Source organism: Neovison vison, chromosome 6, assembly GCF_020171115.1.
Source record: "Neovison vison isolate M4711 chromosome 6, ASM_NN_V1, whole genome shotgun sequence".
Classification (NCBI taxonomy): domain Eukaryota; kingdom Metazoa; phylum Chordata; class Mammalia; order Carnivora; family Mustelidae; genus Neogale; species Neogale vison.
In genome coordinates, this window is record NC_058096.1 from 139,563,880 (window position 1) to 139,635,667 (window position 71,788).

The following is a 71,788-nucleotide window of genomic DNA, read 5'->3' on the forward strand; positions in this document are numbered from 1 at the left end:
CCTTCAAGGCAAGGGACCAAGGACAGGGCCTCTCGTGTCCAGGTCCAACTAAGGGCAGTGTTGGAGCTCCATCTGGTTTTAAATGTGGTCCTAAAATAAGACTGGAGTGGTGCTGGGTTATCAAGACCAGGCTTTGCGGCCTTAGGTAAGTCCCTCTGTAACTCTCAACATCTGTTTCCTCCCTTGTCCCTAAGGGGGTAGTATTGCTCCACATCCTGGAACCCTTTGCAAAGCCTGGGTGGCAGTGAATTCAGACTCCTCATTCCAAACAGAAGAGAGAGCCACATGGGGGAAATGAACTGCTTGTATTTCTTGATTTCCCATCCAGAGATCCCAGCATGAAGGTGTAGCTTTACATGGGGGCAACATCACCCCAAGGTGTGCAGTAGAGGCTAGGGGAACTGGGCTGACCAGTGTGCCCACCTCTAAGGACGTCACCCTGGGGCTGATCCCATCTACTGCAGACCACTGTAGTGACAGCCTGCTGGGCCAGAAGCCCCTGCCTACTGAGTCCCCAGGACTCAGGCGCACTAAATAGCTAAGTACAAAAGCCCCGAGGTGTCCCTCCATCTAGTAACAAATAGACCAATCCCATTTGAGGTCTGCCGTGGGGGAGACATCTTTCCAAAATAAAGCTAAGCCCCACTCAGGGAAGTTGATGGTACAAGGCAGCTTGCCAAAAGCCTGGTGAATGAGCCTGAAGACTCGTGGGGGGCTCAGGCACACAGACACGAGGGCAAGACTATGCACTACAGAGACACAGAGGGAAGGTCTCAGGATGCACACAGGAGTCAGCAGGCAGCCAGGAGCTGGAGCTCAGGACAGAAATGGTCTCTGCCTGGGACAGGCACTCAGTCGTAGGCCCTCCCATGGGGGAAACCCAGAGGCGTGCTTTCCTAAGGACTGGAAACACCAAAAGCCAGGTATAGACTTTGGCGGTCACCCTCTGGTAGTCAATCTCCTGAACAAGAAACGGACATAAGGGGCATTCACAAGACAGAGGTCAAGGGCGCAGAGAGCCACGAGGTCAATATGGCACTGGGGATAGTGAAACCACAAGCGCTACCCCTTTGGGAGACACTGAGAAGCAGAAGGCCACTGCTCCACTCTTGTTCATGTGCTGAGCACCCCAGCTGGGCCTCCACCCTCTCCCAGGGCCAGAGCACCATTTTGGTGGCTTTCTCAGGACATTTTCACAGTTGGGTCTCTTCTTGGGGAAGCTGCATCCACACGAGGCTGTGCTGGGCTGTAGCCGGTTGAAGGGTTCCTCAGTGGGTCCAAGCTGGGAGCCATTCCGAGAGAACGGGCCCACCTCCCCGCTTCGTGGCTCATGGGCCTGGAGACACCTGACAGCCAGCTGCCCTTGGTGAGAAGGCCCACATTTCCAGAGGTCAGAGGAGCGCAGAGGCCTGTATACCAGATGCCCCAAGTGGGATAAGAACAAATTTGAAAGGCCCAGCAGGTCTAGGCAGGGCTAACAGTTCTAAGCCAAGTCCATGGTCTGGGTCAGTAACATTCCAGAAGAGAAAGGGCACTGTAGGTTTGGCTATTGGGCAGGATGGTAGCAATGGGGAACAGTTCCCAGGTCGGGCACGTGGAAGGTTTTCCGGGACTTCGGATTAAGACAGGATGCAGTAGTCCTAAGTTCTTCCAGTTGGACTGAGTTACAAGCATGTCTTATCATCAAGAGTTTGTCCTTGTTTTTGTCACACGAAGGTGGTGGAAACTGGACCGGGATGGCATGAAGTCAGTTTGCCCAGAGGGGAGGAGCTGCTGCCGGTGATGTAGGACACAGCCCTCCTCCTCCTCTTCCTCTGGGCCCTCAGGTGAAGTAGCGGCAGGATGTGGAGTCGATGTAGCAGTACGGGGTGCACTGCAGGTCTCCATATGACCTGAGGGGGGCAGACAGGGGTCAGGGCGCACAAGTGCCAGTGGGCAGGAGAGCTCCTGCCAGGAGAGCCCTCATGCCAGGTTCTGAAAGGTCACCCCTGGTGACTTTTGGTCAAAGCTCATCAGACAGCAGCCATAGCTGCTACCTTTTCTAAGGGTTCCAGAAAAACTGTTCTCATTCTCATTTGGGGTGAGAGGCTTGGGGCAGTCGAGTCCAAGCCTCGGGGGCTTTTGCCCAGGAGCCCAGCTGAGGGATCTGGGTGGAAAGAGTTGGTAACTTTGTTCTTAACACAGCATCTCTGAGAGAATCACTCCCTTCTCAAGACCTGGAAGGTTTCCAGTGCTGTCCCTTAGATCATACTGTAGTGATGCGAATGTTCCATTTCTGTGCAGTCCAATATGGCAGCAACTAGCCATATGTGGCTATTGAACTTTTAATTTTATTTAATTTTAATAAATTTAAATTTAAATAGCAACATGTGACTGGGGACTGCCAGATTGGACAGTAGTTTATACTTCCGTTAGCCCAACTGCTAACCCTGAGACCGTGTGTTATACATTATACCATATTCACAGGTGTTCTCTGAGGCTTCTAGAAATTAGATGAGTAATCACAGCAAGTCAGTGGGTAAGCCCTGGGCTCTATACAATCCTGTACTCCATGTCCAAATGTCTATATTGAGTTGTCTCCATGAAGCCATCAACCAACCAGCTCAAAGCTGCCAACGCTCTGGCAGGTAAGGAGTCCTTCATACTTTAGAGACGTATGTTAAGAGCCCTCCATACTTTGGAGATAGGGAAGTACATAAGATATAGGGGGGGTCCTGGCCAAGCCTAAAGTGCTTGTTTTGGGGTGACTATCGGTCTGTAGTCCTCCCAGCCTGGTTTGATATGTTAGTGTGTGTTTGGGGGGCGGACATTGAGGAGACCTCCTTGGAAGAGAGAGCAGAGAGAAGGTGACAGAACAACAGGCCCGGTGTCTGTTTCTCAGCTCTTGGCCTGGGTCCAAGGAACAGGGATGAAAGGAATGCTAAAGAGACTGGACTCCTGAGGGACTTAGGAGGTGTGAAGGGCCAGTGATCCACTCTGGAGCCAAGAGAGAAGCAGGAACTGAGGGAGGAACAGTCTTCTCATTTCCCCTAGAATGCTATATAATTCTGGTGTTGTAAGGATTAAGGGGAGTGTGGTACCATTTTGCATTTCTTAGGAGATGTGGCCAGTGACCCTCAGTTGACTTTGGGGACATCAACGTGGAGGTCAAGACACTAGAATACTTGTTCTGAGCAATGTGAACACCCACTGGAGAGTCCCAGATATAACTACAGAGGTCCTTGAAGGAGACACTAAGTTCCTGGGGTTTTCCTGGAGGAGCCATGAGTCAGCAAAATTAGATATTAATGCTGGTGTGATCTCATTTGCACCCACAGCCTCAGGGTTCAGGGGTTGTCCCAGAGAATTCAGGTTATACAGACGCTTAGATTCTTGGGAATGGCCTGGTCTCTCCAGCCTCCACTAGGCTTCCTCCAGACCCACTCTTCAGAAGACTAATGTGTTCATGGTAGCCACTGGGGATGGGAGCTTTTTTCCTGGGGGCAACTGCTGAAATAGGGGGCCCCCAGGGGCCCAGGACGGAGCTGGTCACTGTCTCAGCTCAGATGTGGTGGCACTCCAGCACTCTGGGAGGACACGTGGTGGTTATGTGTTTATGGCCTATCTCCCCTAGGTGAGCAGGGACCATGTGTTAGCTGTCACCATACCTCAGTGTTTAGAAAGTACAAGGAACATAAGCACTAAAGAAATCTTTGTGAAGGAAAAAAGAGGAGGCAGGCAGAGAGGAAGACAGGGTATCATAACAGCACGTGAGGCGATCCCTACCCAGGAAGATAGGTCTCGCACGTCAGGTAGCCAAAGTCAAAGCCATCACAGTCCTCCACGCCCTTGTGCTGGTGACCATCTCCACAGTAGGCCCGGTGACAGCCTGAGGGACACAAGGAAGTAGCCCTGAGAGGGGCCGGGTGGGACAGGCTTACCTCAACCTGTAAGGACTGTGTGGCTTGAAGGGTTCATGCAGAGTACGTGCCCTTTTGAACGGACTCCCATAAAGCTTCAGATGCATCCACGGACTGCCCCTCACACCCCAAATCCCACACCAGAGAATAAGAAGATCCAGGCTCCAGCCCACTCTAGCGACTCGTCAGTCAATGGACCAAGAACAGGCCACTGGGCTGCTCTGAGCCTCCACATCCCTACCTTAAGGCTGCGGTGAGGACACCACCTCCTTCAATAGGGTCTCTGTTCTCACGCAAGGGGAGCATATTGGAGTCCAAGCCCCACTCCCATTTTACAGGGCTTTGAGACCCCCATCAGTTCCTTCTTGCTGTGTGATCTATCAGACAGTATCTGCGCCAGGGGCAGAAGGGACTCCAGGCAAAGCCGGCATGCCAGGGAGGACCATCCCGGTGACTGTCATGGGACGTACAGCTCCACCAAGAGGGCGCCAGCTGCCTCTCCGCCCCACATCCATCCCTGTGCACACCATCCTCACTATGCTGCGCCGTCAGCCTTCCCTGAGCAAGGAAAGAGACTTTGCATTTACACGTCTCCAGCCCTGAGCTGGGGCCTAGCTCTGCACAGCAGGGGCTGGAAAATAATTCAGTGGAGGGATGTTGAACCCTTACTCTACCTGGATGATCCAGTGCACATTAGCGCACTGAATCTCTGAAAACCTGAGCAGTCATACCCATTTCTCAGTTGAGGAAAGCGATACCTGGAGCTGTGAACCACCTTCTATGCCCCCTGCTCACTGAGTAGCCTCCTTTCTGAGCATCCCAACTCTGTTCTGTCTCACTGTAAGTCTCTTGCTTTCTATCTCCCCTCCTGCTTTTGTTGCATGACTGGAAATAGAAGAAAAGCAAACCCTCCAGGGCTATGCCGCCCACCTGTCCTGGTAGCATCCCGTCAGCTTTGAAGGCAGCTGCCCTGAAAAGGGGCTTTGCCACTACAGCTCCATCTGGTAACACAGCCTGATTCAAATTCTTGGCTTCTACCTTCAGTCCTTCGCTCTGCATCACCTTTATCTTTTGATAAACAATGTGGACTGGAATGTGGGTTTTGTCCAGAAGTAGGATTCAGGAAAAGGGAGCGGACTGGTGGCTTCTCTGGGGGCAAGGTCCTTGACACTAACCCCCACTGACATGCTTGGGCAGTGGAAGTCCACATGTGGCCTGAATGGGGGGGGGTTGTCACCACAAAAGCCCAGGTGTTCCCCCTCTGGCTCTAGAACTGTCCAGGGGCTCGCTCTCAGCACTCAGCACTCCCCCCCACCCAGCACTCTGCTCCTCGGAACCCCCCAGCTGGGCCCACTCACTGATGCAGTCATCGTCAACATTGTTGTTTCCATCGTCACACTCCTCCCCGGGTTGTAGGACCCCGTCCCCACAGGAGCCGCGGTGGTCTACAGTGTAGTCCACAGGGTAGAAAGGGGTCACCTGGCCAAAGAAACACATGACAGTGACCAGGGATGGCATGGTGACAGCCGCAGGCAGGAGAGGTCATTGGTACTGGGGCCAGAGGCTCTGGGTCTGTGGGGGCCTCCTCTTGGGGTGGGAAGAGGCACTCCTCTCCTGCTGCCCAGAGCTCTGCAGCTGACAGGAAAGTGGGACAGATCAAGACAGTAGCCTAGCAGTGTGGGGATTGAGCCCATCTGGAACCCTGGCTCAGAGAGGAGGTTCCATGTGGGAAGCAGGGGCACAGAGAACTGCTCAGAAACAGAGCAGGGGAGGTTGCCCAATCCTTCCATGGGAACAGACTGCAGAAAGCTCTGTGCCAGGCCCAACTGTTGGCCCTTCTTTCCTCTAATGCCCTTCTGGAGTGGGCTATGTCTGGATTGCCTGCCTCAGGGTACCTGGATGGGGAGCCAGCCAAGGCTGTCCTTGAAGTACAGAGATCTCTGGTCTTTGCGGAAGGCAATGGCGTTTTGGGTGTTCAGCCTTTCAAGCTCCTCCTGGTTGTTGACTACAAAAATCTGCCAGAGAACACATTGGTGAGGATTCCAGAAAACACTTCTTCTTCTTTTTTTTTTTTTAAAAGATTTTATTTATTTATTTTACAGAGAGAGATTACAAGTAGGCAGAGAGGCAGGCAGAGAGAGAGAGGAGGAAGCAGGCTCCCTGCTGAGCAGAGAGCCCGATGCGGGACTCGATCCCAGGACCCTGAGATCATGACCTGAGCCGAAGGCAGCGGCTTAACCCACTGAGCCACCCAGGCACCCCCAGAAAACACTTCTACAGGGGGGCAGGGGGAAAGCTGGAGGAGGAAACAGAATCTTTATCCTTGGGCTGGGCTTCTACATATTACACTCCAGCATTCCTCCTGAAATAGGGAGGAAGGTCTTGATTCCCACATCTTCTCAATCCAGTTCCAGCTCCCTGAGTTTGCAATAAGACTATCCATGATTTGGGGCATGTGGGTGGCTCAGTGGGTTAAGCATCTGTCTTCAGCTCAGGTCATGATCTCTGGGTCCTGGGATCAAGCCTCATATCAGGCTCCCTGCTCAGTGGGGAACCTGCTTCTCTTTCTCTCCTTCTGCCCCCCACCCCTCACTGTCCATTCTCTCTCTCTCCAATAAATAATACCTTAAAAAAAAAGACTATCCATGAGTTAAATTTTTAAACTTAAACACTTAAAATGCTTAAGTAAGACTTAAATAAAAAGGTGGTATCATCTAATTAAGTAATTCCACATCTGGAAATGATTCTTAATGAAATTGTTATACTCGAAGGTGTTCGTTATGGTTTTATTTACATTAGTGAAAAGCTTGGGAGAGCCCTATAAGTATCCGAAAATAGGACGCTGGTTAAATAAATCACAGCACAGCTGCACGTTGGATGGATGTTTATGCGTCCACTCAAAAAATGAACTGATGTCCAGGGTTATCTCAAGATAACCCAAGGGAGGGTGGGAAGCAGTGAGTGCGTGTAAAGAGGAAACAGGAGTTGCCAGGAGTTGATAAATGTTGAATTTGGGTGAAGGGTACATAGAGGTTTATTACACTATTTGTTCCGCTTTTGTATTTACTTGAAATTTTAAACAATTTTTTTTGTTCCTAAAAAAAGACAAAATACTCCAAAACGCACCTACAACCAAATGGACAATTTGGTTTCCTACTTTTGATTTTCCTTTATTTTCCAATCTCCTATAATGAGTATCTGTCAAGTATAATGGGGAAATCAATCTTATTAAAAGGCTCTTAAAAAGCTCTGAGAGGATCAGGTGAGAGGTTCTGAAGGATAACCAGCCCAGATTTGTCCCAGGAGCCTTACCACAGGAACGTGAGTCGAACTGGGTCCAAAGACGGATTCCCTGTAGGAAGGGTTATTCACATTTGTAGGGGTTTGACAAAGACAGCTTCCTGGAGGCCCGGGAAATCCTCGGTCCCCTTTGGGTCCCATCACAAGTTGTCCTAGGAAGTAACAGATTGCTGAGTCACTTGAGTGAAGGAAGAGAAAACCAAAAAGCCCAGGGACACTTGAACAAACTTCCCAACAGAAAGAAGGTCAAAGTCCACAGTATTTTAGGGTAGGCCTGGGGGGAGAGGTTCAAAGAGACTCTTGTTCCAAGGCGTGGAGGAGGTGATATTCTCTGCGGGTCCCTTAACCATGCTGGGTGTTGCAGCACCTTTTCCAACGGTCCCTCCCTTCACCTTCTCTATACTTCAGAAACGGATAAGACATTCCACTTCCCTGACTACCCTGCATTCAATGTCTGCAATGGGAGAAGGGTAGGCATCTGGGAAAGTCTATCCTGATACAGGAAAAACATTGCTAGTAAGAGACATAGTTTCCTCCTCCTTCCTGCTGCAGCAGTCATATTGCAACCACGAAGTAACAAGTATGAGAAGAGAAACCAACACACAGAAAAGACCAGAGGCTCATGGGACATAGGATCCTAACAGTGACCCTTAGAGGCTGAACAGACGTCAGCCGCTGTCCACTTCTGGACTTCCTTGTTATGTGAGAAAAACAATCCCCTTTTTGTTTAGACTATTATTAAAAGGGACTTCTTGTGGATGAACACATTGCTAATTGATAGCTCTCATTATTATTTTTATTCATTTTGTTCTGTTCTTATATGTAAGATCTTTATAAAGGAATTTCTGAAGGTGGGTTTCTTTGATTTCTTATGGAAGAAAATGGCATGTTTGAAAAGGCTCTACCTACTCATTGTCCCCTGATACTGAGAAGAATGTCCTAAACATATATGATCAGAAAATGTACTCCCTGCAGTGTGGGTGGCCTGCTAGGGTGGAAGTTTTCACCCTGACTTTCAAAGACCCTAATGCCCAGGCCAGAGCCTAGACCGATTCCATCAAGAATGCTGAGAATAGAATCCAGGCATCTTTGCTTTTAAAAGTTCTCAAGCTGATACCAACATACACTGAGGTTGAGAACTGCTGGTCTAAGGAAACAGTCTTTGCACAAGCCATTCCCCCACTAGATTGTTCTCTCTTCACCCTCTATGCCCCCCTCTCCAGGTACCTCCTAACTTGCTCCTGACCTGGGTTCCAACATCACTTCCTCAGGGAAGGCTTCCGAATGCTCACACTCAGGCACATTCACCTTGGATACAATTTCATAGCTCCCCACGCCTCTTCTTCACAGCATTTCTGTTTGTGACTTTTGTACCTTGTTAGATTATGTGATGAAGGGCAATCTCCCCCAGTAGAATGTAAGATCCACAAGGGCAAGGTTGGTGCCCATGTTCATTTACCATGACTGAACGTGCAGGAGGGGCAGGATACATGTTTGATGACTGCCTCAATAATGAATGAATGTAGACTAACTGGTCTTCAGAAAAGGCTAAAAGTCACCGTCAGGTTGGCTGGAAAGGGCTAGAGCAAGAGCCATCCAACAGGAAGAGAGGAAAGAGAGGGAACCCCTGGAAATGGAGAAAGGCAGTATGCCTCCTCCTGGGAAAGTAAGGGGGAGTCTGGAGACCAGGCAGTCATTGCCTTTCAAGTTGTATAACTTCCAGGCCAGCCAACAACAGGCGACACAGATGACAAATCCCGGAAGGGCAGAAAATAAAATGACCCCAGGGGAGAGGTCCGGTCAGGCTCCAAGGAAGCAGCTTCAGCTAGAGGAAGAGACCCCAATGGGAATACTCTCCCCACAACCCTGAGCGTTCCAGAACAGATAGGTCCAAGACAGAGTAATGCCAGCAAGGGGGGGAAGGGAGTCGTGCCAACATTTTATCCCGGGTTATGGTAGTTTGTTTGAAAAAGAAATATGCATCCACTGCTGCAGGAGGAGCTCAGCACAGCCCGGAGAGACAGAGACCCCACTGGCCCAGGAATACTCTGGGTAGTCGTCACGTGGGGAAACCAAAGTGGGGATTTCTAGAACGTGGAAGATGTGAGACTAGCGCTGGAGCAGGCTCTGGGACCCCAACCGCTCCTCCAGATCCATGGCCTCAGAGCGGTTCAGGAATTCATCCCATTATCCAGCTAGTAAGTGGGGATGCTGAAATGTGAATTTCAACTTAATGCTATGCATTCAAGAAACAAACGTCCAAGAATATCGATGCCTGCAGGAAGCTGGCAATTCCCAGGTACCACAATGATTCACTTAGACCCTGTCTGGGTGCTGGAAGGTCAGCCAAATTTGTAATTTAGTTATTGCAAATTACATCCTAGACACATTTTGTGTCTAAATTCCCTCCCCTGCCTCCCAGCATCTCTTTCTCTATAACTTGGGTACTAAAGAGCTCCCACCCTCTCCACCAGCCCCAGCACCAGCCTACCCCCCAACACTGGGCACCAGAACCAGAGCCAGCCTCCCAACAGGACAACAGGATGGGGCAGGGTGCCTGCTTCCTGCCACCACTGCAGTTTTCCTGCAGCTTCCTTTCAGCTGTTGGAGGGCATCTGTCACCCCTGCCTGCTGGTTTCCTGCCAGGAGGCACTGAAGGGCATGACGACTCAAGCTTCCCCAGCCTGGCCTCTCAGAGTGGGCTGAGTGGGCCTGGCTGATCCATCATCCCTTGTAGCCAGAGGCCCCGGCTCTCCAACATTGCCCTGAGAGCCTCCCATCACCATGGGCTGTGCAGTGGGAGTGGGCCCGAGATGGGAAATCTGGGAGAAAGAGGAGGCACCACAGAAACATCTCCACATCACCCCCAGGTCCCACTCTGCCTCTGCAGAGGCCACATGGCTGAATGGAAAGGTTTCAGGCCCAGGAGCCACAGACTGACTCTAGGCCACCAGTCACCTCTGTGACCTTGAGAAAGTCCCTCTTCTCTGAGGTTTGAAGTTCTTTTCTAGAAAGGGAGGTTTGGATAAGACCAGGGTTGTTTGACCTGTGGTCCACAGAGCCCAAGCATACCCCAAGATGGATTTGGGGCAGGGGTTCTAGAACTCTGTGAAGCAATGTACAGAATCTTGGATATAGATAGATTTTTCTCCTGAGCGGGCTTGGGAATTTTATCAGCCTTCAAAGGTAGTCTCAGGAATCACTTTTGCAGCCTGAACCTGTTTTTGATAATAATCCAACTGGCCCCATGCTTAGGAAAGTTCTCTTTTAAATTCTTCCTTCCTCTTCTTTCCCTACCCCAAAGAGCAGGATTATTGCCCCATTTTCTTCAGTCCTTTCACTGAGAGATCCCCAGAAAGGAAGTGACTCAAAAGAAGGCACGGGAAGGGGACAGGAGTCAGAAATGGACTGCATCTGGCTTGACTACCATGCAGTAATGTGGGGAGACAGACTGAGAACCCAAGTGGCTGTGTCCGTAGGCTGTCCCTCCTGCTTGCCCGGGACTGTGGTGATGCAAAGCTGCTTCGGCCACAGAAGTGGCCTCCAGGACCTGCCATCCAGCAGGAAGATGAAACTCCTCAGTTTTGTGAGCTGCTCAATACCCCAAGGGCCAAGAGAGCCCCTTCCAAAGACAAAACTCAGTCTTCACACCACGTTCGCAGTCCCTGGGCCTGGCAGCTCATGATCACGGGGTTTGAGGGGAACATGACATGTGCCAGAACCGAGGAGGACGAGGACAGTAATGGACACTTGAACAACATGGGCTTGAACTGCACAGGTCTACTTACACACAGAGTTTTTATAGTATAGTCCCGTGGTTGCATTTTCTCTTCCTTATGATTTTCCTCCTAACATTTTTTCCCTCCAGCTTACTTTCGTGTAAGAGTACAGTACATGACATATAGAATTGACAAAGTATGCATTAATTGACTCTTTGATATCCATAAGGTTCCCAGTCAACAGCAGACTAGATTATTCATTAAGTTTTGGGGGAGTCACAAGTTATACATGGATTTTCAACTGACTGGGATCAGTGCCCCTAAACTCCATGTTATTCAAGGGTCAACTGTAGTTGGAAGGACCCTCATAAGCATCATCCAGTCAATTCACAGAAACAGATTATGTGGCATGGACACATGGGCCGGGGGCATCTCCACCTGTTTCCGCTAAGGGAATAGAAACAGGCGTGCTAAGACACTTTATTGTTATACCAATTGATGTTTGTTTTCCCACTACTTTTTCCTCTCTTGATTTCAGAGAGGTAGCAAGACTGTGTTTTCTTGCCCTTGGTGAAACAGGTATGATGTGAAGACTGTGCCTTTCTGCCCTCTGTTCTCAGAAGAGAAAAGCTCCTAAATGGGGTAGCAGTATAGGAGGAGTGTGACAAGCGAGGGGGCTGGAGGGTGGAAGGGGGGAGACCACCCCAGACATGGAGTGATGGGGACCCCCTGCGTCCTGGAGAAGAGGTAAGTTCTCAGAAGGAATGGCTGTGGGACCAGTCTTGGAAATGTTCTGACAGCCAAGCATGGCATGAAGATGGCTGCCACCAGGCCCCCTTGGACCATGTGCCCTTGGAGAGCAGGCATTTCAGAGGTGAACAGGGCAGATCAAAGGCTGGAGGGAAAACCTCTGAGGTTTTGTCTGCCATATTCCCCAGACTCTTTGCCCAGCTCTTTTTTTGGCAGCTGAAGGAGTGTAGAGAACCCCATTAAAGCCTGAGATTGCATTTTCCCGGCAACCCAGCAGGTTAGAATCTCCGAGCCAGCTTTAAATTGGTTTAAAGGATCTAACAAGTTACGACATTTCTTGACCATCCCATGACAGGGCTATGAATATATTCCTATAAACACAGGAAGGAAAAGTGAAATGTAGAATTTTAAAATGCCTTTGTTTTCTTAAGAAAAAAAAAAGGTAATAAAAATTGCTTGGATTCCTTTTATACAACAGAGGACAAAGGACCCTATGTAGTGAACAGTTTTCTTAGGCCCAGTGATTCTGTGTTTATACAGACAATGTGCCATGAATGGTCGTATGTGGAGCTGATGAAGGCACAAACTAAATGAAGGGTTTAGCTCATCAAATTAAACAAGGCAAACAAGGTAGCAGTGCTTCTATGCCCTCTTCAATGGTAGACTTTGATTTCTTTTTATGAATTCTTTGTGTGTTCAGAATAAATTAACAAGTACTCTTTGATAAAACTACATAAGATAGAAGCTCTGCCACACCACCTTTACTTCTAGGTTTAAGAGAACTGCTTGGAGTTGTGAAAGGTTTTTCTAGAAAAAGGAATTAGTTGATGAAATACGTGCCGGTTATTTTTCACATGAAGTATAAATGACATCACCAGGGTAAACATGGTTCCCTCTGCTTTCTCCTCTATTAGTTCTCTACAACAGAATCAGGATAGTATTTACCTCTCTTGTGTTGAAGTAGAAAGAATCAAACTGGAGAAATTTTGAATACATTAAAGTGCCTCTAGTAGTTTCTAATTCAAAACACTAGACAGACCTCTGCAGGCATCTCCTTGTGCCCTCTCTGGGGAGGCTGGCCAGGAGGGCAACACTGTAGATCACATGAAGCAGAGTAGCTCTTACCTGCGGATGGGGGGCCCGGGGGGCCTGGGGGACCTGGACGGCCAGGTTGACCAGAAGGCCCAGGCTTGCCTGGTGGGCCCATTACTCCACTATCTCCCTTCTGCCCCTGACAGAGAGAAAGGCAGAGCCTGTTATGATAACATGACATGGCAAACTTCCTTCCCCATTTATGCCTAAATTAGGGACCGCCTTGCACTTTGGAGCAGGAGCCCAGGGCAGGATGCTCCTGAGGCCTTGACCATCAAGCTCCTAAAAAGCTCAGGGCAGGGGCACTTGACTGACTCAGTCAGTAGAGTACAGGACTCTTGATCTCAGGGTCATGAGTTCAAAGCCCTATGTATGTTGGCTGTGGAGCCTATTTAAAAAAAAAAAAAAAAAAAGAGCTCAGGGCAAGTGACATTTGAGATTGTGATGGTTACAAGTTTACAGACATTACTTCTTGCTATCTCCGGGAAACACATGGCACATGCCTACTGAAAGGAACCAATCCAACCCTCTCCCCTCACCAGACAGAGGAGGAAACAGAGGCTCAGGAAGAGCAGAGATTCACACATGGCACCTAGCACTGAGGCAACAGACTTGTTGCCTAGGACTCAGGCCTCTGCTTCCTCGTCAAGACCCTTTCTATTTTACCACAAGAGCCGTTTCCATCAAATGAGTGGCTCCCATTTGTTCTCAGGATAAAGACCCAGATCCTTATTTCAGCCTACAAAGTGCCGCATGGCTGGCCTTTCCAGTCTTCTGGTGTTTTTGGTCTTCAAGAGCACAACTTGCCTTTTACTTGGCTCCTCCCTACCCAAACTCTCTTTCCACGTGTCTGCCTGGTTAACTCCCTCCCAGCCATTAGCTCTCAGGTAAAGTGTCACTGCAGCACAGCCTTCTGGACCTTGCTAGGCTCTGCCAGACCAAGTGAGTTCTCTTTGTCACAGGTTCTCAGAACTTGGCCCCCTTCCTCCCTGGCCTTTACCCAAATCAGAAACACACCTGTGGTCCTTTCATCGAGGCTCCCTGTGGGCCAGAATTTGTCTTGTTCCCCAGACTAAATGGAGGAGGAGGAAGATGCTGACAACACAGAGGGGAAGTAGTTCTGCTGAGCTGGAAGTCAGGAGACCTGGGTTTTCATGTTGCCCATGAGACCCTGGGTCATGCAAGTCATTGTTTCGTGGCTCAGTTTTCTCATCTATAAAATGGGGCCATTACATTAAACACACATATTTGTTGTGAGAGTAATAAAGCTCCTAGAGGTGAAAAAGTAGTTTGTGCAGAAGCAAGGGCTGGGGGGGGGGTTGTCAAGCCATGATTGATAGCAACTGGCTTGGTTTCGTCTTTTTCACGTGGTTGGAAAAGATATGATTTCTAAAAGAGAGCCATACCTGGAGCTGTAGCATCCACACAGGATGTCTACCTTGTTGCCTATTCTGAGAGGCTCAAGAGCAAAGCTTTCCTCCTTAGGGCTGCTCTGAGGAATGACCCCAGAAACCAAGGTCTGTAGGTTCTTCCCCCAGACAATTTGCTAATTGTCTGCTCTTGCGCTGGGCCTAAACAGGACAGTGATTAAAGCACGACATCTTTGACCTGGATCCCCTTTCGACACTTGTGCCTTGGCAGGCCTGCCCATGTAATGAAACATAATCTTCCCCAAGTCTGGGAAGCAGGAGGGCAGGGCACTCCTTTCCAATCACAGCAGTGATGCATGACCTGCCGCTTTGTCAACGTGGCTCTGCGGTCTCTCCTGGCAATGTCCAAGGGGTTCTGAAATTCTTATTTATTTATGTATGTATGCATTTATTTATTTTTAGGAGTTCTAAAATTTTTAATATGGGACCTGTGACATCAGAGTTTATTTCCAGTTCCATCCTGATGGAGGGCGATCATGGTAACTAAGATGGGTCCCAGAATAGCAAAGGAGGTCACATCATCTTAATATAGCCACAGTTAAGGCTTGTTTTTCTAAAAACTGTATCAGCTGACTAGAGTACAGGAAGTGCCTCAGCTCGAAGGAGCTGGAAGCACTCCTTGATTCTGACACCAAACAATGATGGAATATTCTGTGTATCAGAATAAGCCATGTCCCTATCAGCAGGACTCACCGAGCAGTGCTTTCCAGGAAAGGCATTCTTCTTTATTCCTTTCCTATCACAAAGCTTGGTGATGCCTCTCAAGGAAGTTGTTCTTATGAATATTATTATATAAATCTTCACTGCAGATTTATAGTAAGAGTGGAGAGCCATTTTCCCAAGCCAGTTGAAGGCAAGTACTGAAGCATGAAGGTGAGGAGAGATATGTGGGGAAAAGCAGTTCTCAGCGCTCCAAGTTCAAATACTGCCTTCGAAGCTTGCTTGTCTGAGGGGGTCACTCTACTGCCCTGACCTCAGTTTCCTCATGGCTAGACCAAGGGAAGTGGATGAGATGGTCTCTAAAATCCTTCTAGATCTGAAATTCTAATCTCCTAAAGTCCCTGCTGGATCTCTGATTCCAGGAGTTGGATAGACTTATGATAACCTCCAGAAACTCTTAGTACGACTGGCCCAGCAACATTCCATGTAAAAGACTCTGTGGTAGGAAACTAATTCACGATTTAAAAAATAAAGGATCATGGCAGTCTACCAAGGTTAACAGTTAAAGTCTCTGCTGACTAGATAGCAGAGAGGGTTCGGAGCATGCTCAGCTTGTTTATAACATCCTGTAGGAAGGAGGAACCAATTTCTCTCAGCTCCTACCCATGGTCCTGGGGTAGTTTTAAGATTGTTCCAATTGAAATATTTCAGGAAATAACCTTCTTGGCTCAAGCCCTCACCAGGAAAAGACAAACACTGTCCAAGAAAAGCACCAAAAGGATAGACACCAGCAGGCTTCTTGAAACCCAAGCTGTGAAATCAGCAGTAGGGAAGAAAAAGATTTTTCCCTTTTTTCTCCTTTTCTTGAGCCAAGATTTTACGGAACTGTGGCATCACTGTGAAGTTATGGACATGCCATTCATTTAAAACTTTGAAAAACTGTACTGGACTACTGCAACTCCAGAAGTTACAGTGGAATTTGTATTATCCAGGTTGGAGCCTGTGTAATTCCCAAGTTCACTTGGAAAAGACCAGAATTGGTTTCATACTGTTACCATTGTTTTGGACCCTGGCCACATATTAGAATCACGTGGAGGGGGCGCCTGGGTGGCTCAGTCAGTTAAGTGTCTGTCTTCAGCTCAGGTCATGATTTGAGGGTCCTGGGATCAAGCCCCATGTTAGGCTCCCTGCTCAGTGCGGAGTCTGCTTCTCCTTCTGCCTCTGCCCCTCCTCCAGTTCACACTCACTCTCTCTCTCTCAAATAAATAAAATCTTCAAAAAAAACAAACAAACAAACCCAAAAAGAATCATGTGGAGAGCTTTAAAAAAACAGCCAGCCATGCTGAAGCCCCATGCCAGGTCAATTATATCAAATGCTCTGGGAAGCAGGGCCTAGGCACTGGGGGTGATGAGAGGCAAACTTGGAACTACAACCGTTGCACCCAAGGCAGAAAACCTGTATCTAATCTGTCCCCAGCTTATTATTCTAGATGCTTCTAGACGAGAACCACTGATCTAGCCTAAGGAAAGAATGAAAACATAAGAATGGAGAAAGGTTTGCACCCCAAAGATGTTCATCTCTCAGCATTATATATAATTTGGTCAGGCCTCTCTTGTCCAAGCAATCTACTGCTTACTCATTTACAAAATGGGATGCAGACATTATAAAAGATGTTTAAAAATGCTTAATGAGTGGTGCCTGGGTGGTTCAGTTGGTTGAGTGTCTGACTCTTGGTTTTGGCTTGGGTCTTGGTCTCATGATTATGGGATTGAGCCCTGTATCAGGCTCTGTGCTCAGCGGGGAGTCTGCTTGGGATTCTCTTCCTCTCTCGCCCCCTTTGCCTCTCTCCCTGCTCGTGCATGTGTGCTCTCTCTATCAAATAAAAAAAATAAATCATTAAAAAAACTCTTAATGGATATGTAGAGTAATGAGCAAATGTGTGTATGCTGTGACTTTAAGTTACAGTTTTAGGATACAACAGTTATGTATTGGATATAAAAGACACAAACAACTAGAAAGTTCACAAAGAAATAACACTGGAAGGAAGTACACCCAAATGGTTATGTCTGAGTGTTAGGCCTTTAGATGACTTCCCTCCTATTTTCTGAATTTTTCAAGTTTTCTGTGTTGATCATATATTACATTTATAATGGGAAAAGAAGTAAAAAGTTTACAAATTGAACCAAAAAAGTAAAGGAACGCCTGTCCATTAGAGAAAAGATGAGAAGTTTCTCTGAGGCACTGAATACAGCTCTAAAGCCAGCTAAGGCAAATGTACCTTCATCTTTCCTCTTTTTATCCCATGACATTGTTTGACACCGATGCCTGCTGACCAGGAGGAGTTCAGAATGAACAACTCCCCTAACCCTTTAATAGCACCCATAAAAAGAGTGGAATCACTTACAAATTGGGGGTCTGATTCAAAAAAAGCCACTGTATTGCTGAGACCCAGAAAACCCTTCAACAGCAAGGAGATATTTGGGCTGTTCTCCAAAACTCCATTTGTGTCTGGCAAAAAACAAGTTTTCTGGGTGAACAACCAGATCTGGCTTCTACTCCCAGTTGCTTTGGTTAAGACAGACCCATTCTTATGAACCAAGGATCCACTCTTGCTTCTGTCCTTGGACACAGTTTGAATGGGGTGTTCGCTTCCAGCTGCTTCAACCCTCAGTTAGCCTAGAGAAACAGGAGTTGCTGGAATTGGTGTTCTTTCTGCCCACCAGTCTCGAGGACGCTGGGGACTATGACTATGGAATATCTATGATGGGCTCCACCTGTCTGTCTCTCTATACCACCCACTACTGTCAGGAGGGTCTGACTTCAGGGGCGTGGTAAGCACTAGGAGCCTTACCGGCTTTCCTCGTTTCCCTGGTCTTCCCCTGGGTCCTCTGGGTCCTGTAATCCCAGGCTCACCCTTTGGACCCATTTCACCCTGGAAAGAAGAAAGAGAAGCAAGAGAGGAATTAGGCATGGGGGCAGGCACATCTCTGCACATCCATCTAATCATTGGTCATGAGGGCAGGGCACTTGATCATTCTAGACCTCTTCCAGCTGGCCAATGTGGGAGATTGGGAAAGTGATGAGGTCATGTGAAAGGTAGATAGGTTTTTCAAGGAAGTGGAAGGAAAGGAGGAGGTTACCCTAGGTGGGTTATTTATTATCTGCAAGGGAGAGCTCCTGGGTAGCACACATTTTGGTGTGCCAAGTCATCATCCTAAACGGCCAAAGTAGGACATTCCCGCATGTCAGCCACATGTGTGCCTGTGACATGGCACACTGCCAGGGAAAAATGCTTTTTCTTTTAGTGGAAATTGTGTGTTGTATTTTGTTTCGTTTATTGCACGAATTCCAATCAATGAGTTTTTGAATGACTGGACACAGTTTTGACAAATGTCATCTTTGGAAATTTTCTGCTCAGGTAATGACCTTTATTTAGGGTTATAAATTTCCCTACTCTTCTGTAGAAACTGGTTTGGTTCCAGCTCACTTTCATTTGAGTTAGATGCAAACTGTGGCGAAAAATGTTCCAGACATATATTCACATGCTCAATGTAATGATTCTAAAAGGCAGGAAAAGCAATGTCAACAGTACTCTTAATTGAAAAGCCCTACTCTGAGCTATCAGAACCAAAAGCACCAATTGCAGAATTCCATAGTTTCAGGCCAACTTTTGTCAAACCCATTTCTCCATCACAGTTTCTCTCCTTCCCTGTGTTCTTCTAGGATTCCAGGGCCACCTGCTGTTTCTTTGGGTCAGGGACCCCACAGAGCATCATTCCTGCCTCCAGTTATCCCTCTAGAGCCCAGAATGCACCACCAGCAAGTTAAGTTTAGAAGAGCAACTATGAGAGTTTCTGTTAGTCAGCAGCTAGTGTCCATGAAAAGCTACCCCAAGCACTCAGAGAGAACAATAAGCATTCAGAAGGCTCTCCACATGGAAGTCAGAGGAAGTATAATACAGTGCACTAATACAGAGTAAGGATGAAGCATAAACTCTGAAATTATGTCACTTGGCCAATGTGACAAATTGTCCCTACCCAAGCCACTAACATCTTGCCACACCAAGAACTGTTCTTAAACCTGTGGTTTCTTTCCAGCCTGTCATGTCCTCCATCATCTAGGCAGTGAGAGAGTGAGAGAATCCAAGATAACATGGATTCTATGTTGTACAGTTTTCCTCAGCTGTTTAGAGGGGCCATGGGATAGTTTGTCTGGCTTGGAGAAAACAGCCACATAAACGGTATAAGTGGTTTTGTTTTCATTTTTTTTTTTTTAAAGATTTTATTTATTTATTTGACAGACAGAGGTCACAAGTAGGCAGAGAGGCAGGCAGAGAGAGAGGGAGAAGAGAGGAAGCAGGCTCCTCGCTGAGCAGAGAGCCCGAAGAGGGGCTTGATCCCGGGACCCTGAGATCATGACCTGAGCTGAAGGCAGAGGTTTTAACCCACTGAGCCACCCAGGTGCTCCTCATTTTTTGTTTCTTTTTAAAGACTGGCAGAAGGAAGTGTGGCCCCTCTATTCATCAACTGGAAGCAGCCAGTAAGTTCTTGATCTAATTTCTAAGACCTAATTATCGTTATCATATCATCTTTGTCTTAAAACAGCCTGCTATGAAAGGGAAAGAGAACTCTAGATGGCAAATCTAGTAAACGGTGCAGAGGCCAAAGATGTTGTCATCCTTAATTCCACAGTAATTTATTATTCTTTGATGTTCACTCTTGCACTGAATGAAAACCTAACCTAAATATTTTTTTTTTTTTAATTTATTTGACAGAGAGAGATCACAAGTAGGAAGAGAGGCAGGCAGAGAGAGAGAGGAGGAGGAAGCAGGCTCCCTGCCGAGCAGAGAGCCCGATGCGGGACTCGATCCCAGGACCCTGAGATCATGACCTGAGCCGAAGGCAGTGGCTTAACCCACTGAGCCACCCAGGCGCCCCCTAAATATTTTTTAATCAAATTATTTTTTCCCTTTTAATGTTTCCTTTAACTCGCTTATGCAATTATTTATTTTTAACCCAACATTCCAGCTAGGGAATAACAAGAACAGAGTTTTTGACAGCTTAAGACAGTGATAAATAGTAATAAGAGATGACTGAAATTATTAAATATGCTCTCCTGGCTGGAGGTCAGATAAAAATTGTTTATTTGAGTTTGGAAAAGAAAACTTTAAGGTAAACTTAGAAAACCCACTAGGATTCTAAGAAAGCATGCATTTGCTTATTTGAAGAATACTATGCTCTAGGGCTTAGGAAAAATGACACCCACCCAGGTCAATGGCTTTCAGAGTGAGGAACCACCATTACAACGTTAGATAGAGGAGTTTTCAGTGGCCAATTAGGTATGCTCTCACGCTCTCTTTATCCTGACATCTCCTCTCACCAACCCCCCATTCTTCCCCAGGCCCTAACTCTACATAGAAGTTTCCAGAAATCTGCCAGTCCATTGCCACTTTCATAATTTTTGTCATATCGGGATACCACTCTATTGTTAGTTGCTAGATATTTTTTCTTTAAGTCAACTGAATGAACTCCATTTTTAGCAAGCCTTGTTCCCAGCAAGATATCCATGAAATTCCACTACATACTTAACTGTTTAAATAAAAAGATTAACCATCAAATGAAAAAAACTTTTGCTGTCACCCAGCTAAAATAACTCTGTGTACTGCCCTCAAAGAAGGTCTGAGTTGACTGTCACCAGCAATGGTTATAGGCCAAAGATGCCTGTGCCTCATGCTGGGACCCTTGACCGTAGAGGCTCAGATCTGATCCCTCTGCCATGATGCCTTCTGCTTCTGAACATTACCATGGCCCTCTGATAGTCAGGAAGGCATAGAAAACCCTCTCTACCCGGATGGTGGGTCTTCTCCCTCCTACTGAACTGGAGGGTGGTCTCAGACCATACTGGCACTCTCTCTCATCGATGTGCACAGCAACTTGCTCCTCTTCCAAACCAGAACCTTCCATGGCAAAACCCACTTTCTCTCTGGACAGAGAGGCAGAGCTCTTTGAGTAGTGTGTAGAAAGTCTGATTTTTTTTTTTTTTTTTTTTTTTTACCAAGGCCTATTTTTACTTGTAAGTACTTACTTTCTGCCCCAGCATTCCAGGAAATCCTGGGAAACCCTGTGAAGAGAGCAACACACAGAGTGACTCTCTCTGAGAGAGGGCCCGAGAGAGCTGTGGAAAAGTGTGGTTGGCCATTTTCTTTCTTTCTTTTTTTTTTAAATTTTTTATTTTTTATAAACATATATTTTTATCCCCAGGGGTACAGGTCTGTGAATCGCCAGGTTTACACACTTCACAGCACTCACCAAAGCACATACCCTCCCCAATGTCCATAACCCCAGTGGTTGGCCATTTTCAAGATAAGAGCCCAGTCAGTCAGTCAGTCAGCCAGCCAGCCAGTAAGCTGGACAGCCCACAAGGGGCTACGACTTCACTGTAGTTTATCATTCCGTGCAAAGGCCATTACCTTTTCTCCTTTGGGACCCAAGTCACCTCTTTCACCTCTGGATCCCTAGGAGGAAACCACAGAGAGTCAAAGTTAATATGTGGGAGGGAAAATTGGAGCATTTCACAGTGAAAGTTCCCTAAGCCAACACCCTCATTTTATAGGCCAAGAAGTAGGCTCAGAGTTTAGGTGACTTGCCCAAGGAAGGAACGTTTTGTGATCTACCTTTTATTTATACCACAAAGACCTTTTGCTTTAATAAAAGACAACTCACAGAAAATTCCAGATCCTCTCTCATCTTGTAGGAAATTGGTCCCCAGGTTCTGGCTGGGTTTTTTATTTGGTTTGGTTTGGTTTGGTTTTTGGCAGATGAGAAGTTGTGTGATGGAAGTTTAAAGACACATGTCAGCCATCATCCTCCAGTATCCCTCAAGCAAGCAATGTTCCCTCTCCACCAAGAACAACCTTCAACTGTTCTTCTGCCCTACTTCCACTGGAGCTCCTCCCTTGTCCACATGCCCTGCCTCAGGAGACCCCTCCCTGCTCTCTCAGCCCAATGACAAAGGCTGTGGGAATATCTAGGAAAGGTCACTATAGTCACTAACTTAAGAGAAACCTGGGCCTGTCCTCTGCTCATCATTGGCCCTAGAGCCAATAGCCCAGGCCAGGTTCTGGGAAGCCATCAGAGATAAACACTAACCTTTTCCCCTCTGGATCCAGGGTAACCCTAAAAGAAAGCAAAAGGTGCATTTAGGATCAGCTCTATAAGACCTTTGGGTTTGATGCAAGAGTAGAAGGAATCCCTGAATGTGATGGTGAGGTGTGTCCCCACCTCGTGCTGCAAGTTTTAGTGGGGGTTCTAACAGTAAACACAAAGATGTCCCTGAGGGTTATGTTTCTCCTAGGCCTAAAAAGAACATACATTGTTTTTCTTACTCATAAAAGCCTGAACAAGGTTTCCACCTGCTTTGTTGTTTCAGGAACTTGACTATCCCTGCCCAAAAGAACAGTAGGAAAGACATCTCTATGCCTCGTGTCCCAGGGATGCTGTCCCCTAAAGGGCTGGTAAAGGCAAGCAATCTGGTGCTGGGCTTTCCAATATCTCTGATGTTTCCCACACCTGGGACGGCAGCCCTACCCAGTCCCCATCTTTGTGGAGAGCAGCTATTCCAGAACCTTAGAGAGAAGACCTGGGAATGTCCACCTAGACTAACACACTGACCTTGGAGCCCATTGGTCCTCTTGACCCTGGCAAGCCCATCATACCCAGGTCACCTTTTTCACCCTGTGAAGAAGAAGGGAAAAAAGACCTACAGTGACTTTTACTGGAGAATCATGGACAGGATTAGGATGGAACAAGGGCCATCAGGGCTGGCTGGTGAATCTGAGGACCCCACATCCTCCCTTGTTCACTCCCAAGGGTTCAAGGCTGAGCTTCATCCTGGTATTTGAGATTAAACATAAAATGAAATTGCCCCAGGGAGAGCAGATCTCCAAACTAAATGCTAAAATGCTATAAATGCTCCCTCTGTTCTGAGTGCCTTGTGAGAGGGTGGGGAGAGAGCTTGGGGGCACTGGGGCCTCATAGGACCAAGTGTCAGCACCCCCAAAAACTTCACCGGCTTTGTTCTTTGCAGACAGACGGCCTTTCAGGTATTTCCATATACTTTCACTCTAGGTTTGCAGCAAAATAGAGAGAACATCAGCCTCTGAGCTTGCATTATTGAGACAGGGGACTAAGACTCATGGGTAGGCTCTGAACCGTCTGTGCTAAAAATTCCGTACCAGGGCTAAAAAGTAGAAATATAAGATACTTAAACTTAATTTAGAATTTTTTAGAAGTCACATTAAAACAGGTGAATTGAAATTTAATAACATTTTGTTTGATCTGATTATCATTTCAAGCATATAATCACTATAAAATTAACAAGGTATTTTACATTCTGTTTTTCATAATAAATATTTGAAATCTGTTATGTATTTTACATTTAAATCACATCTCAGTTCAGGCATTATTTTTTCATCCAAAATACTTGATCTTTATTAAGATTTCCTTGGGACTTTTCCTAAGAGGGCCGGGAACACAGTTTTCTATTCCCATAATAAATATAGCTGGTAAGTGAATCAGAGCCTATAGACATTCACCTGCCCATCCCTGATTTCTACAGGTCAAGTCTGCACCCAACAGTCTGTGACCAAAGTGAGAAGAATATAAACAAAGTTACGGATGTGGATGTGTCAGCTTCCCATAATCTGTCTGAAGAATGGGATTTCATTGGCATTAGGCAATCCCTGTCTAAATGTAGGACTCCAGTTTTTTCAGCAGGTCAGTGCCCATCCTTTAACCCCCAGTCTCCTGCCAACAGCTTTCCAGACACAAGTCCCTCTTGTGAACAGCTCAGGGAAACCAAAGAACTGCATGCTAACTCTGAGGACAAAAGAGAACCAGGGCCCCTATGAGAGAGTGCAGCAGCCCCTCATTTCCGCCCCCAACAGGCACAGAGCTATTGGATAGACCAAGATCTTGTAGTCCAAGTGAAGGAGAAAGTATTTGGGGACCTCTGGGCAGTGCTCATCTTCTATTCTCCTTCCTCCAAAGGAAATGAGTTTCACTATGTGCCAAAGGCCAAGAAGGCTGATATTTTCTTCCCTCATGTTCTGATACCACATGAGCCCCAAGACTGTACCAAACTTACCCTGGGTCCTTCAGGGCCGACTGGCCCAGGCATGCCAGGAACACCCGGGGAGCCGGGTCTACCCTTCAAAAGTGAACAACAAAAGTCAGGACGACTGGGTTTGTTTCCCTCCTTCCAGGAAATGAGATTTGTTTGGTGGGCTCAAAGGGAACTGTGGGGTCCCTAAACATGGCCTCTGGGTTCCTCATCCCCACCCTCCAAGGACTGATAGCCTCGGAAATTGTGTCACATAGATGTAAGTTCAAGTCCTCGGTATCACATTATGTCAACACAGAAGATCTTATTCTATCCAAGAAATGGAAGGTGGGGGAGGGGAAACGAAGGTGGTAGAGAAGGGATTCTAAACTTCTTGGCTTTTTGATCTTGATCACTCCACCCACCCAAACGTTCCTTGCATTGCAATGGGTTCTTCCCAAGGATCCAGTGTAGAATGGGATAGGATTTTGTTTGGGGTGTACTGGCAGATGCTGTTGGTACTCCCCCAGAAGCTTTTCCCCTTGCTCACTGTGTCCATTCCCCCAGGACTCTCTGCCTTGCTGCCACAAGTCATGCCTGCAACCTGCAACTGTGGAATTTGCCCATGGGCAATTTGGGATCCCCAGCAATTTATGAACCTGTTCTCCCTGCAGCCAAAAGCCCAACTCCCTTATCTCAAGGCAGGACAAGCTCTGTGGTGCAGTTCACACTCCAGAGCTGCCCTAGGAATGAGGCTGAAGGTGGACTTCTTGTGTCAGCATGCCCAGGCTGGGCTTCTTCCCCTATACCACTCAACTGCCCTTCCCCTCAGGATCCACCCGAGAGAGTGCCCATAAGTCATTCACTTGCACACGTGACCTCCACCTCTGCTTCTAGGGAAACCAGCCTCAGCCAGAAGCTATGGAAGAGCTAGCCTTACAAGAGAAAGAGGGAGCAGGGACTTGGGATCCATCTCAACCTCTGCACTCATTGGCTAATTTCACAGCTAGCCTAGCCAGACACATGGAAGGCTCAACCCCTAAACCAGAGATCACAAATGCTGGCATGTGTACTGATTTCTCCTCTTGCCGTCCATGTTCATGGCAGATGTCGCTGATCTATCAGGGTCCTCATTAGTTCTAAGTATGGAGACCATCCCAGAATCCTTTGCAGCCCAGCACTTCAGATATCCACTATGCCTACCCTGGAGCTATGAGTTGAGCCCTGGGGGAATGAAATTTTGCTTTGCAAAGGTCTGTTTGAGGCTTTTGTTGATAATGAAACCATTGGAGTAAAACATTCAACCAGAAAAATAGTAATTTGTGATTAGAATCATAAGCATCTTTTCTGGCCAAAGTCTTGCTCCTCCTGCTATCTCCGAGACCTACAGGTTCAGTGCCAACATCCACTGACCACAGGAAATGGCTGCTGGTTTACTCTTTCCTGACATGAATGAGAATCTTGATGACATGTGTTTGCTTCACTCAGAGTACCCGTGACCTTAAGTGACTCCCATTTATTTCAGCTGGGCCAAAAGGCAAAAGACATTTGTTTCTGTTTTGCACTTTGTTCCAGTATAACTAAATAGACAGTGAGAGTCATTTTGTACCACTGCTTGGGGTGGAGGGTTTCTCTAACGGATGGCAGGATGAGATGGTCTGAGGTTGGGGGAAATTTGGCCAGACTTGGCAGCCCCTGGGAGAAGTCCAAATGTCTGGTAGTAGCAGGCTCAAGCTCCTAGCAAAAGAACAGGCCGAAAGAGCCCACTGTCATCCTCAGAACAGCGGTGTGATCATTGTCCGCCTGGGAACTGGGGCCCAAGGAAGTGCATTGCTGGTCCCCCCCACCCACCCCTAGGTATGCATACAACACCCCCCCACCCCGCAAAGCACAGTTGCCCATATAATGCTGACAGAACAGCATGGACCATACCTTCCTTCCTGGTAGGCCAAGCTCCCCCTGTGGATGGAGAAGACAGGTAAGCAGAGGCTGCTTTGGAAGAGAAGTTCTGGAAGCACAGAGCTTAGTAGGGCTGATGGCTGGGCATGACCATGTGGCTTGGTTGCTTGGCCGCTCACAGCACCCCTGCCATGTCAGTGGGCCAAGCTGAAACACACCAGTGGGATCTCACACCTGTAGCAGCAGCCCCATCATTATGGAGCCCCTCCTCATGCACTAAGGCAGAATTAGCACATGCTTTGAAATCTCAACCAGAAAATTCTCAGTGGCATCCCCAGGATATAGGCTGGAATTACCAAGGAGAGGTGGACTGAAGAAAATAGTGGCTCATACCTTTTCTCCCTTTGGTCCTATCTTGCCAGGAAGTCCCGGTGGACCCTATATCATCAAGACAAGAAATGAAAGAAATAAATAAGGACAGTGGGTGAGGGAGGCAGGGCTGGGAGGGAGGCCCTTAGTGCACTGGAATCCTCCAGCAGTTTGGTTTCCTGGGCAGACTCAAGGGCTCCAAGGACCCCATGAAGGACCCTCTTGTGTCCTCCAACCCAGTCTCCCTGTCATCTTCCAGCTTTCTCGGAGCTACGTTTCCAGTGGTGCCATGGTTACAACTAAAGAAATGCTGTTTGCGAGGCTTCACCACCTCTCTTATCTTTTTAGCTGCTTTCACCAACTTTCCCTGGGGCCCTGATAAGGGCTACATTCTGCTTTGCACACAGGAGCGGCCAACTTAGAGATTCCTGTGCTGGCTCTATGGGCACCAGGTGCAGCGAAAGCCTTCCTTGAGATGTTAAGAACGTGGGCGATGGTGCATTTTTGTCCCACTGCCCAGCCACAGGAGTGGGGCTGATTCCAGCTCAGGGATTCTAGCACCCACTACACTAAGCTTGGCACACTCCCAGCCAGAATGCAGCTACTTTGTGCTCACACGGTCTACGAAATGCTCAGCTGGCTAACTGCTTTCCAAATTCCCTAGTAGAGCAGAGAGGACATTCATCAACTCCCAGCCAGTCACTACTTCATCCCCAAGATCTACAGGTGGACACGCCTAACGCGAAGCCTGTTTGAAATCTGATTCCTATGAGACTTGTGCAAATATCAAGCAGCCCCCTCAGCAGCTCCCACACCTATCACATGAGACTCCCTGAGGATCTTTTGAAAATCCCAAAGGCCAGGGCACACCCCAGATCAATTCCATCACAATTGCAAGGAGAGGGGCGCAGACGTCAGGGATTTTTGAGGTTCCCAGGGGATTCGAATGAATAGATAAGTTTGGGAACCACCGTCTTGGTTTATTCTCCTGTCTGGGGGAAAGGAGGGAAGTAGGGAGAGTTATTTCCTTTCCTTTCTTACTCTTCCCCTTCTCTCCCTCCCCTCCCCCATCTCACCACTTCTTTTAACCTCCCTTTCAACCTTTCCCTCCTCCCTCCTTCTCTCTCTCCCCACTCCTCCTGGTCTGGGCATCCTTGGGTGGAAAGATGGCTTCCTGGAAGGGTGATCTCACCACCCTCCCTCCCCAGCCCCCCAACCCAGGGACCCACTGAGGACTGCACCAGCCCCCCCATCTGGCCCTAGGTGCCATACCCCTTCACTTCAGAGCTGTGTGGGCCAGCCTGGGTGGATAGTGCAAGGTGCCGGGTATACAAATCCTCAAGGATCAAAGCCTGGGGGGGCACCAGTGTTTCCAGAAAGTGTGGCTCAGTGGGGCAGAGGTTCCCTGCTCCTCCAAAGCCCAGGAGCCCAGGGTGACAGAGGGCCCCAGGACCATGCCCGTGCCAGGCAGGATGAGTGAATACTCTTCCATTCCCTCATTTCTTATTATCAGGCCATTGTGCTCTAGCTCAGAGCTTCTCAAGCTGTGATGTGCAGGAAATTCAATAGGGGGTCTTGTTAAAATGCAGATTCTGATAGTAGGGGTGTGTGTATGAAGGGTGTGTGTGTGTGTGAAGCTCCCAGATGATGCCAATGCATCTGGTCCACAGATCTCACTTTACTTGGGAACAGCATTTTATGCTGTGTTCTAAGGCAACAGAGGGGGCTACAAATCCAGCCCCCGCCGCCACACCTGGGCAGCACATTCTCCGCAGGACCCAAAGGGATTGCACGAGGGTCCAGATGTGCAAGCAGGGCTGGAGAGCTCCTGGTGTGAAGTGAGCAAAGAAACCCCTTTCGTTCCCATCTCCTGTGGTCCTCACTCACTGAGGCAGGTGGAGTTTGCCGGAGGAAGAAGATGGAGACCCATGGCAGAGGTGCCTCTCAGGGGGCCCGTCCTGCCTTTCTGCAAACTTCCCAGCCCCTCTGTGGCAGCCTCTGGCCAATACTGGGTCCAAAGTCCTGTTTATGTTGCATTTGACAAATGTTTATGGTAAGCTTACGACAACCTGTGCCCTGGTGTGAGTTGGGCACAACGTGTGAACAAGACAGGTGATGTCCTTGCTCTCAAGGCCAGGGATGGGCCAACCGTCTCTGTTAAGAGGCAGATAGCAAATTTCATAGACTCTGCCTCAGATACGGTATTTCTGTCACAACCACTTACCTCTGCCCTGGCGGCACAAAGGCAGCCCAAGACGGTACAACTTTGATTACAAAAACAGACGGCCACCAGACCTGTAGGCCACAGTTGGTCAGTCCTTGCCAGAGAGCTTGTATTTTACAAAGGGAAAACCAAAGAGGCCAAGGACAATAACAAAACCAGTAAGAACACTATAACAAGATGAGAAAATGATGCAGAGAATTGCAACAAGCCATCGGGACGGACAGGGATGGGGAAGTCTACTCCAGACTAGATGGTTGAGGAAGGCGTCTCTAAGGTAAAAATAAGGAAGAACATTCCACACAGCCAGGGCCACAAGCACAAAGACGCTAAGGCTGGAATGAGCTTGACATGCATCAGGACCCAGGAGATGCACGTCAGTTGGGCAATGTTGGTAGTCTGAGCTGATGCAGGAGATACAGGCAGGGTCGTCCGGGGGGCGGGAGGCTCTGGGACCCAGGGTGAGGAGTTTGGTGCTTAGTGTCCCATGATGGGAAGCCACAGGAAGGAAGGAAGGGGTGATGCAGGAAGGGGTGACAGAATTCGGAAGGCACCTGGGCAACTGACTGCTGCTTGGACCCTCTTTCCCCATCCCATAACAGGCTCTAAGCCCCAGCCAGGGGATGTTCCTTCTTGATGGACGCCTGCTCCCAGGTAGGCCAGAAGAGCCAGGGTCTGTGAGACAGGGTCTCTGGAGGGTACTCCTGTTTGCCTAGAAAATCCTTTCTCTAACATTGTGCCTGTTCCTCACACTTCCTTTAGCTTCAGTGGGGAGCGGTGGGCTGCCTGACTGTCGAATCTGGGCGCCAAATGAAGCTCAGGGTAATGAGTTCCCCATCACCTCCACTTTCCCACACCAAAAGCAGGCACTTCTCAGGCTACTGGCAAGGGTCAATGGTCACAGAAGGGACAACCCAGTGTCACAAGGTGTTTGATGGTAATTACAGTAACCATCGCATCCATGTAGGCGGCCGCTCACTTTGACCCTCACCACCACCAAAATCTAGTACTGCAGGGATAATTGTTATCCCCACTGCAGAGAGGAGGAAATCGAGGCTGTGAGGCCAGAATAGACCCTGAGAGGAAAAACCAGTGTGCTATCCACATGGCCCTGGAGCTGGAGGGGAGCTAGAGAAGGAAAAACAAGGGCGTCTGGGTGGCTCAGTCGGTTAGGCGTCTGCCTTCGCCGCAGGTCATGTTCCCAGGGTCCTGCTGAGCAGTGAGCCCTTTTCTCCCTCTGCCTGCCACTCCCCCTGCTTGTGCTCTCTCTCTCTCTCTCTGTCTGACAAATAAATAAATAAATAAATAAATAAAATCTTGGAGAAGGCAAAACAGTGCCTATATCACTTTAAAAGGGGCAGTGCCAAGAGACTCTTTCCAGCGGGCTTCCCTGCTCTGAACAGAAGACAGCAGGAAAGGATCTGGTGGAATGCACCAACCTGGGGGCCAGGCGGCCCAGGGGAGCCGAGCGATCCTTGTGTGCATGAGGACGGCGTAGTCTCCAGTTCCAGGATAAGATTCTTCATGTCTGGGGAGAGAAGCTTCCAAGCAAAGCAACACATGGTGATAGGTCAGACTTGGGGGACAGAAGAAGGGTGACCACCCTGGACACAGACCTGCTCCCCAGTCCAGTCCTTAAGGCTGGTGGTTCCCTGACACCCCAAAGGGTGTCCCAAGAAGACCTTCTGGGCCCCAAGTTCCTGTTCTCTCTTGAGACATACCTGGCTTGAATGGATTATAGAGATAAAATAGCCACTTTGGATGGAGTTAGGAAGCTCATTTTCAGGGGCCCTTATCCAATGTCTAGGACAGCACTGTCTGACAGAAATATAAGGCAAGCCACCAGTGCAAGCCACATATGTAGTTTTAAAGTTTCTGGTAGCCACATAAAGAAAGGTAAAAAGAAAGAAGTGAAATTAATTTCAATAATATATTTAACCCAGTATGCCCCAAATATTATCATTTCAACAGATATTCGATATTTAAAAATTACTGAGTCATTTCACATTCTTTTTTCATACTAAGTCTTCAAAATTCAGTGTGTATTATATACGGACAGCACATCCCAACTGGAACGAACTGCATTAAAAGTGTTTAAGTCACATATGGCTAGTGGCTTCTGTACTGGGCAGTACAGATCTTAGAATTTCTGGAAAAATTTGAGAATCCCAAGTCCTTAGGATATCCTGGCTTGTTGTCTTCTAGCTCAGCTTCCCAAATCCTGCTCTTGCCCTCTTCTCAAATTCTGTTCCCGCTCACACCTCAGTATGGCTATCGAGGGACCATTTCTCATGTCCCCTCACAGAAACAGCCTACATTCAATATGGGCAGTGGAAGGGAATTTCATAAGCACTTGGGAAGAAAGGAGAAATTCCATATCTGAGCAGCTGAAAGAAGCCTCAGAAGTTCTAAATTTACCTCATTGGTCTCAGGAAGACAGGACACTGTGCCAAATCCAACTTCCCACTGAGAAGAATCTCCCTCCATAACTTATTTAAAACAGTGGGAGAAGGGACACACACCAGAAACTGCAAAATGCCCATCCTAGGGGTCAGCCTGCTGCGTGAGAGTGAAGGGCTGGATCCCTCAAGAATTCTCTGGAGGCCGCTCACCTCTAGTGGGGGGACAGGAGGGGCTGTGCAGTGGGCACTAGGGAGACTGCATTTCTGTTTCCTTGTGAGTCCTAAGGTACTCACCAGACTTCGGCCCCCTCTGAAGAAAGGTGGTGGGAAGAGTGGTGGGGGAGGGGGCGTCAGGAGGCAGCATGCTCTGTGGCCGCCACGCTTCTTCTGATCCAGGCCGGGAAGAGCTGTGCAGAGAAAACTGCTGCTCATTAGTGTGGGGGCACTGCTGGGGCCTCTGTCATGCCCACGGGACCCTGGAGAGACCCAGGTGGACATGCCAGATTTTTGAATCCAATTTCTAACCCGCTAGCTGTGAGCACACCTTCTGTTTGCTACTTGATGGAACCCTTCCCAGCCTTCGCTGAAGGGGGGTGGTTAATAAACAAGCAGATGGTATGGACCCTGTGACCATTAGAAGCCTGCTTCTCCCCCTTCAGGGACGGACTTGTCATTTTGTAGATGTGACGAGGAAGGCAAAGTTCAGACTTATGATGCACTTCTAACAGCTGAGGAGAAGGAAGTGCCTGGTAATTATCTAGACAGTGGGCTCAGAGGGAATTGGTCAGGGAGCCGGCTGCCAGGGCCCGAGGTGCCGTTGATTATAAGAGACCCGGAGCCCTGACTTAAAACATCTATTTGACTCTAGACACACACAGTTGGTGTCACATGGGGACTAAAGAGTTTACAGTCTAGTGACTCAATACATGAGTGTGAGGAGATGAAAGGAGGGGCCTGGACCCTGAGAGCTTTACGGAAAGTGGGGTCTTGCCCTTGTTCAATGCTAGTGTATGCTCAGTGTTGAAGTATACCTTACAGAAAGGATGCAGGCTATGAGTCTACAGCCCAACAGACTCCTGCAAAGGAACACAGCCTGGAAACACATCCCCAGATCAAAACACACAATCACTCCCCAGCATCCACAAGCCCCATGAGCTCCTGCCTGATCTCTGCGCTTCTCCCTCTTCAGCATCCTGACTTCTAACCCCAGGGAGTCACTCTGTCAACTCTGGAACTTTTTATAAAGGGAATCAGACAATATGAACTCCTGTGTTTGGTTTCTTTTGCTCAACATAGCGTTTGCGGGGGTCATTCGTTTGCTGCTTGTGGCTGTTGATGCGGACTAGAGTTCCACCGTGTGACAACACCACAATCTACTTATCCAGTCCACAGCTGCCGAACTTTGGGTTGGTAGCTGCTACATACCCCACCAGAATGGCTAAACTGAAAATGACAGAAAATAACAAATGTTGGCAAGACCGTGGAACAAACAGAACTCATACATTGGCCAAGGGGAGTGTAAGTTGGTTCAACCTCCTTAGAAAACTGCTTGGTATTGTCTTCTGGATACAGGTATCCCCCAAAGCCCAGCAATGTCACTCCTAGGTATTTACCAACAGATAAGTGGGTATATGTTCGCTGAAACACACGTACTAGAATATTCACAGCAGTAATGCCCATAATTGCCACCAGCTGTCACCTTACAGTTCCCAGTCTGGGTCTCAGGATGGTACCCTCACCTCTACCCCTTCCTCAAACCTCTGGTCTCACAGAAACAGGCAGGTCACTTTACCACATTTCTCTCGGCCTGAACCCAGTTTCAGTCTTGTCTCTTTGGGGCCCATGCTTGCCTCCTGTTTTCACCCTGGGCTCCAGGACCTGGCTATGGACATCAGGCAGCTGGTGGGTGCTCCGGAGGAATGGCTGCTCTGTGCGCACCCCCCACACTCACTCCCCAGGGGAGGAGCATTCCACAAGCCTGTGCCAGTGGCCCTCGGCCCTCCCTACCCCAGTGCCTCCTTTGTAAGAAATATTTGGTGAAGACCCTTTCATTGTCCTGAAATGAAATTCATAAAAAAATATAACAAACACACACAATTTAAAAAAATCAATACAGTCTTGCAACAGCCAGAGGTGGGGGTAGCGTGACCGGGCCAGGGAAGCAGTGAGGACAAAAAGGAAGGGACGGATGCAAACATTACTGAGGAGGAAGAAACAGAAGGTGGGGCAGTGTGTCACAGAAGCACAAGAGGAGGGAGAGTCAAGGATGGTTTCGAGGTTGCAGGGACCTGGGACCACAGTGATCAGAGTAGGAGATGGAAATGTCAAAGGAGGCACTGGTTTGTGGGGAAAGCTGTCAAATTTGGTGTTAGACATTTGTTCATTGAAGCACATGCTTTGCCAGGCCTGGACCAGGCTGCGGTGGGTGGGGGGGTGGGGGTGGGGGTTGCAGAAAGACACCTGACTGGTGCTCCTGACCTGCAAACAGCAAGGCCTGTGGAGCTGGAATGGCTGCCAAGGCCCTTCTGCTCATATCCCACTCATCCCCTGCACCCAGACCTAGCCTAATCCTGGAGACTCTTACTCATTGATCAAGAACTGTCAGGTGCCGCCTCCACCAGGAAGCTTTCCTTGACTTCCCAGGCCGAGGTTGAGAGTTCTGCCATGTTTTTCTCTGGGTTTACCCCCATGTTCACTCTTACCTGTGGGATGAAACAGTTCCTTGTCTCTCCCTCACTACAGTGCTTTCTGGGAGGATGGGAGCCAGTTTTTAATCCCCAGGTTCTAGCACAGTACCTGACATACACTAGGTATTCCACAAATGCTTGCTGAATTCATAATAATAACTTTTCAAAAACCCAAATACTTATTACATGCTTGCTTAGGCACCAATGAAGTAAGTGCTTCACACACTTACTTCAGTGCAAATTCACAGCAACCCTGAGAGTTAATGCTATTGTCAACATCCCCACTTTACAGATCAGTTGACTGAGGCTAGGAGGTGAAGCAACTTGCCCAAGGTCATACAACCAGCAGCCTGTTTCTAGGGTTCTTCCTCTTGATCTCCACACTCTTCCACATGTGGGTGGAAATACAAGTCAGGAGCTTGGAAGAAGGCAAGGGGCTCCCATAACAACTACTTGAAATATATAGTATCGAGGGCTTCCAACCCAACACCATCAGGAGGACATGTGTAGTTGCACAAAACTGGCCCTACTGACTCATTTGAGGGAGGACGCACCGGACTGTGCGGCATCTCCTAAGAAGCTGTTGGAAAGGATTTGTCCTGGGAGTTGGGCATTCACTAGGTGATGCTGGGAGTGACTCTCGAGGAAGCCAAGTCTGGCTTCGCTCTGGACTGGATGCAGTTGGGAAGCGAGAGTTAGTATGTGACTACCTTGATTCTTATCCAGAAAAAGAGAAGAGCACAGGGAGACGGAAGCTGGGGGTAGTAAAGCAGCAGTATTCACTCATATTAGCAAGGACGAAAGGATGGCTGGCCATTTTTCTGGTTGGATGGTGGTCTGATACGGTGGCACAGTGGCCTTGTTTTTAACTTGGGTCATCACCGCCCCAGACTGACCTTTGTCTGATGCTGTTCTATGAAACGGCTTTCATTCAACAAAACACCATGGCCTAGTGGTGAGCGGCAGATCCATTCTGTCACAGGCTGCTTTCTCTCTCTTAGGGGGAAAAATACAACAGCTACATTGTTATAAAACTTGACTTCAATGTCAATCACACCCCTCTTCAAATTCCTTCAAGCGTCTTTCCTGGCGTGTTGAGTAAGCTGGGACAGGCAGCTTCCATTGCACATCCCTTCCATTGTGCATCCCTGGGCGGGTGGTGAAGGTGGCCAGAACCGTCTCAACGACCCCCAGCGACACTTTCTCCTTCGCTGCTCTTTGGCCTCAGCAGACAGCTAAGGCCTGAGGCTGCGGTTCTCTGCAAAGCCTCTGCCCACCAGGAGCACCTGAGAGGCTGGCATTCACATGGCTAATGTGCACCATTGATCTCTCCAGACCATATATGGCCTCCCTTTACCGCACATTCTCTGTGGTCTTCCATGGATGAGAGGCCCTGAATCATTTAAAGCCATTCTCTTCTTTCTTCCTGGAAACTGGAGAACTCTTCGGTGAACGCAAGTTATCAGTTGCTTTTCCCGCCGAGGCATCTGCCCTGGTCACCTCTCCCCATCCCTCCTCGCCCTTTCTCCCTTGACCTTGACTTCACTTTCAGCAGGTGAAGAGCATCTATTTCTGCCCACCCCCCTCCCCCGACTCCCTGGAGATGTTTGTTTTTAGCACAGTCTAGTTTATTTACGGCTCATTCCAGCTCAGAGTATTTCCATCAGGTGGATGTGTTTGGGAACAGCTCCTGTCAACTAAGCCAGGACTTCACATGTCTATTTTGGTGCCATCCGAGTGGCCTGCAGGTCTCACTCAGGACTAGGCTGCCTCCATGGAATCATGTCTAAGCCCAGGGTCCAGCTTGGAAAAGCCCCATCAGGCTCTGTGGTAATGGAAACAACCACATATGCATGAACACGGGGCCAGCAGGAGCCTGGGTGTGCCACGTGGCTCAGGCCCAGGCAGCTGCCTTGGAAATGCCAACTCCCGAGGAATTTCAGGACCACTTGCCCTCACTTAAAGACGCTGAAGTCATACTGTATGTGACCGCTGCAGCGCCCATTCCTGGGGAGAAATAAGGCTGGGTTTAATGCAGACCTGTGGTGAATGTTGGATTTTTGTTTTCATTTCTGTTTTGTCGACCATTGTAGATGCCACCTTTGCCCTTTGCCTCAATACCCACTTGACTCTGGGGCACTTGGAAAGTGTAGTTCACTTGAACTTAAAACTCCTGGAAATACAGGGACTTGGATCAAAGGCTATGAGTCTGGGGACAAGTGACCCTCTGACCAGTTACGACTCATTTCTGAGACACAGGTTCCTTACCTACACCCCAAGGAGTTTGGCCCAAACCATCTCCACATTCTGTTTTCATGCACACGACACCAGGATCACCACTCTGTCTGCCTGCACCTCCCACTCACGAGACCAGCACCCCCCTAGTGTATAAGAGACAGCCTTTCTGTTTCTGCCTCCCGTTTTTGCATTGCCCACACCCTGCCCAATCAAGCAAATGTGTGTCGAGAAGCCACCCAAATCGCCTAAGCCTCTTGCCTTTGTAGGGTAGGAAAATTCTAGGTGCAGCCATCTGCTAACTATTCTGCACTTTGTCCCAAAGTTGGGGGAGTGCCCAACTTCTTCCTTCTACCTCCTCCCACTCTGGGGCCTTTCCCTCCTTGTCGGAACTTGCACCAGAAGGATGAGAAGAGAGAAGAGGTGAAGGGCACGTGCTCCAAGTGGCACCGAGTGTCCTGACCATGAGCCGGATGTCTCAGCTGCAGTGAAGTTCTCAAGATAACTGGCTTTAGTTTGCCCGAAGTTTTTCCTGACCCACTGATTCCAGAGAAGGCTACACCCTACCAAGCGTTTCCTCCAACCCCCACTCCCATATCCCACACACCTTGAAAAGCAAATTCTGATGCTAAAAGTTGAAGGTACTTGAATGTCTCTGAAAGACCACGGTAAGCATTTGCCCTCTTGCAAGTGGGCCCTGTGTGGGCACGGGGAGCAGGTGAAGGCACAGCCTGCAGAGGAGATGATCTGGCAGTTTGGTGGCGACTGTCTCTGGAGCAGTAACCACATGACCCAAGCCATCAGCCTGGAGAATAATGGACAATGTCTCAGCCACCCAATACCGTGGCTGGCCCAGACCACAGTATGTGATGTTACTTCAAAGCCAAAGAAGCAGCAGCTGTAGCCTCAAGGTTAAGGTCACAAGAGGGGCACACACACATGTACACACATGAGTGTGTATATCAAGGTCCCCACCAACTCCACCATCAAACCCCTTTATGAGCAATTCTAGCAGTGGTCGAGAAGTTTAAGACTTTAAGAAGGCTAAAAGCACCCAGAACAAACCTGCTTCTCAAGCCTTTTTTCTAAAACCACGCACACATCACATATGCAGGCATACAACACACACACACACACACACACACACACACACACAACTCACCCGAGCAGTAAGCTGAGGAAAGGAGCAGTCCTGAGACGGTGAGCAGGTGAGTGAGGCTGAGTGATAAACCGGTCATTGTGGGCAAGGCCCAAGGAGGGACTGGCCAGGGAACACACGCTGGCCACAGGCTGAGATTTGTCACGCCTCCGAGCACTCCCAGCTGGGCATTTGGGGTGGGAATCAGCCAATCCCTGCTTTGGTGTTGCTTCTGGCCCAGATGCCAGGGGTCCAGAGGCCAGTCCTTGGCTCCCGGGAGCAGGAACAGGTAGGCAGTGCTCTGGCTTCACAAGAGAGTGCACTGGTGGTGTGGGGGAGGGGGGCCCCTAGGGGGAGGAAGAGTGCCCCCTTCCCAGGGAAGGAGGTGAGGTTGGGAGCCCAGAATCCTGATCACCCCTGCCAGCCAAGAGGAAATGGGAGTGTCACCCGTCTAAAAGGCTGCTTTTCATTTAGCCAGAAACTGCCCCTGTCAATACTGTTCTGGCAAGCCTCAAAGTCCACCCCCACTGCGACTGCTCTGGGGGAATCTGCCCTCCTCTACTTCAGCGAAGATCTCTGATATCAGGCTCATGGCTCGCATCATGTCTGTGCCAAGGTGCTGCCAGCAAGCTAAACTTAACTTTTAAAATTATACAAATTTCAAATACATATATTTGAAATTTGTATTTCATATACATGATATATATTTTATTATATACATGAATATATTATTATATTAATGACATAATTATTTTAAATGTATAATTAATATATAAATATATAAATAATATAATTCTAGTTAATATATAATCAATATATATTTATATGTGTGTATATATATACGTATATATATGTATATATATACATATATATATAATTTCAAAAGGGCTGGTGGAGCAAACCTTTTTAGATGAAGCCGGTGTGTAAAATAATGAAGTGGCATGTACCAGATACATGTGGAATCTGTCTGGTAACTTTATAGACATACCCAGTGCACAAGCATGTGCGCGCATGCACGCACGCACGCGCACGCACACACACATACACACAATTCTAGTAAAAATCTAAGCTTCTGCAGGAGTCAAAAGACTTTTTCTGGAAAGGGCCAGGTAACAAATATTTTACGCTCTGTGGGCTGCATGGTCTCTGATACAACATAACTCTACTATTATATATGAAAGCAACCAAACACAATAAAGGAATGTGGTTGTGTCTACTAAATTTGTACTTACAAAAACAGGAAGCCGGCTGGATTTGGCCTGCAGGCTCTAGGTGGCAAGCCCCTGAGCTATAGCCTTCAGAAGAAAGGATATTCCTTGTGTGCATTCATTCCTTTACTGTTTCATTCATTCAGAAGCACACATTGAATGCCAAATATATGCAAGACTCAACCACTAGATGGCTCCTGTCATTCCGTGTCATGGAAAGAATATAGGCCCCTGGGTAACTCCAGGCTGGAGTTACCCAGGCTGCCACTTACTAGGTCCATAACCTTGAGGAAGTTTTTCACTCTCTCTCAGCCTCAATTTTCTTTTTCTTTTCTTTTTTAATTTTATTTATTTATTTGAGAGAGAGAGAATGAGGGAGAGAGAGCACAGGTTGGGAGCAAGGGGAAGGGACAGAGGCAGACGGAGAATAAGGCTCCCCATTGAGCAGGGACCCTGACATGGGACTCAATCTCAGGACCCCAGGATCATGACCTGAGCAGAAGGCAGATGCCTAAATGACTGAGACACCGAGGTGCCCATCAGTCTTCTTATCTGTAAAATGGGTAAAGCAAAACCCACCTTGGTAGTTTATTATGAGGATGAGAGCTAAGGATTCCAGAGTTCCTGGAATAGAATAGGGGCTCTTTAATTAACATTTTCAGAGATAACTACTTTGCATTAAAAAGCAAAAAGAGAAGTGGCTAATAGAGGGCTGGGGATGTCTGGAAGGATTTAGAGCAGGAAGTGATGGGTACCAATTGGAGGAGGGATATAAGTGAGAAATCAGAGAAAGCTTCCTGGAAGAAGTGAGCTGAACTCTGAAAGCAGAGAAGATTTGTTGGTACCAAGATGAAAGGAGTAAGGGAGGAGAAAGTTTAGGCTCTGTTCTAGAGTATTTCCCTCTGTTCTCAGAAACACAGACCCTAAGACATCAGAGAAAGCAGGGAGGGCATGGAGTGCTCAGTCCTAAATCCCAGACTGTTGTGGAAAAAGCAGTGGCACCACATATACCCAAATGTCCCTGTGCTGGGTGATATTCCCACAGTGCTTCATTTTTCAAATCCCTCTCAAAAACCCCTGCAGATGGAAGTTTTGCCACTTTTTAGAATCAAAGGCATTTCCTTTTTACCATTCAATGTCAAACTGTTCCTAAAATGGTTTACACATGTAAACCACTCAGCTGCACTTTGATTATTGTAAAAATGAAGGAGACTGGCCTAGATGGTCCTTGAGGTCCTGTCCAGTACGCTGCTGTTCGAATCTCTATTTTGAACCTGACGACTCAGGCCCATGAATGTCTCTTTCTGTCTCTTCCATGTTGCTCTCCTCCTACAACTCTCTTTGCCGTCTCATTCTTTCTCTTTATGTCTCTGACTCCATCTCATTCTTTGTCTTTATGTCTCTGACTCTGTCTCATTCTCTGTCTCTGTCTCTCCAAGCACAAAGAGCTGAATCTCCTAGAATCAAATGCCTAGATGTACGCTTGACTACTGTAAACTGGTCTGCAGCCAAGCATGCCAGCCTAGGATCTGGAATCCTGCCTCCAACCCTAGTAACTAGTAACTTGCTGTGTGACCTTAGACAATTCATTTCCCCTCTGGGCCTTGGTTCCCCCAAATATAAAATGAGAGCAATTGGCCCAGATGAGCTCTAAGACCTTTCCAAGCAGTCTCTGAAAGGCTATGATTTCTGAGACTTAAATGGTCCTTCATAGGGCCCTGGACAGGACTGGAAGATCATTCTTTCCCCTTCTCCCCCAGTCAGCCATCCCGTGCCCTCTAGGCAGCCGGCCTGCTGAGTTCCCTCTGGTTCCTTGGCCCAGGCACCAGCTTACCCCAGCAGAATGGCCTGCAAAATCCAATTCATAAAAAAGGTTTCCGGGGCCTTCCTGCAGCTGTCAACAGGTGTCATATTCACAGTATTTTGTCTTAATTGCAGCTCTGGTATTTATCAACCAGGCCAGAAGTCCACTTCTGGAATGCCGCCTCCCTGGGCACTGATCCAGAAGTTCTTGTCCCCCTGCTGCCACACGCCTGTTCCCCGCTGTCTTGGACCAGAGCAGAGTCCTCTGTGTGTCTCCCACACTGCCCTGTGTCTCTCACCCCTGCTGCACAGAGAGATCCTGAAGCCTGGATAATTCAGCATCCTCCTCAAGGACCCAGAGTCCCCTGTGTGAGGCAAAAACTCCTGAATGTTTAAAGGCACAGCCTAGGATCCCACCAGCCCCAGGGTAGCTCAAGTCTGCTGTCCCATCCCCAAACCTGGATGGGCAGAGAAGTACACGGGACGATATGGGTTCTAACTTTCCATGGACAAAGACTCTTTCCTTGATCAAACTTTGTTCTTTTTTTTTTTTTTTTAAAGATTTTATTTATTTATTTAGCAGAGAGAGAGAGGAGAGAGAGAGATCACAAGCAGGCAGAAAGGCAGGCAGAGAGAGAGGGGGAAGCAGGCTCTCCACCGAGCAGAGAGCCCGATGCGGGACTCAATTCCAGGACCCTGAGATCATGACCCGAGCTGAAGGCAGAGGCTTAACCCACTGAGCCACCCAGGCACCCCTGTTCAGGTTCTTAACAAGGCCTTGAACTTGGGTTTCTGTGTCTGTCCTTAAAGAGTTCAGTTTTAGCAAGAATCCAGCAAAGTCCACTGAGAATGAATCCCCACCCTTGATACCTGATCAAGTTCCTCAATCCCCCTTACCCTTGATATCTTAGCACCCTAGCCTCCCTCCAGCAAGAATTATCTTAACTGGGTTTAGCAAGAATCCCCCTAGCCCTGATGTTTCCTCTTAGGAATTTTCTATCCACCCACCCCCTCCCCCCAAAGAGCTCCTTGGCTATAAATCCCCACTTATTCCTACTGCATTCAGAATTGAGTCCAATGTTTTTCCCATCAAAGGGAAGAGAAGGGAGACTGGCTTTCCATCTGGGGTAACAGTCTTGAACAGAGTCTTCCGTACCATCTCAACAAGTAAACACCTCCAAGAGAGCCCTGGAACACATTTTGCTCCATTTGTCAAACACTTCCTATGTGCCAAGTCCTTGCTATGGATATAGCAATGGATGTATTGCTATGGATATAGAAATGAATATAGATAATGGATATAAAAATGAATAAGCCCAAGATCTAGTCTCTGGAGGTCAAAGAGTTTTCAACCTATCTGCTAATGGGAACTGATCAGTAGAGATTTCCTGGAACACTGTGTTAAGAAGGACTCTGAGGAAAGAGGGTTATGACTTAACAGTGTTGGCCTCCCTGAGATCAGAGGAAGGCATGGCACCTGTGCTACATACTTGTAGACCCTGGTTTAGGAAAATCCTCATCATGAAACAAGGACAACCTTGCACTTCCATGCACCACTGCTTTTAATCTTTGAAGCAGCACTATCCTCATTTTATAGAGGAGAAAAGAACTCTTGGACCGTCACTTGACCCAGGCCACACAGAGCGTACAGAACTGGAGTCAGAGTTCAAAAGGGATCTTGCACACAGCCCTGTGAGAAGGGGCCCTCTTGTTGGTCAACTTACCCTGTCTTTGAGGAATGGCTCTCCATGCAGATGCTTCCTGCCCCACCTGCTCCTCTCACTGCTGTCTTGGTAGAGTAGGGAAGTTTCCCTCCGACCTGGCCCTACCCTGGCTAGCAGACTCACTCGGCTTCTAACTCCCCACCACTGACTTTACATCTTGGACCTCCTCAGAGTTGGGGCTGTGCAGAGAAGGCTTGCACTCCCCCAGATGTGGGCTCCTCCTTCCAGAGGCCAGAGCTGTCCCTGAGAGGTGGCTGTACTTCCCAGCCCCCTGGAGTGTAAAGAGCTGGGGCACAAGACTGTGACCGTGCTTACAAATGGTTCTGCCTAAGTACAGAGGACTCAAACCTTAGAGGATGGTGTAGGCACACATGGAAGGCACTGGCATCCCTGAATGCCAACATGGAGGTGAGCTGCCCCCAACCAGGCACACTGGACTGTTAGGTGAGCATAAAATAAATTTTGATTAGATGAAGTCACCACAATGCTGGTGCTTGTTCATTATAGCAGATAACATTACACCAACAATGGGAACTATTCTGTGAGCATTCACTATCCTTCTTTGATTCCCATATCAACCATACAAAATAGTATTATCATCCTCATTTAAGGATACACCTATGGTCATACACAGCCAGTAGGTAGTAGGCCAGGCCTGAATCCAGATGTCTGACACTGGAGACTTCTGGAGATTTTGTTACCAGTACAAAGTGGTGACCTCTCTCCCTAGCTACCAGCCAGACACAATGATCAGGGAAGCTCAGAAAAAAATGGCAGGTGTTGTCTCAGCCAGCTGGGCTTGGAGAAGTTTACCAACACCCTGTTCCATGCCTTTCTAATCAAACCTTCCCATTTGGGCCCTAGTTTCCTGGTTTATAGACTCGCATGAATAGACAATCCTAGTTGCCCCACCCATCATGGCCACAGAAGCTTCAATGGTGTGTGCTAGTGGGCTTCAGTCAAACATCAGCCTTTTCTGTTGAATAGTTTAATCTTCAAAGTGAGCAATGAATCTGCAACTCATTTTGAAATCCATCCAGAAGAAGGAGAAGAAGGAGGAGGAGGAGAAGAAGCAGAAGAGGAGGAAGAAAGAGGAGAAGGAGGAAGGGAAGAAGAAGGAAAGACAAAGGGATATGTGAGAGTAAATACGGCAAAATGATAATAATGGCAGAATCTATGTGGTGGGTGTATTTGTTTGCTAAGGCTGCCATAACAAAGTACCAGGGTGACTTAGCCAACAGAAATTTTTTTCATAGTTCTGGAAGCTAGAAGTCCAAGATTAAGGTGTTGGGAAGTTTGGCTCCTTTGGAAGCCTCTCTCCTTGGCTGGCAGATGGCCACCTCCTAGCTATGTCCTCACATGGCCTTTCTTCTGTCTGAGCATCCTCCGTGTCTCTAGGTATCCAAATCTCCTCTTAAGGACACCAGTCAGATCAGATTAGGGCCCACCCTTATGGCCTCATTTAACCTTAGTCACCCCATTTAAAGGCCCAAACTCCAAATACAGTCACATTCTGAGGTCCTGGGAGTTAGGGCTTCAACATATGAATCTGGGGGGGGTACATAATTCAGCCCAAAATGTGGGCATTTTGGCATTTCCTGGACAATTTTTCCCACTCATTTCAATGTTTGAAATTTTTCATAATGAAAAAGAATAAAATAAAAACTTTTAAGTAGGAAATGAAGAACCACAAGATACCTCCACAAGGGTTAGGACTGGGGGTGGGTCAGAGCTAGGGCACCAGCATTGCCTGGAGAAGCCTGCAGCCACTCATTAGGAGACTTTGAGCAGGAAACCGAATCCCCATGAAGGACATGTTCTCTTCTGCCCCCTCTCCTGCCAGTAAGGACACCTCAAGGAGGAAGGTCTGCCCTAGTTAGGTGGATGCAAGAAAATCTTCTCATATTTGGCATTATTTTATAGTAAGTCATATATCAAAGGTGACTCCTTGGATTGTACCAAGATTCAAGAGAAAACCCAGCCCCCTTTCCTTCCACAAGGGAATTTTTCGACCTTATCTGAAAGAAGGCATCTGCTTTTTTGAGTTCAAGTTCTAATTTGACAAAATGGCATGTGGTAAACAGAATGGAAGGAGGAGACAATGTTATTAGGAGCCAAGGGAACATCAAGAAACCTCCCCAAGACTGGCTGCGCCTTGGCTCTGAATTTGATTATAGTGTCCAGCATGAAGCAGCAAGCACTATTAAATCTTCTGCTACAGCTTGACAAGGAAGGCCAAGTTTGTAGAGTTGAGTTATTCAGGAGATCTGGCCATAGGTCAGAAACAAAACTCCCCAGCTACATTGGCCCAACGAGTGGGTTATTTCCAACATCCACTGACAACAGGGTCCAAGTGGAAAGACCCTGTGTTTCTAGCCACTATGTTCCCACACCTTCATTCTTCCATGGTGACATTCTAGCTCTGTTGACACTTGTGATTCAAAACCACCTGACTTACTTAGCCCTTTCCCTAGACAACCCCCCCAATCCCTGCCACCACCGCCTTTGGTATTTTTTGTCTGAGATTCCACAGCAAGTGAGGAGGAGGGGAAGAGGGTCGCTCAGAGCCCCCAGGTCCCCTCAGCACAAGAATTTCTACTTATTGGTCTCACTGAATCACTCAAACCCCTGGATTCCAGAAAGTGGGGGAATCTCAGGCGACCACTTTGGACTCAACTGAGCAATAGGGCTTCTCAAACAAGCTGGGAAGATGAGCCTTAGGCTTTCCGCAGCACTGTAACTGTGTGACTACCATTCTGAGATCTCAATTTCTATTGCCACTTTAGGTCTAAAAGACATTTCAAGACAGAAAAATCCCATCCTATGTGCTCCAGATAAGTGGTTCTGTTTTGTGTGCATAAGTGGAATTTTATTTAATTGTTTAGAATAGGTAATACATTCATGTGATTCAAAATTCCGAAATGAAAGTGAAGTGAACATACATGAAAACTCTCCTGCTTCTGTACCAGTTTCAATCATTTTTTAAAGATTATTTATTTATTTATTTGTCAGAGAGAGAGAGAGAGACAGATAGTGCAAGCAGGGGGAGCAGCAGGCAGAGGGAGAAGCAGGTTCTCTGCTGAACAAGGAGTCTGATGTAGGACTCGATGCCTGATGTAGGACTCGACCCTAGGATCATGACCTGAGCCGAAGGCAGACACTTAACCAACCGAGCCACCAAGGCATCCCCGATTTCTATTGTTTATTATTGTTTAGTTTCCTGTGTATTCTTTCAGGAATATTTTATGCATAGACAAACAGATAGGTAGGTATAATATATTCCCCTTCTTCCTCTCTTCCTCAAGGGGTTACTTAATTATACAATTATACATATGCTACTCCTTCCTGGTTTCTTCACAGTATTTCTAAGAGATTATTCTCTATAACTACATAAAATGTATCTACATTCCTTTCTATGGCTGCATAATATTCCTTCATTTGGGAGACATTTTACCTGAAGCAGAAAGGAAGAACATTCTGTAAACAACCTTTACATAGCCTGAAAAATCAATGATCAACATACTCAGTAACGTATACAGAACACCAGCTATATGCTAAGCACTAACCCACAATTACCTTAAGTATTATTAATATTTTCTCCTTTTGACAGAAAAGTAAACTGAGGCTCACAGAAGTGTCCAGGTAAGTGACAGAGTCACAATTTGAACCCAGCTCAGTCATCTCCTTGCTCTGCTCTCACACAAATTCCAACTGTTTGTGAGCCTGAGACACCACTCCTTACTCATTTTATTTGTGTTATTTTAACATCATAGACAGACTCTGGGTTCCTAGAGTTAGTCTTATGAATCTTCTTCTTCACTATAACAGTCCGGTACATAGTAGGAGGTGCAGTAAATATTGGCCCTTCTGTTTATGGGAAGTATATAAAAAATTGCATATCTCAAGTAATTGTCATAATTAATTTAGAGATGGAGGCAGATTTAAACATACTACTATTATTAATACAGAGAATCTGAATAAATTCAAGTGGATTTTATTGCCCCATTTGGAAAAATAAAACTGAACAAAATGCAAAGTGGTGGTAGATGGGTATGTGGTCAGAAAATTGAACATCTTGGGACACCTGGGTGGGTGAGTCAGTTAAGCATCTACCTTAGGTTTAGGTAATGATCCCAGAGTCCTGGGGTGGAGTCCCTTTTTGGGCTCTCTGCTCAGCAGGGAGTCTGCTTCTCCCTCTCCCTCTGCCCCAACTTGTGCGCATGCTTTCTCTCTCTCTCTCTGTGTCAAATAAGTAAATAAAATTTTTTTAAAAAAAGAAAGGAAGGAAGGAAGGAAGGGAAGGGAAGGAGGGAGGGAGAAAATAGAGCATCTTGTCAAATCAGCCACCATTTGCTGGCCTTCTATTTGAAAATTTCATACTTACTAACTTTCCTCTCACTTGGCATCCACCGTCCGTTCTGAAAGGGGCAAGACTGTCACTCCACATAAGGCAGATGCCACAAAGACGGAGGGCCCCTTCTCCTGACAGGGATGAATTGGATACAGGAAGTGGCTTGTCTTACCAGCTAGGTTCTGCACAGGATTGCACAATTTCCAGAGGGTGGACACTCTCAGGACTGCGGTGACCTGCAGGGGTTCCCAGGAAGCTCACCTCCTTCTGGGGAGGGAGGGTGCCTGTGGCGGACTCTGCCCATCAGCAGGCCTCTCCCCTGAGAAGTCAGTATGCTGAAATACTGTCCTCAAATGTGAGCCTGTGTCCCCAATGTCTAGAAGGTCTAGTGTCACCCCTTGAGGCACAACAGTGCCTGAGTACATACTCCACCAGCTTAGAGCCCGGCCCTCCCATGCTTTCTCCTTTGATTCTCCAACAGCCCCTCAACTTACCTTCCAGTGCATCCCTGTTTACAGGTGAGAAAAACTGGCTCTGACATTCAAGGTCTCCTGGAGCAGGGCTTCTGAGCCCAGACTTCCAATTCCAAAGCCATGCTATGCACTGAGATGTCCCCTCCTCATCCTCTGGCTTTAGATGGGAACTGAGAATTCTGAAACAGACTCTTCAGCTCCATGAGCAATTCTCTCCAGTCTCAATAAAAGCAGATGGGATTATAATAGAAACGAGGCCTCCCAGGAGGAGGCAAGCAGCCTGGATTCCAACCCTCTTACCACCATTTGGAATAATGGTTGCAACCAGTAACTGAGCTTAGCCATGTTCCAGGTGCAAAGCTCTGTACCTATTGGCTCATTTAGTCCTCACTGCCAACTAATAAGGTAGGTACTCTCATTATCCCCATTTTACAGAGGTGGAAACAGAGGAGTTGAGCTATCAAACCAACACCATTCAGCTAATGGGTCACAAAGATGTCACTCAAGGCCACAGCTGTCTAAGAGCGAACCACATGCCCTTTTTGCCCACACCATGGATTCTCAGGGGCCAGGGCTCCCCAGAGTAACCGTGCCAAAATCCCTTCACTGTGTAGGTAATTCCATAAATTAGCAAGCAACTCAGTAGCCACAAAGTCAGAGAACATCTCCAGCGTTGAAATCTGGTCTACCTCTTCTTTTTATAGAGGAGGAAATGGAATCTCACAGACAGCAGACAGCTTGTCCAACCCTACACATGTGTCCTAGGAGTTAGTGGCACGTCCAGAGAAATAACCTGCTTCTTGAATTCTACCTCAGGGCCTCAGCACTTTGCTGCAAGGTCTCTCTAAGAACACCAGTAAACAGGCAAGTTACCGAAGCCGCCGACTAAATGTGCCTGTACCACCTTCTGGTTAGACCCAAATAAGAGAATCTTAGAAGCAGTCACAGAATGGTGCGCTCCTTCAGGGATTCCCAGCCGAGAAAGTGTAGGCCAGAACAGCTGAATCTCATAATTTTTCTGAAGAAAATTTAAAAACCCCACTTATCCTCACATACTTTGGGGAATATCCCAGGACCCAAACTGTCCAGACAGTCACCTCAGCCTTCCGCTCCTCACTTTCTGTGGGCAGACGTGGAGCGTGAAGGAGAGGGCCGCCCAAAAGGACACCGCTCTCTCTGGGTCCTCATGCTCCCTGGACACAGAGGATACTCCTCTTTTCCTCTGTTCACTTTCCTTACCATGACCTTGCTGATGTACCAGGAGGGGAAAAGGGCCATTATTCTTGCTCGGAGCCCCCCAAATCCTGAACACTAATCTCAATGGGTTAGAATTTGGTTTCTGAATGACTACAGGGAATTGAGAAGCCTTTTGGGAGCTAGTCCGTGAGGTCCACCCCGGTATGGATGACCTCAGAAACTAAACCAGTCCTGTTTGGGTACAAAAGGGCAGCCCAGTTTTAACTTTCAACAGTGATCCACCCCACAGAAACTTCCTACTGGGGACAAGTTGAAACATTTGAACAAACCCCCAGTCACAGTAAAGTAAGAAAGCCCCAGGTGGATGGGCAGGTCTCTATAGATAGGATGGCCATCCTCACCGCATCCCCCACCCTCCTGGGTCCCTGAGAAACCTCATGCTAGGCCTGAGACCTCTGGAAGGTCCCTCCTGGAGCATGTGTCCCCAGAGTGAACTAGCAGTTGTAACAGGAAAGCTCCTGGGGTTTTCTCCAGACTTCTCAGAAAGATACCAAAAAAGGCCAGGTGATCAGCAGGGTGGGATGGTTGGGGAAAGGAGTAGGGAGGCCTGGGAGGGAAGGAGACTGTCCAACTCACATTCATGTGTCCTTCTTTGCTTTCCTCTCCTTTTTCAGCCCCCAGCTCGTTTAGAGTGCAAAGCCCTCAGCAGCCCTGAGGCCTCTCCTTCAGCTGTTGCCAGCTCCCAACACACGCCTCATGCTTGTGCTTATGTTGGTTGCTGTGGAAACATAAGTGTGGGCTTGAATGGAGCTAAATGCTCCTGGGCTGGGAGATGGACTAGGGCCAGGTGTATTTTTAAAGCCATCTGGGGAAGCCGGTCACCACGAGAAGAGCCTTCTTCTCTGGTCAGCGTGTTCCTGCTTTAGGGACTGGTTCACAAATGCAAAACAGAAAATAGCCTTGCCCCTCTTTTTGCCTTAACTCACTGGAGAGTTTAAGCAATAAGTTATTGTGTGGGTTGTGTTTAAACTTTTGCCTTTAATGCAAATGTATCTTAGGGGAAATCATGACCTGTAGGCATGAGCACAGACACTGAGGTTCTGGAAATAATGACAGAAATAATGACACCTTACATATGAGGCACTATTTTAAGCACCTTACATTTGTCATTAACCCACTTCATCTCCACAGCTCCTCTCTGAGTTAAACACTGCTTTTAGCCCCATTTTATCTATGAGGAAGCTGAGGCACAGAAAGGGCCATTTGCTTGCTCAACACCACAAAGCTAAAGAAAACACAAGGTTTGAACCCTGGCAGCATGACACCACAGGCCCTACCACGAACCACCAGAATATTCTAACTCTACAGTGGTTTGGGGATCAGTAAGTTCTGATTTGGAATTTTGACCTTGGCACGGTGTGACCTCAGCCAAGTGACCACACCTCCCTGAATGTTAGTTTCCTCTTTGGTAAAAAGGGGGTATTACTGGCTTGTGAAATTGCTGTGAAGATTAGAAGTCATATATGTAAAGAGCCTACCAAAGGAAAGGTGCTCAGGGCAAGAGAGCAGTGTTAGTACAGCTCTCTTAAGGGAGCAATGGTGGACACAGTTGCTTCCCTGCCAGATCCCCTAGCATCCATCAGGCCTTATGGGCTTCTGGCTTGTATCACATATACCTGTGACTATGCCAGAAGGCTTTACCAGCCATGCAAGTTGCTTGGGGCAAGCATGTCCCTAGGAGTTGGTGGGTAAATATCCCAGTTCTCTGTCTTCCTGTCTCAGGAGAACTTAACCCCAGAGACCCAGAGCACCAATCTGCTCCTGATCTCCCCCCATGCTGACTACCTTCCCTTCCCTGTCTCACCTCCCCATGCCCTACTGGGATCACTGCCTAGATACCCAAATCCTTGTCTCAGGGTCTGCTTTCGGGAGGGATCCAAATGAAGACACTGTAGACGCCTGCGTCTTTGATTCTGATGTCACTTAATGAATACTCATAGGACACTTTATCTGGCGATAGGTAACTATGGGAGACTGAATAAGCCCCCAGAGAGGTCCAGACTGATCCCTAGAACTTATATATGTTACTTTCTATGGCAAAAGGAACTCTGCAGATGTGATTAAATTAAGAAGTTTACGATGAGGTGATCAACTCAGTGGGTCTTAAATGTGATCACAAGTGGTCCTTTAAGAGAGAGGCAGAAGTGGGTGTCTGGGTGGCTCAGTTGGGTAAGCATCCTACTCTTAATTATGGCTCAGGTCATGATCTCAGGGTCGTGATCTCAGGGTTGTGAGATCAAGCCCTGCATCCGGCTCTGCGCTGGGCATGGAGCCTGCTTAAGATTCTGTCTTTCTCCCCTCCCTCTGGCCTTCCCTCTGCTCACACACACTCTCTCTCTCTGTCTCTTGCTCTCTAAATAAATAAATAAAATCTTTAAAAAACAGAGAGAGAGGCAGAAGAAGACTTGACACAGAAGAAGGCAATATGACCACTGAAGTTAAGATACCATGCTACTGGTTTGGGAAGATGGAGAAAGAGGCTAGGAACCAAAGATTGCAACGACCATAGCTTAAAACTAGAAAAGAGAAGACATTTTGCCAGAGTGCCTACGGAGGAAGCACAGCCTTGCCAGCACCTTGAGTTCTGCCAGGTGAAATGATTTCAAATTCTGACCTCCAGAACTGTAAGAGAATAAATGTTTAAGGCACTATCTTTGGGGTGATTCATTCCATTGGCCACAGGAAACTAATACAGTTGATCCAAGACAAACTTGGGCAGTGATTCTCAAAGTGTTGTCCCTAGGCCTGTAGCATCAACAGTGCCTGGGATCTTATTAGAAATGCAAACTCTTGGGCCTGACCCAGAGCTACTGACTCCGAAATTCCAGAGGTGGGTCCAGCGGTCTGGGTTTTACTGAGCCCTCCAGGTGATGCCTACTGGCTACAGTTCGGTGATTAACAATGGCTAGCCATTGGACCACCTGGAGAGCTTTAAACAGTATCAGTGCCTGAGCACGTGTCCCAGAGAGTTAATTAATTGGCTTGTTCAGCCTGGTCACTGGGCTTCTATCAAACATCCCAAATGATTCTTAGGTCTAGCCAGGGCTGAGGACCAGCACTATAGTTTGAGAACCCCTGATCTGGAACATCGACTTTCAAATTGAATTCTGCAGAGCTTGGGAATCTGGAAAAATAACCTGAGACTTCTATCAGAAGTCATATCAGAATATGGTTGGTGGTTCAGGACTGCCAGGTCATTGGATTTCTCAAGGGGTTGTTGTTGTTGTTGTTTTTTATTAAGAGACATCTGAACTTTTTTTTTTATGTTAAATCACTCCATTTTAAATGTTAGCAAACAAGGCAATGAAAAAATTCCTCTTTTTCAAAGCACGACAACATCTAAGACATGAAGTGTGAACATGGCTGAACACAGAACTTGGCTTCGGCCCTTGGGCTGTCTCTGAGCTCCATCTGTGCCGTGGGTGTCTTACATCCTCCTGTGGGACCCAGCGGGCCCAGCCTGGCCAAGTTCTTTTCAGGGTGATCACAGAGCTCCATGGGGGACAATAGGCTTGTTTGCTCACTGCTGCATCCCAGGTCCTGTTACACAGTGAGCACTTAGTGTTTGTTGAATGAATACTTCTAGCCATTCTGTGAAACAGACTTTGACACCCATTGACAGATGAGGAAATTGAAGCTCGCTGCGGTGAAGTGACCTCCCGGCAATCACTAGCTCATGACCAGCTCGATCAGCATTCAAACCCAGGGACCCTCCCAGTAAGGACTACTGTGAAGAGCCAATACAAATGCAGCTGTGAAATTGGTTTGCAAAACGAGAGGTTTGGGGCTAATTCATACCAATGAAAGAGTAACACGAGTCGGTGCTTAAAATGTGAACTACATTTCAAGAAGATGGGACGCCAGCTTATCTGGTGACTCACTGAAGCTGGAGGGGCTTTCTAGTTATTCCGGAGCTAAGTTGTTTTTGTGTGTTGTGAATCTGGGGAAAGCAGGCATGAGTGTGGCAGGTGGTGATGTAGAGGCCCGGCCCAGGATAGCAGAAAGGATGGCCTCCCATCTCACACCCAGCTCTCTATGTGAGCTGCAGCTGAACCCATGGCTTTATTCAGACGCTCGGGAGGAGGCGAAAGCAGGACACCGGCACCCACGGAGAGTCCTCTAATTTAAGAGCCCTCTCTGATTGAATTATGCAGAGGAAATAGGAAAAGCTAAATCAGAGGAGATGGCTGGAAGTGCATTATGGAACATTAAACAGTGGCTGATCAGCATCAGACACAAATAAATGGCCATAATCTACTGTCCAGAACATGAATGGTTCCCAAGTGGTAACCTGGCTGGCTTCCAGGCAGGGGAGGGCAGAACTGGACATCAGGTCTTTTCAGCTACAAAACCCCTGCTCTGGGTCATATCCCAGCAGCCAACAGAAGATTCTGGTGTCCAGACAGTATTCACATCTTTCCACATGATCTCACTCTATCAGACTACATTTGGGTCTTCTAAGCATCTGGTCTGTTTGGGTCTGTAGACTCAAACATCATCTGGGGAGCTCCTGCCTAGCTGGGAAACCCTGTATTAAAAAAGGGAAGCCACGTGTCTCTGTGGTGGGCCTAGAGTATGTTGGCTCAGAGTGTCTGCAGAGAATGTCCGTGTAGTGGTATTCCCCTGGTTCCAGGAGGTCTCCTCCCTGAAAATATCTTGGTTGAAGCTCTTTTATTAGAGCATCCTTTAGTTTAAGTCCCCCATTAAGATGCAAATACCTTCAAAAGAGGGATAAAGTTGTACCCTGGCTGGTCCTACACACTTTAGTATAGGGTAATCCTCAACCATTTGCTAAGAGCCTTGGGTGTTGAAATGCTGAGGAGAAGGTTGTAGGGAATGGAGAATAAAGAATCTAGAGGAGAGTTTCTGGAGGATAGGAAGATCGTCTGTAGGACATGAAAAGCTAGTATCACTATTTGTCCATGGATATTGGTTTACCTTAGTAAAAGCCCTGGACTTAAAGTCCGAGTGTGGGCTTCCAGTCTCCAGCTCTCCCCATCTTATGTTAGCTCTGTGATCTTGAGTAAGTCACTTACCCTCTCTGAGCCTTCACGTCCTCAGCTGAAAAGTGGAAGTCATGCCACACCCATCCCAGAGGTGCTGTGAGAATTACATAAATCGAAGTGTGTGGAAGGTCTGCCCTTCTATAAATATTGTCCTTGGGTCTGTGCCACCACATTCTAGAAATTGTACAACTACTGAGCTACAACTGTGAATGGATCTTGGAGCTGAGTCAATCCACAGACCCATAGTGAGCCCAGCCAGGGCCTGCCAAACCCAGGCTAGATCAGCTGACCTTAGTTGGCCCACAAACACATGAACTTCAATGATAAATGATTATTGTTTAAGCCACTGTTAGGATGGTTCATTACTCAGCAATAGTTAAAACAGTGTACCAAACTACAGCTCCAGACATTTTAAACATTAGGCCCATATTCAACTGGAATCATTCTAAAATATATCTGACCCTTATCTGCCTTCTTAAGCAAAATTAAGTGCACACAACTCAGTCTTCACTGGGTCATTCATACTCACAGAGTGAAAAACAATTACTGTGCTGTAAGTCAGTGCTGTTACCTACAGAACATGGGCTCTAGAAATAATTCCAAAATAATTCCAGTCTACTATTCTTTTTGATCTCAGAACTAGTCCCTGCTCATTGGTCATTTCTCTTATAATCAGCTTTGTCAGCTGTCTTTTTTTGTTGTTGTCTTGGTGTCCATTGTAAGCAGGAACTCACCCTCCCTAGTCTAATGCCCCAAACCCAAACTGCCAACCTTCTAGAAACCTGCTGTGCAAGTCTGCTAGAATGCTGTCTAAAGTAACAGTAGATTTGGAGTAGGGGCCTGAGCTAGTTTCCTGTGTATCAAATGCATGTGCTTTAGTCCTAGGATTTCCATTATCACTTTTGGCCTCTTTGAGGCTTTTTGCTCCCTTCTGAGGTTCTGTGGGACCCGGCAGGGGAGGTTGCCAGGTAATGAACCTCTGATCTAGACAGCTGGTGCTGTGTCTGGAGTTGTGAGAATCCAGTCCTTCCTGAGGAGAGTGAAGGACGGGCTCAGCTATGAAGGAAAGTACTGCCCTTCAAGCCTGTAAGAGCTCTTCCTCCATCATGGCCTTCCTGGGCCTGGAAGCACATGCTGCCTGTGTTTTAGCAGCGGATGCCCACTGATTCCCCAGGGCCCACTGATTCCCCAGGGCAGAGGCAGGATCCGACTTGTCTCTGGGTCCTCTGTAGCCCTTAGAACAGTTCCTGGCACACAGTAGACACGCACAAGGGTACGGCGGGTCGCCCTGGTTTCTTTGAGCGCTGGGCTTGCCTTCTTCAGCAGAGTAAGGATTTACAAGCTTCTGAATACAGAACATTTCACGTCAAATTATTGGAAAATATTTTTGAAGGATTCAAGTTGTCCTGTGTCACAGAACAGTTGCCATTTGGGGTCCTAAGTTTATTTCTGAACCATGCTATAAAGAAGCCATGGCAACTAAGTGTGGGAACAAAGCCAAGAGACTCTATAGGTGAAAGCAGGTATTTTTTTGCTCTGTTGAGCTGCTACCTTAGTGATTTCCCCTAAGTCTATCCCCATTGTTTTACCAAATGTCTAAAGACCACATCCACAAGCAGAAGGTCTGGATTTAGAAGTTCCTCAGGAAGTGCCGATGGCTGTGTGGGCTAGCCATGCCACATTCCCACCGCTCCCCCTCACTCTGCACCCCAGAAGCTGACCCCACAGACTGCATCCAGAGGTTCCCCTGCCCTCCAGCTCTGGACTGGGTTTGGCTAATGAAAGGCAATGCCGAGAGGTAGATGGACTTAAGGAGAGAGGTTGGGGTATTTCTTCTCTCCTTTCTCCCTTCTTTGTGTCCCTCTGTGGTCATAGCTCTACCTCAGGTGGCCCCTCCTCTAAGGTTCCACATCTTCTTGGCATCAGTGTCCCCATTTCTTCCTCTTACCTTTTCAAGCACAAGGGTGGTAAAGACTCACCAAGGTTGCTAATTCCTCGACTTTCCTTGTCAGTTCCCTTAACCCCACTCACACTCTGAAAGGGGTCCCTTCAGTTAAGTCTTTTCATCTGAAGTACCTCTTTTTCTTGCTGTTATCCTGACTGCTACAATCTATAAAGTCCTACTTAAGAAATGTCTAAGCTGCACCGGGGCTCTCTCTAGGGCAAGGAGTTCAGAAAAAAATTAGAGGTTCTTTTCTCTCTGGCTTTCAGAACTTAGTAGCCATTTGGCTCTATCTAAATTACATGATACAAAATGAAGGTAAGCCTCAATCTACAGATGAGAAGAGAAAAGTTACTATTCCTTCATTCACTCATTCATTCATCAAACATTTACAGAGCACCTACTGTGTGCCAGGCACTATTCAGACCCAGGGGAAACAGGGATGATGTACAGGACAGTCCCTGCCCACACAGCGCTACAGTCCAACACTGACTGTCTCCCAGAAGCCAGAGCCCACCAGAGGCAGAGCTAGAACCAGAACATGGAGTACTGAGCCTTCAGCACATTCTCAAAGGACTCTGTAGCCCAAATGAGGTTAAGAGTCCACTGAATTAGACCAAGTTAACTACCAGCTTCCCCATCAAGTAGAAGAAAAATGACCCACACGCTTCCAGAGGAAGTGTGGTGCTCTCAAGTGAAATTTGTGGGGGCATACTGTCACACACCCATGGTGACACAACCATTCACCTTTTCTGCCTACTCCTCACTCCCCAGATCCGCCACCACAACCCCGCCCCAGCCCTCTCCTTTAGCTCCTCACACCCTCATAACCAGCCCTGTGCTCTTCTCCGAGTCACTTACTCAGGGCCCACAGATGCTGGTGGCACTGGGAGCATAACCTGTTACTGAACTGTACTGAGGAACAGAGAGAGGCTGGGGACTGGATTCAGAGATATGTCCTCTCTGAAAACCTGCGTTTTTAGCAAAGGCCATGAGAGTGAAATTTCTGCCTCCATGAACGTATGTATGAGACTCAAGTTAGAGGGCATGACTGAAACTGCTTTTGCTGTTGGCGGAGGTGAATGGAGGGGGCTATGCAGGGACAGGCAGCCAGCTTGCCTCCCTCAAGCCCTCCAGAAATATTTTAGTTTCCTCAGAAAGGTTTAAATAGGCCCTGCCAGGAACACAATACTTCCCCTGCTCTGGGTCAGACGGGACAAGGGCAACCTGGTGCCCGACACCCTCAGAGAAGTTTGGCAGGCTGGCATAAAAAGCCCCCTGCCCCAAATTACCCAGCCCTACTATACCAGACAGATACAGCCTACTCCGGGCCAAGCTGTCACTCTGGAACCCTCCACCTCTCCCCCAGAAAGCTCCCATCTCCCAGGACCTCCAGCTGCCTTATTTGGATAGAAGGCTCTCGGTGGGAAGAAAGCACAACAGGAAAGCAGGAAGGGCTGGAGGGTCAGTGATTCTTGCTAGATCCCTCCCAAGGACCCCTGGCCCACAGAAAAATCACTGGACTCCCGCTTCCTCTGGTGGACTGGTCCTGGAAGTACACACTGCCCGAGCTCGGAAGAGGGGTTTTTGCTCCACAACGCGCCCCTTCTGTCAAGCCCCCTTTGGAAGGGGTCAGGGATGTATTCATAGAAACGTCTGAGATTCCTTTCTTTCACTTGTACTCCTCTGTGTCTCTTTTAAGCTCACTCCAATTCCCAGTCAAAATGAAATCATGCAGCAAATGGGGAGAAGTGGGAGAGGCAGAAGTCATTTTTAAAAGGGTCTCTGGCTTTGAGCAGCTGGGTGGGGGCTGTTTGGAACAAGGGTAGAGGGAGCTGCGGAGACAGCTCGGGTGACAGGAAGTTGCAGGGGCGGCTGTGTCCCTCCAGCTTCCCTCCTCCGAGAGCAGAATGGGGAAAATATCAGGACACATTGCAAAACAACCTTCCTTCCTCCCCCTGCCCCTGACAGATGGAAAAGAGGAAAGTTGTGGTCATCATTTACCTGCTGAAATGGGGAGGACGCTGTTGATGAAAGTAGGCTGAGACATGACAAAGCGGAAGGAAAGCTGAAGATAAATTCCCAAAGTCACTGGATTCAGGACAACCATGCTGGCTGGGGTCTGGCAAGTGTCAAGTTCTCGAGGCAAGGCTGCCAGGCAAGGCTGCCGTGAAGCCTCGCTTATCTCTGCCTTTGTCTTACTGCTTTTTGCGCCTCTCTCTCTCTCCCCCGCCTCCCCCTCTCCCTCTCTCCTGTCTCTCTCTCCTTTCTCCATGCCTTTACCAAGAAAGAATGCCAACCATTTCCCATTAAACCTTCTCCGTACTCCACAGGGTTATATTTATCTCAAGCACTGGATCAAATGCCCACATTAAAATTAATATGTCAGAATTTTCTCTTTTGGACACTGAGGTAAGTGGCTACTGAGGAGCTGATGAAAAGGCAGCCAAGCCTCAAATGTTTGCTAGAAGCAGACCTCAAAGGGCAGACGGATTTTCTCCTTATCCACCAGCAGCTACCTGCTTGGAACTGAGATGTCCTACAGCATCACAGAATCAGCTCTCCTGATTCAAACTGAATTTCCACAGAGACCAATCCCTCTGCTGTCGGCCTGTGACTTTTTTACCCACTGGGCGACAAACATAAAGTGGACCTTGGATTATTTTTTCTTTAAACATCCAGTAAAATTGGGGGAGGCATATTTTCCAAAATACTCCTTTTCTCTAGGAAAAAATGTTTATTCTCTCTCCAGAAGCAGCAACCTTTTATCTCACCCAAAGAAAAATAAGTGAAAAGACAGAAAGTGAATGATTATCTAACTATATTTGGAGAAATGGCATCAATGACTTGATCTGTGGCTAGACAAAATTCGAGTAAAAACTACTGCATCCTTAAATGAATACCTCTTATGAGCTTATAAACCCTGTTATAGAAACCCTTAGATTTTTATTTATTTTTTATTTTTTAAAAGGTTTTATTTATTTATTTGTCAGAGAGAGAGCAAGCACGCGCACAAGCAGGCAGAGGTGGAGAAAGAAGCAGGCTCCCTGCCAAGCAAGGAGCCCAATGTGGGACTCAATCCCAGGACCCTGGAATCATGACCTGAGCCGAAGGCAGTGGCCTAACCAACTGAGCCACTCAGGCGTCCCAACCCCTAGGTTTTTAAAATGATGAAAATAATAATCTACAGAGTTGTCCATTTTAGCTTAATTTACATAATGTCCTCTTAGTGCCTCGTGAGAGTTCACTGAGAAATGGTTTGGTAGTTACTGGACTCTGGGCTGGGCCTCCTAGGGGAAAAGCACTGATCCTCATCCCAGGGGGAAGGCAGAATGTAAGGCAACTCTCCCCAGATCTTTCTTGCCCCAGTCGCATCTGACTCCCAGCACCACTGTAATAGCAGACAAAACATTTGGCATCTCTGAGCCTCAGTTTTCTAATCATGAAATGGAGGCCATGTTCCCTTTAAGGGTTTGTTGGGAAGGTTAAATGAGGTAACATGGGATGAATCATACATGAGTTAAAATCTGTGTACAGAGACAGTGAAAATGAAATCCAGGGAGCTGTGGATTGGGCGCAGGGATGGCCACTGAAAATCTCCCATCACTGTATGTGCCTACATTCTTCCCAGCAAGAGGTGGCATCCACTCACCTTCCCACTGAATTGGGCTGGCCTTGGGTTTGGCTTTGACACGTACAGTGTTGCAGAAGGGAGACTGTACCATTTCTAGGCTGAGGCCTTACTAAGCCTGGCAGCTTCTACCTTTGTCTTTTCTTAGAAACTGCCACACAAGAAGTCAGGATGGTCAGAGGGGCCACAGGGACGGGGAAGCATCCAACGCCTGGTGCCTGGCCACCTCAGATGAGGCACTGACCACACAAGCAAGGACTGCTGGAATCAGCCAGTCCCGTGCAGGTCTCCAGATGATGAAGGCAGTCACGGGCGTCATCCCTGGTGAGACCAGCTGAAGGACTGCCGAGGTGAACCCACCCCAGATTACAGATTCATGACTATATAAAATGGCTGTTGTTTTAAGCCACTCAGTTTTAGGACGATTTGTTATGTAGCAAGAGCTAACTGACAAAGGGTTTATAAGAAAGTTTTTCGAAAGCATGAAAAATAAACTTGGATTACATTAAAAATTAACAGAACAGCTTTAGCTGTTGCCAAACTATTTGACAGAAGGATCTGTGATTGCTGGCTGAACCCACCAGGAAACTCTCGGGCTTACTCTCCTTAGCTCCTGAAGCCTGTAGTCCCAACAATGGGCTTTTGGTGGCCTGGAGAAGGTGGGATCTACCCAGAAGGAAGGTAACTCTTGAGTGACTTGGTGCCAAAAATCTGAACTTTCACATCCAGCTCAGATTCCTCTCGTGAAACCAAATTCATTTCTTCCTTCTCTTGACACCTGGATCTCACCATTGACTGTGTAGTCGGCACAAGGTAGATCAATATATCCGGCCTGTGACACCCTCTGCTACGATTTTTGAACTACTTCTAAACTACCTTGCATTGCTATTTAACCTGTATTAATGTCCCTGAAGATGGAACACTGTCCCATAGCTCTGTGTACCCCAGGACGGTCCTTGTCACCTCATCCTCAACAATGTCAGTTAATTCAATCAAAACACAGCACCATAGGATAAAAAGAAAAGTAGAAAAACTGGCATGATCTTATGCTCCAGGCACACTGAACCAATTCCATTTCCCAGGCCCCTCTTTGTGCCTTTGCAATACAGCTGGCTGATCTGGGTCTGGTACAAGATAGGGTTTTGGCGAGGATGGAGAGAAAGTGAAAGGGAGTGTGGACAGACAGCCACGAAGAGTTAGGGCCTGCCAGGAGAGGCTTCATGTATACATTTAGGCCACTGGGGTGTGAGTCCCCTCTGCCCTTCTGGGAGGTTGCAGAACACAGGTACTGATAAGCCCCAATACTTATGAAACAGCTTTGTAAATTTCCATTTCCCATGGACTGTCTATTTTATGAGCCTTTTTCTTACAGGGTTACCCTAAGAAGTTATCATCTTTCTTCAAACTCTCCTGAAGGGCTCCCAATCTTTCAGAATCTAATAACACAGGCTATTAGATTATCCAGAAGGAAATTATTTGAGATCTGTGAAAGGCTTACAACAATAAAACCAATCAAAACTTGAGCTTTCTCTCGCAGGCCATGGAGGTAAGAGTGTACGTATACTGACGCACAATCCGATGATAGCATCAACACACAACTGACACGTGTCATTTGACCCAGAAAGTCCACAGAAATACTCGTTCAACTGCCCAGGGGTTGAGGTGCAAGAATGTTCATTATAGCTTCAGATCGGAAACAGCCTGACTTTCTGTGAACATAAGATTATTGAATAAATCATGGGACCTCTCTCCAGTGTAACATTATACACTCATCACAAAGGATAAAGTAGTCTTTGCAACAAATGATGCTGGAAAAATTGATGCTCCATATGCAAAACAAAAAATAATCTTAACTCTTACTTTGCCTCATAAGTGAAAATTGGCTCAAAATAGATCATAGACCTAAATGTCAGAGTGAAAACTAGTTAAACTTTTAAAAGAAAACATGATAAAATCTTAGTGACCTTGGGTTAGGCAAAGATTTCTCCTTTTAAATTAAATTTTTTTTCTTAAATAAAAATGGTATATATTTAAAGTATATATCATGATGTTCTGATACACATGTATTTCATGAAATGACTACTACAGTCAAGCTAATTAACATATCTGTCAACTCCTATGGTTACCTTTTTCCTAGCGAAACGCTTAAAAACTAGTCTCTTAGAAAATTTCAACTGTACAAAACGTTATTATTAACAATAGCCACTGTGCTGTCCATTATTATTCATCCTATATAACTGAAACTTTGTATCCTTTGACCAATCCACTACCCTTTGACCAATCCTCCACTTTCCCCACCTTCCCTAACTCCTGATAATCATCATTTGACTCTCTATGAAAAAACTTTTTAAAGTAGGACAAAAAGGCACCAATCATTAAAGAGATTGTTAAACTGGAACTTCATAAAAATGCTTAAACTTCTGCTCTTTGAAAAGCAATGTTAAGTTGAAAAGACAAACCGAAGACCAAGAGAATAGATTCGCAATATATGTATGTGATAAAGGATGTGTAATCAGAATTTATAAAGAACTTTTACAACTCAATAATGATGAAACAAATAGCCCAATTAAGAGAAAAGGGCAAAACACCAATACTTTACCAAAGGAGGTATATGAATGGCAAAACGAGCACGTGAAAAAATACTCAACATCATTAGTCATTAGGGAAATCTAAATTAAAACCTTAATGAAACATTGCTATGTATTACTAGAATGGCCCAGTTTAAAAAGACCGACAATTCCAAGTGTTGGTGAGGATGTGGAGCTCCTGGAGCTCTCTCGCACTGCTAGTGGGAATATGCAGAATGGTACGACCACTTTGGAAAACAGTTTGGCAGTTTCTTGTAAAGTTAAATATACACTTATCACACCACACAACAATACTGTTCTTTGGTATTTATACAAGAGAAATGAATCCATACCCACCAAAAGAGACTTGTACGTGAATGTTCCTAACTATTTTGTTTGTAATAACAAGAAACTAGAAACAACCCAAATGGCCATCAGCTGGTATAACCACTTGTGTACAATGCAATACCACATCGCAATAAAATGTAACAACACTACTGAAACAATTATCATGGATGAATCTCAAATGCATTTTGCGAAAGCCAACACGAAAGGCTACAGAATGCATAACTTCATTTATAAGACATTCTGGAAAAGGCAAACTTATTGGGATGGAGAACATCTCAGTGGTAACCAGCAGTTATGGTCATGAGAGTCAGCTATAAGGGGAACTTCTGGTGGTGATGGAAATGTTCTTTACCTTTATTGGAGTGGTTTTTTGTCTACTTTGTCAAAACTCATCAAACTGTATTCTACAAAGGGTAAGTTTTATGTGAATTATCCCCCCAATAAACTTGGCTGAAGAAAAAATAAGGCAAAGATAGTTCACATTTATGCCTGGACATGGAAGGCTCTCCACAGAGAATCACTGAGTAAAATTAGAAAGATGCAGTGCATCTGACCAAACATCTGAACAAGTAATTCTGTTTACCAACTATTTATATGTGCAGAGAGATATACACTGCATACTTGGGGATGGAAGAATATGGCATAAGAAGGAGGGAAATTTCCTTTTTAATCTTATACGTACTTGTCTTATTGGAAGTTTTTACAATGGACATACCTTAATCTGTCATTCAAAAAATGATTTTCTTAATAAAATCAAATTCTTGGGGTAAAGAAAGGGGGAAACAAGGTGACTTTTTTGCATGCATAAGGTCCAGCAAGTCCCTGCCAATGTGCTGAGAGGCACAAACAGACCATTTTTGACTGGTCCTGCCAGAGAACAGAGCTCTGAGCATGTTCTGGCCTGGAACTAAGGATGATTTGGTTATGCTGAGGCCCTGGCCACCTCCCACTGGTGGCTGCATCAGCAGGAGAGAGATAAGACTGGGCAACTAAGAAGCACAGGGAAAGACCCTCCTCACAAGCTCCCTGGTTCCTGGCAACTCAAGCTGAAATCAGAGCCAGAACCCATGGAGCTTGGAATGCAATGGAAAGACCCACCAGAGAACCAGAAGAACTAGCAGGAAGTCTAATGAGACCAATTAGACGCACCCAGGCCTTGAGCCTGTGGTTCCATCTCCATGGCGATGAGCTTGGTCATGCTCACTTTCAGGGAAGAGATTTGTACTGAGCTGGCCTGGAACTACCTGGATGCAATCATGATAATGGCAACAATAATCTTACCCAATTCAGTGTTTCCCAAACTGTGCTTGAGGTACATACATTTTAAGAGACACTCAATTTTTAAAAAGCAGAATATTTCACATAAATTGAGAAACACTGTCTATTTTATGTTCCTCTTGGGAATTTACAGTATATACTAAAGCCATTGGGAAGTTCTGTGGTAAATAAACCTACTAACTTTGTTTTTGCCTCGAAAATGTATTTGACTCTCAAACCCATTTTTACTTAATTCCTATTATTTGATTTCCCCTTTTTATCTATGTTTTATACAGCAAGCACGTTACTTATGTGCTAAAAAAATAATTACTATGTTGGGTTAGATTTTTTAATAAAATCCTTTTATCATTTTCCCCCTTGATTTTTCATGATGGAAGAAGTGTAACTATATTTATAATTCCCATTTTACAGATAAGGAAACAGGCTTATGTGAGGCTCTGGGGATAGCAGCAAAGAGCAGGTCATTGGCAGGTGGAGTGATGACTGGCAAGACTGGACCTGGGCCCTCATGTTGGTACACATAGCCAGATGCCATCAGTGCTGCCAGGTATGGACTTGCTCTAAAAGGGAATGTCAGTCAAGCTTGGTCTTTACCTGAAACTGGACCTCAGAATGGTGGGAGTTCAAGAATCATTCAGCTCTGAAGAGGCAAGACCCACATTCTTGGTAGGGAGACAGGAAAGTTTTTATGGCAGGAAGTGAGGGAGGGCTGGACACTTCAGAGGAGATCCCCAACTGGCTTACGACAACTGAGGAGCAAAGACTCTTGAAATGAAATTGTAAGAAGGGAAAATATCCTGATTCCCAAGCAAAACGAGTTTCCTGATGTTGCTTATTTCAAGAATCATAGAAATGTATGAACTCAAAATAATTGTTTTTTTAAAAAGATTTTTTTTTATGTATGTATATGAGAAAGAGTGAGACTGCGAAAGTACCAGCAGGGGGAGCTGCATTGAGAGAGGGGGAAGCAATCTCCTTGCTGAGCAGGGAGCCCAACGTGGGGCCGATCCCCAGGACCACAGATCATGACCTGGGCCAAAGGCAGACACTTAACCAACTAAGTCACCCAGGTGTCCCTTCAAAATAATTGTTAAGCCACCAAAGGTCATAACAAACCTTAGCCCCATTCTTGAAGGTGGGTTGAGTTTGCCCCAAATTTCTGCTAGAGTGAATTCCAAAAAACTTAGTTGATATTCTCTTCTAGCCAGTCCAAATACATATTCCTAATTGATTGCTATTTGTATTTACCATGTATTCATTGCAAAATTCTATTTTTATGTATTTATTGGAAGAACATTACCACCTCAACCCCACTGCCTCCCCCTTACCTAACTGTACCGCCCCATCACATCACCTCTACAACAATCTCACCTAGAGACAATGGTAACTCTTGTATTCCAAGATTGGATGGAGTACAGAGGAAGGGCCACCTCACAATTTGATTTGGTCCACGGTAAAGACAAAGCATTATTTCTTTTTTTTTTTGAGAGAGAGACTGCATGTGCACATGGGTCAAGTTGGGGGGAGGGGCAGAAGGAGCGAGAATCTTAGCACAGAGCCAACGCAGGGCCCAATCTCACGATCCTGAGTTCATGACCTGAGCCAAAACCACGAGTCGGGTGCTTAACAGACTGAGCCACCCAGGTGCCCTGACAAAGCAGCGTTTTCAAATGATTTGGTGTCTGTACAACCAGAGGGAGAGGTCAAGGGCACATGGCTGTGTTGTTTGGCAAGGTCCTAGAACAGGACCATTCCTAACACAGTGATAGCCCCATTATGATCCAGGCTCTGAAGTAAAGGGATCGGGAAAGGGCACTGCCCGTGTCACATATAATGACACATCCTCCAATCCCATTCTGGGAAGGGAGATCTTGGCCAAGATGAACAATACTTGGAAGCTACTGAGGAGTGTTTTAGAATCACAGACTCTTAGGAAACAATTAGCTATGACAGAGAGGAGAGTAGAGTATACACATGCTTCTTTGGGGTCCATGTTCCTGTAACCAGGAGAGTCTCTGTCCTGAAGGCTATAGTGGAACAAGCACAAACTAGGGGCCACAGTATGTTCTGTATGTAACCCACTTCTTGAAGTCTTAAAGTGCTTTAAAAATAGCCACAAAGGAAGATTTGTCTGCAAGGCCAAATGTTTACCTATACAATCTAGGATAAGAAGAGGTGACTTTTTTTTTAAGCACTAGAGAGAAAAATTTTCCACCTGGTTATGGATTACATGATTACCTGTTTCCTGACATGCAGAGTTACTGAACATAACTGCACCGTTTTCACAAAATGTCCTGTGTCCTCTGGAAGCGGAGGCACAAGGCTAAACTGGAGAAGGTGGAAACAGAAAAAGAAGGATTCAGGAAGATGAGTGGAAGTTCAAAGCATTCATTCATTCATTCAACAAATATTTACTCAGTTCCTACTGTGCCCCAGGCAAAGACCCAGGAGTTGGGGATTCAGTGCAAATCAAATGTAAAATTTCTTGCCCTCAGGGACCTACAGTCTCGTGGGAGTTTCAAGACAGACAAGAAACATATAGGATAGAAGTCCAGGGATATTCAATGCAAGGGAGAATAATGGAAAGATATAATCAATCAAGAGGGCTTCCATGAAGGGTGGAAAAAGGTAAAGAGATGAAGGAAGAGTCTTGAAATTAGTTCTCAGGAGGGATTCATGAAAGAGTTGGAGGTAATTCTGACCGTAAGGAATGGAAATACCAATTTGAGCCCCTGTTCACTAAGCATATATTATGCTAGTACATGTGTTATTTTTGTGAAGCCTCACAGCAACCCCATGAGGTAGGTGCTACTATCGCTGTGTTCCATAAAGAAACAGGGGCTGATAGGGCAGTTAGGTCACCTGCCCAAGGCCATAGAGCTAAAGCACAAAGTTGGCCACATACCCCAAAGCCTGGGTTCTTCACATGGCACTAGTTAGCACCCAGTCCAAACACTTCAGGGATGGAAGAAGCAGGCGAGGGCAACTGCTCCAGCCCAGGGCTCAGAGTGGGCATGAACATGGACCATCATGGGCCAGAGTCCTCAGAGGGAAGAAACAGAACAAGCTGAGCCTAGGTGGTAGACACAGGCAGGTTCTGGCAGCCTGGAACAGCAGAAGATCACTTCTAGATGTGAACGACTGGACAGTGACGTGACTGGGAAATATTTTACAGGAGCATTGCAACTCCTGCTCCTGCTGGGAATTGCTGGCAGGGACAGTTTGCCTTGTGTTCTCCCTGACCTGACAGCTTATTTCAGAATACCTGTGCTTCTTTCCTCCTGGAAGGCCATGCTCCCACTCCTTCATGTCCAAATGCTCCCAGTTCTCCCAAGTTCAAATGTTTCCTTTCCACGAAGAGCTTGCCAGGAGGAATGTGTCCCCACCCCAGGACTCCCCCAGCTAGGGAGATTCCCTAGTGCGTTCTTTGATTTTCATCCTTAGCAGTGCGCATGGTGGCAAGAGCTATGGTTTAAAGTCAGACAGTAGCTGGTTCAAATCATGGCGCTGCCACTCACTATGGGGAAACTCTTCAGGAGTTCAAGAGAGAGAACTTTCCCTGATGTTCTCTCTATGAAGTTTAAGCAATTAACCTTGAGTTTCCTTGGACTAGGAATAGCCAGATCTCAGGACTCATCTCTTTCCCTTCAGGACTCCTGATTAGGGGCCTCCATGAAAGCCTTATAGCAGCCAAGTGGGAATCCGGAACACTCTATTTTTATTTTTTTAAGTAGGTGTCACATGCAGCATGGATCCCACTGTTGGGCTTGAACTTGTGACCCTGAGATCAAGACCTGAGCTGAGCTCAAGAGCTGGAAGCTCAACCAACTGAGCCACCTAAGAGCCCCAGGAACATTTAATTAATTGTGGTAACCAACCAAGGCAGAGTCTTGCAAAGACTGAGTTGGAAGATGTTGGCTAGGCCTGCAAGCCACAGAAGATTGCCTGTTTCTTTCCCAAAAAGAATGAAGATGACCAGCCTTCTTTGGGCTTCTGCTGCCTACCCTGAAGAAATAGGGTAAGGAAGATGGGACAGAGGCCAGACCTAGACGAGCACCTCCTAGGAAGCCTCTGACCCCGTGTCAGGGGGAAAAAGACTGGTGGATCTGCCACAAAGCTGATCTTTTAGAGGGACCCTGCTCATGGGCAAAATGGCCCAATTCATGTCCTTGGTTCTGACTAATCAGACTGATAACTTCTTTCCTTCTGGAGGGCATGGGGACATAAACTTACAAGACAGTGGCCCAGGGTGGAAGTGTAGGGAGAGAGGTCTCCTCTTCAACAGTATGGATTTGATATACCACTTCTAAAATGCTTTATACAATGCCTCACCACATAACAGGAAAAATCTTTTTTTTTTAAGTGTATAATGTACCCTTTTATTTATATAAAGTATTAAAATGGCAAAACTAAGCCATGCTGATAGAAGCAGGACAGTGATTACCCTTGTGGGAGGAGTAAGGCTTGAAAGGGGTATGAAGGGGTTTCTGGAGTACTGGTGATACTTTTTTTTTTTTTAACTTTTATTTTTTTAGTGTTCCGAGATTCATTGTTTATGCACCACACCTGGTGCTCCATGCAATAGGTGCCCTCTTAATCCCCACCACTGGAGTCACCTGTCCGTCCACCCCACTCCAGTCCAAAACCCTCAGTTTGTTTCTCAGAGTCCACAGTCTCTCATGGTTCATTTAACAGGAGCAACCTAAACTCCTCAGAAATAAGAACACTTCATGTGTAAGTATATATGCAGATGTAAGTGTAGCTCTGGTCTATGTATTCAGCCTTGTAACATGTTACTTTGCTCTATTTTATGTGAGTGAATTACTAACTACTTGAGCACAAGGCTCATGACTGCTTCATCCCTTTATCCCCCTAAGTGTCAACTCAGATACACAGCTGGTCTTCAAAGTGCTGAACAAGTTAACGAGTTGGTTTGCATTGTGCGCACAAGATAGATAAACTGCACTGCAGTGGATCAGAAACCTGAACCGTAATTCTGACTGGATCAAGATGCCCTTGGTCATGTCTCGGAACAGACTTGTTTCTTGCCAAGGGAACCGTGAGTTTGCACAGCTTCGGGGGAGTTAGCTTTGAATGAAATGACACATGTAAAGCAGCTAGCACATAGTCTGACCTTTAAGTGTGAGGTTCCAGAGAGCCCTCTCTGATCGGTGGCTTCGTGAGTGCTTTGGCTCCCATCTGCCTCCCGCAGGCTCTCTCCATGATATGCTAGACCCCACCCGTGTCAGTGATGCCAGGTGGTATCTGAATACCACGCTCCGCCCATGTCTGGCTTTGGGAAATAAATGCCACCAACCCCTAGAAACAGTCTTCAGAGAGGACGATGCTGATCTTCTCTCGATTACCGTCTGTGATTCTCCACATGCTGCCTGGAAAACATATGAACCTGGTGTATTTGTTTGCCAGGGCTGCGGTAACATATGACCACAGACTGGAGAGTCAGCAACAAACTAATTTTCTCACACATTTGGAGGCTAGAAGTTCACACACACCTAGGCAGGAGAAAAATGGGCCAAATTTCCTCTCTTGGATGCCTAAAATTTAAAACTTAGGAATCTGTAGCAAACAGGTCTAACTTTAGTAACCAGATCACCCAGAGGATTTGTCAGAACACAGATTTCTGTTTCGAACTCAGAATGTCTTAGGAGTTGAGTGGGATTTGCACTTCTTATATCTCAAGGTCCTGTGGCTGTTGGTCCATGGACCACACTTTAAGAAGCACTGGTCTAAGGGTTCAGTCAGCAAAATGAGTGTATTCACAGTGATCGAATTATTGGGGTGTAATTATCCAGATGACCATTTCAGCAGGGAATTTTGGACAAATTTATAAGTTCCCTAGAGAATTCTAATTTGTAGCAGTGTTCTTCTTGTCTCGTCTTCTCCATGTTCCTCCCCTCCCTTTAAATAGAACATCTACCCTAAAAACATATCTAACCATATTTTCACATTCCAGTTTGTAATTTTATTTCACTTTATCAATGCAGAATTCTCTGGAAGAGGTCTGTGGTTTGCAAATTCAAAGATATATTTTGAATTGAAGACAATTTAAAAATACATCTCATGACTTTTTTTTGCCCCAAGTTTCTTTTACAATTCCCCCCTTACATCTCAGTTTGAAGTCCATTTTTAAAACTGAACAGTTCTTGAATTAGAAACTCTACATACTAAAGGCAACCAATAAGTGCATCCAATATGCAAATGACCTTCTAAAATAATTTTCCATTTTTATTCTTGCCCTATTTCAGTCAGTCTGGGAGATTCCTAGAAAGAACATGTGCTACAAGCATTTCCATTTCTATTAGTAGTTGGCTCCATAAATAGCCAATTTTTTCTACTTTTCTCTGGATCATCTTCAACCCTATTTGCCTAAGTTGAATCACACTGTCAAAGAAAGCTGTAATGGTTTATATTCAAATAGCTCAAACTTGTTAGTCCCAGTGTGCAATTATACACATATTGAGAGAAAAAGGAAAAAGAAAATAATATGTTCCCAGAAACTGGCAGCATTTCTATAATGATGCAACAGAAAATTATGAAAACAACTCAATTTACAATTGCACCAAAAAGAATAAACTTAACCAAAGAGGGGAAAGACCTAGACTCTAGAAACTATAAAACACTGATAAAAGAAATTGAAGATGATATAAACAAATGGAAAGATAGTCCATACTCATGGTTTGGAAGAATTAATATTGTTAAAAGGTCCATACTACTCAAGGCAATCTACAGATTCAATGCAAACCCTATCAAAATACCAACAGGATTTTTTAAAGAACAAAACTAAAATTTGTATGGAACCACAAAAGACTCCAAAACACCAAAGCTTTTTGGCTTGAGAAAGAAGAACAAAACTGGAGGTAGAACAATTCCAGATTTCAAGACATACTACAAAGCTGCAGTAATCAAAAATGTATGGCACTGGTACAAAAACAGATATATAGATCAATAGAATAGACAGAGAACCCAGAGATGGACCCAAGATTGTATGTTCAAATTAATCTATGACAAAGAAGGCAAGAATATACAATGGGGGAAGATAGTCTCTTCAACAAATGGTTCTAGAAAAACTGGACAACAACATGCAAAAGAATGAAATGGGACCACTCTCTTACACCATACCTACACAAAACGAACTCAAAATGGATTAGAGACCTGAAACCATAAAAATCATAGAAGAGAACAGAAGCAGCAATTTCTCTGACATTGGCCATATATACCATTGTTTTTTTTTTTTTTGTCACCTCTTTCTCTCTCTGGCCAGCCAGTGGTCTATTTTTATTTAGAATGGAATACGGATTTTAAAAATAATGAATGTAAAGTGTTTGCTATGCAATGGTTTGCCTGGGTGGCTCAGTTGGTTGGACGACTGCCTCGGCTCAGGGCGTGATCCTGGAGTCCCGGGATCGAGTCCCACATCGGGCTCCCAGCTCCATGGGGAGTCTGCTTCGCTCTCTGACCTTCTCCTCGCTCATGCTCTCTCTCACTGTCTCTCTCTCTCAAATAAATAAATAAAATTAAAAAAAAATCTTTAAAGAAGAATCAAACTGTATTAATTAAAAGAGCTAGTGAGAAGCCATTTTCAAACACCCCTATGCCAAAGTCTCTCATGTGTCCTTTTCTCTGCTGGTCCTATGAAAACTATCTCCTGTTCTGTTGAGCACCGCGTTGCCAGGAATTTGAGGAGTAGCCTCAGTTGCACATGGTCCACATGTTATTATTGCTGAGGTCATGATCCCGGAGTCCTGAGATCAAGTCCCGTGTTGGGCTCTCTGCTCAGCGGAGAGCCTGTTTTTCCCTTTCCCTCTACTCCTCCCCGCTGCTTGTGTTCACTCTCTCTCTTGCTCTCAAATAAATAAAATCTTTAAAAATAAATACATAGAGGCACCTAGGTGGCTCAGTCGGGTAAACTTCTGCCTTCAGTTCACATCATGATCCTAGGGCCCTCTGCCTGCTGCTCCCTCTGCTTGTGTGCGTGCGCACCCTCTCTCCCTGACAAATAAATAAAATCTTAAAAAAAAAAAAAAGTCGAGCTCAGCAGCTGATTTCTATTATAGAGTAGTAAAAGTTAGCCAATTCTGTGAAATATATATCTGCCACAAACATACTAATAGGTGAAAATAAGACATTACAATAGACGCATGAAGTAAACAAAAATTTATGAAGGAAAAAGTAAAATTATGAATTTAAACATGGACAGACCAAGATGCCAAAGAGGAAGGTAATGGTGAGCAGAGAATTTTAAAATATGAAATTATAAAACTGCTGACATATTCACTCAGAGTTCCTATTTTATGAATTAAATTAGAAGCAGACTGTACCTCTTCAAGGTCATATCCGTGGAACTAGAGATGAAGGAAGTTCTGAAACCCTCTTCCACTAGTTCTCAAGCTGCACTGCAATAGTGCAGGGATCACCTGGGGGCTACTGATGCCTGGATTCCACCCTAGAGATTCTGACATAATTGGGCCAGAGCGTGGCCTAGGATTCAAGAATTTTAAGAACCCCCCAGGTGATTTCCATGTGCTGTTAGGATTAAGAACCACTGGTCAGTTTCAACCACTCTTTGCACAAATGAGAACAGAGGCCCAAGACTGACAAATGGCTTGCAAAATATCCATTAATTGGCTGACGCCAATATTCTCTGATGTGCCTTAATAGGAGGGAGCTGTGGCATGGATAATACCAAACAGTGAATAATCTAAAAATAATTTCTATTTGGTTTGGGAAAGCAGCACGTGACTTCCCAGCCACCGACTGGTCTGGTTAATTTCGTTTGGCTCAAATGAATGTGCCTTTTCCTGAGTTTAACACTGATAGCCTAGGCCTGTGCTGAGGTGTGGAAGGAAAGCAGCCAAACTCAATATTGACCATGGTCAGTTCCCCAGCTGTCCAAAGCACACAATAACTACACAGACGAGGGGACTTCTCCTACCAGAAGATTCCACAGAGGGACAAAGCTAGCTTTTTCCTGACCCTTTGTTCTGTGAGTGTTGGGTGCCTGAAGCAGGAAGAGGGAGTGAAGGGAGAGGGGCTGACAGCGGTCAAAGAGCACTTTTGTGCCAGGTTTTTGTGCTCTGCATTCCTATGAACAGCATATACGCCAGAAAACGCTATGAGTTAGGCATTCTATTATCCCCATTATAGAGATGAGGAAACTGAGAATGTATAACCACCACTGCAGAGCTAGGATAGAACCTCAGGCTCATCGTGCTCTTCCAAGAGGGACAGCTGAATCCTCAATCTGAAAACAAGCTGCGGACGGACTTGGATCTGATTCT

At 46.6% G+C, this 71,788-nt stretch overlaps 1 protein-coding gene across 1 annotated transcript; it reads right to left on the minus strand.

Moving 5' to 3' along the window:
* Window positions 1-1,560: 1,560 nt before the first annotated feature.
* COLQ (collagen like tail subunit of asymmetric acetylcholinesterase) lies at window positions 1,561-56,775 on the minus strand. The gene is made up of 17 exons (XM_044252497.1): window positions 56,670-56,775; window positions 31,136-31,248; window positions 29,879-29,980; window positions 26,243-26,287; window positions 25,883-25,909; window positions 23,996-24,058; window positions 22,522-22,584; window positions 22,000-22,026; window positions 21,321-21,365; window positions 20,936-20,971; window positions 17,703-17,783; window positions 12,794-12,899; window positions 7,212-7,351; window positions 5,795-5,914; window positions 5,258-5,378; window positions 3,766-3,868; window positions 1,561-1,892 (listed from the first exon to the last, which is right to left on the minus strand). The coding sequence occupies exons 1-17, from the start codon at window positions 56,773-56,775 to the stop codon at window positions 1,823-1,825; spliced, it is 1,368 nt and encodes a 455-aa protein (XP_044108432.1). The 3' UTR covers window positions 1,561-1,822.
* Between the last annotated feature and the right edge of the window lie 15,013 nt (window positions 56,776-71,788).

Bases quoted from the DNA above. Each gene is read 5' to 3' on its own strand.
- COLQ (XM_044252497.1), bottom strand. From the start codon at position 56,775: ATGGTTGTCCTGAATCCAGTGACTTTGGGAATTTATCTTCAGCTTTCC. The intron at 21,366-21,999 runs GTTAGTGTTTAT...GTTTCCTCCTAG, and splicing joins CTGGATCCAGAGGGGAAAAG to GGATCCAGAGGTGAAAGAGG. The intron at 17,784-20,935 runs GTAAGTACTTAC...TCTTCTTTCCAG, and splicing joins CTGGAATGCTGGGGCAGAAA to GGTGAAATGGGTCCAAAGGG.